The sequence below is a fragment of the Rhinoderma darwinii genome, chromosome 4, assembly GCF_050947455.1.
Source record: "Rhinoderma darwinii isolate aRhiDar2 chromosome 4, aRhiDar2.hap1, whole genome shotgun sequence".
Lineage (NCBI taxonomy): Eukaryota > Metazoa > Chordata > Amphibia > Anura > Rhinodermatidae > Rhinoderma > Rhinoderma darwinii.
In genome coordinates, this window is record NC_134690.1 from 68,483,759 (window position 1) to 68,555,847 (window position 72,089).

Consider the following 72,089-nt stretch of genomic DNA (forward strand, 5'->3'; position numbering starts at 1 on the left):
CGAATAAAATAGCTTGGTCATTAAGGCCTAAAATGGGCTGGTCACTAAGGGGTTAAAATATCTGTAATACAGTATGTTCTGTATGTTATATTCTGGGAAAATGCAGCCTTGTCATATATCTTGCTCACTCTTGTGGAATTTGCAGCTCCCTCAATGGAATTGTTGGTCTAACACCTCACCAAGTAGTTACAGATCGCTCCTTAGGATAAGCCATCAATATTTCATTGTGGGGTTCCGACCCCCGGGACCCCTGACGCTCAGCATAGTGAAGGGTACATGACATTCCAATGAGCCCAGACTTTCCTTCATTGTTTTCACAGTCACTGTACCATACTTACGATTGTTTTTGCAGTTCAGTCCCATTCTTTTGTGCCTGTGTAAAGTAGATGGCAATATTTACATCCCGGAGAACTGCTTTGATTCAGGAGACCCTAACAGGATTTTTACAAATTGGTTTTCTAAACCAGACAATCCCTATAAGTTATTTTAATATTTTACAGTCCTTTCCACACCCCGCCGTACATTTACAGTGCTGGCCAGTGGTGCTTTAACCCCTTAAAGGGAATGTGTTGCCAGCAAAACATGTTTTTTTTTTTTTAATTAAACATTTAGTGTGTAGGTGATTAAACATTGTTCACATTTTTTTTATTTTTTTCACGAGTCAGGAAATATTATAAATTAGATTCTAATTTATAATATTTCCCATTGCTGGTCACTAGATGGAGCTATTCCCAAAATTGCAGCATTGCATGTGGTAAAGCAACCACATTGCTTTTTGCTGCAAAATTGGGAAAAAAGCACTCGCTCTAGTGAGCTCTCAGAATCCCCCCCTCCTTTATCCTGGCTAGTGCCGGGATAAATGAGGGGATTGAACGGTCTAACCTCCTACACTGTGTGTCACCATTTTTTGAGCTAACACACAGTGTAGTAGGTTTACATACAGTAGTAAACACACACAAACACGAACATACATAGAAATATCTTACCTGCTCCTGCCGCCGCGTCTCCCTCCGGCCCGTCCGCTCCGTCTGCTGCCGCTGGTCCAAGTGCACAAGTCCGGAAGCCGCGACCGGAAGTAGTAATCTTACTGCCCGGCCGCGAATTCCGGTCCACAGGAAAATGGCGCCGGACGGCGCGCATTTCAAATTGGACTGTGTGGGAGCATGCGCATGCGCAGTTCCCACACAGACGGCGTACACAGAAGTGGATGGGACGGGACCCGTTCGCAGTCCCTATGGGACTGTGGCTGCCGTATTCCATGTCTGTATGTGTCGTTAATCGACACATACAGAAATGGAAAAAAAAATGGCAGCCCCCATAGGGAAGAAAAAGTGTAAAAATAAGAAAAAGTAACACACAAACACACAAATTAATCCAAACGTCTTTAATAAAGCACTAACATCTTTAACATATTTAAAAAAAAATTGTGATGACACTGTTCCTTTAAGGACCTGGTCTATTTCGGCTTAGTTTTTTCCTCCTGGCCTTCCAAGTGTCATAACTTTTTTATTTTTATGTTGATATAGCCATATGAGGGCTTGTTTTTTTTAATTGTGTTTTTCAATTGCACAATTTTTGGTTGTATATATTATATTGCTTATCTTTTATTAATTTTTTTAGGGAAGGATTTTAAAAAAACAGCTATTTCAGCATTGTTTTACTCGTTTTGAATTTACTCTGTTTACTATAAGGTGTAAATAACATGTTAACTTTATTCTTTGGGTCAGTACAATTACGGAGATACCAAATATGTATAGTTGTTTTATATTTTACTACTTTTGCACAATTAAAACACATTTAAACAAAAATTATTTGTTTTTGCATTGCCGCTTTTCAAGAGCCGTAACTTTTTATTTTCTCAGTCAACGTCGCCATATAAGGACTTGTTTTTTGCGGGATGAGATGTAGTTATCATTGGTATCATTTTGGGGTACATAAAACATATGGATTAACTTATTGATTCAATTTTATTAAATTTTTTGTAGGGGGAAATGGAAAAAAAATAAAAATGTTCACCGTTGTTTTTGTACCGCGTTCACCCAGCAGTTTAATTAATTAGTTATCTTTTTTACTTCGGTCGTTATGATCGCGGTGATACCATATACGTGTGTGTTTTGTGTTTTTTTGCACTTCTAGTAAATAAAACCACTTTGTATAGAAAAAAGTGGTTTATTTAAATTTTTACTGTAATCTTGTTTTTTACTTTTAATAAACGTTATTTAACCATTCTCATTTTTTTTTTATTAGCCCCACTAGGGGACTTCACATGCGATCTTCTGATCGCTTATATAATGCTTTGGTATACTTAGTATACCAAAGCGTTATTGCTTGTCTGTGTAAAACTGACAGGCAATCTATTAGGCCATGCCTGAGAGCTTTTATTAGGCCGCCAATCGGTGACAGAGGGAGATCCCTCCCTCTGTCAAACAACTTAAATGTCGCGGTCGCTATTGACAACAGCATTTCAAGTGTGAAACGGTAAGGATTGGAGGTTTCTTCAATCCTAGCTATTGCAGCAGGAGCCTGGCTGTCAGTCACAGCCAGGCTCCTGCGGCCATGGTGCGGGCCCAGCTTCTGTGCCCGCATGATCTCCATCACGTACATGCAGGACGGAATGCGCTAATGGCTGCATTCTGTGCTTTGCATGTACGTGATTCTGTGCCAAAGGGTTAAACGATCGCAGGATCCAGCAGTTATTGATCACATTTATGTTCATGAGCTAAGATGTGATTAATAAAAGCTGGATCCTGTGTGTCGGAGACACACAGGCCCAGCATTCACCGAAGCTGTCAGTGCTGCTTAGCTGACGGATTCGGCTTTGACGGCAAGAGACAGCTTCTATGTATCCAGAGTACATAGAAACTGTATCTCAAAAAGTGAGACTTTTTTACTTTAATAAAAACTGATTCAAAACTGTCCAAAATTCAATATAACATGGATTTATAAAAACAATAAAAATAAACAAAATTGCCTTCAAAGGTGTAAATAGCTTTTAAGGCAAAAAACACACTGTCTCCTTAAAGGGTTAATATTTTTGAAGTTAATATTTAAATTGTTGTCTCTCTTCTCTTTTGTATTTTTTTTTTATTATTTAAGACACATTAGTTTTATTTTTTTCTTTGCTGTGCCTGCACTTACTGGTTTGGCAGGTTTACCAGGAAATGTTTTGAAATTCACATTGCTGTTAATGGTGATGGAAAACACATTACAGACGCTGTATAACGAAGGGAGGCTTAGGCCACCAGTGGGCTGAAAAAAATTAAAATGAACTATAAATAGTAATGCTGGTCACACACATAATAATCATATAATATTTTATTTTCAATATTTGCAACAAATTCTTTAGGGAATTTTAGAGTGACTGCCAAGTCTGTGGAACTGGGCATTATTTCTGCACATCCAAATCCATCCCCGGCAGGTATAAGAAAAACATTGCAGGGGACTGCGGTTCCTTTACTGACTCCCAACTTAAAGAGTATTTATTCTTCATAAAATTTTTGACATGTCTTAGTGACATGTCAGAAGTTTTGATCGGTGCGGGTCCCAGCATTGAGACCAGGGGAGCAGTGCCTAGGGCATTCAACAGGGGGGCTGCAGGATCGTTGATTTTGTTTTTAAATATTAAAAACTTAACTCGTGACCTGACCAGCCAGCAGTCAGGTCACTTACAGGGAGTTGGGGTGCGCTTCACCAGTGCTCCTTGGGCTGTAAGACATGCCCCTGTTAATGGATTGGCCAGAACTGCTGAGTGGGCGTGTCTTAGACTCAGTATAAGATGTGCTGTGGGAGAACGGATGGCAGAGCAGGACAGGACGGCACCACAGCAAGTCATGTAAGCACAGCTGAGTATTGTAATACATGACTGTAGTCAGAGCGGGCTGCAACTGTGTAATACAGCTATTGCCCGCTCCTCACAACAAGTGTGCGCACAGTCAGCATGGTGTGATGCTGCCGGCGCTGAACTAATGAGCACCGGCAATGAAGACAGAGAACATGGTGGGCGCACTGCAAAACACCCCCATGTTCTGTCTTCAGTGTCGGCGCCGCCGCTCATTAGTGCAGCGCCAGCCGCATTACATCATGCTGACACTTGTTGAGTGGGGCAATGGCTGTATTACACTGCCGCAGCCCCGCTGTAACGGCGGAGATCAGAGAAACCTCTCATCTCCGCCACTATTCTCCTGAATGATGAGATCAAAGAAAGTATGTTAAATTATAAAAAAAAAAAGTAAAAAAATACACACATTTTTTACAATAAAGCATAAAATAAAAGCCACAATAGATAAAAAAATATACACATTCGGTATAGTCGCGACCGTAATAACCTGCACAACAAATTTATAGCGTTATTTATAATGCGTACACAAGATGTTATGAATTTTATACCTACATGTGCCTTTAACTAATAGTAATTAACCCCATCATATATCTCACACATTAACCCAATGTTGTTCATTATGACTGTAAGAAACATGATGGGGTTAATTACTATTAGTGTGAGGCACATGGTGGTTCAAAATTAATCGCACCACGTGCCTCACATCAGAAAATGGAAGAACTGGAATGCATTTTGGTATCGAGAATCGCAATACTACACAAAGTATTGGTATCAAAGTCCAAATTCTGGTATCGGGACAACCCTAATGTAATGTACTGTCTTCAATTGTATCCGCGTCCTTAAGAAGTGGATACAATTGAAAGCGCAGGTGAAGCAAGGGAACAATTAGTTCCCTTCCTCATCTTTTGGCGCTTTCTTATGGCACAGGCAGTGCAATGATATCATCGCACCGCCTGCTGTCGTTCCGCTGGAGCAGGCCTGATCATAAAAGACCAGGCCTGCATCAACGGAAACTTTATTGCTGAGCCCCGCTGATGCTAGTAACTCCTAGTGCTGTCAGGGATCATTACCATGTATATTGTTTGAAAAATATTATCCTCACACATATGTATATACATTTCTGTTCTTTGTGTAATATACTGACATATATAACAAGTTCTTTGTTCATGTCGGACACACCTATGGAAGACACCGCCCCCTGGAATGCAAGAAGAGTCAGTCTGAGAAACTGGTGGGGGCGTGGGCACTCCCACATCTCTGGGGAGGAGTCATGTGTCTCTTTCTGTGTTTCTTTGTTCTGATTAAAAAGTTTTTTTTCAGTCTTCCTCCTGACAGAGAGGGAAGCTGTACCAAACATCTGTGTAGTGTACTTCTCTCGAGGCATGCCTTCAGCTTTCAATTTACAGAGGTGGTTATTCGGTGTGAAATACGGACCTGACAGCGCTGGGACTCCTTTGTATCTGGAGTCCCCGCACTAGGTTTAGAGTGGCACACGCACCTAAGATACGCCAAAATTCTGGCACATCTTGGGTGTTCCTGCGAAACTTATAAGTCTAAGTAAACTAAGCAGGGACAACTCTAAGCTGTCATTGGTTAGTTTACATCACATGGTGGCCGGTTACCTAAGTTCATTGTCCTACTTTTAAAAGTAGGCCAATTAGCTGAGGTGCCTTGGAACCACATGATGTAAATTAACCAATGACAGCTTAGAGCTGTCCTTGCTTAGTTTACTGTCACAGACCCAGGAAGGCAAGTATGATAATGGTTTTGCTTTTATACTTGTTACTAATGTTTTTTTGTGTGTTTTTTTACAGGTTTGGTCGTTGGACTATGTCGGATTCAAGGACTACTTCGACGACGGTGTTTTCATTTTCAATAAATTGGTTAACGAGGGTAGTGTGGGGGGGTTTATTTCAATAAAATATTTTGTGTCTGTATTGTTTTTTTTACTTTATTACTACCGCCTTAGTAATGGTGGCTGTCTGATAGACAGAATCCATTACTAAGGCGAGGCTTATTGTTAGCCGGTGAAGAGACTAACACTAATCCACCATTATTACCCCGGTACCCACCGCCACCAGGGCTGCCGGGAAGAGCGAAGTACGATCCAGTACCCGATCATCTGAAGTAATGGTCGGGTACTGGGGCAGCTACAGGCTGGTATTATTAGGCTGGGAAATCCCAAAATCAATGGACCTTCCCACCCTAGTAATGCTAGACTGCTGCTGCTTTATTATATGTACCTGGTTATGAAAAATGAGGGGAACCCAACGTCGTGTTTTGTTTTTTTTTTAATAAAAATTAAAAAAACAACACTGGGTCCCCCCATTCTTCATAACCAGCTAGATATAATGAAGCAGCTGCAGCCTAGCATTACCAGCATTTCTTTTAGGGTATGTCCAAAGATTGCGTAAACACTGCGGATTTTCTGCAATAGACTTTATTGCGAAAAATCCGCAGCATAATACAGTAGCAGCAGAGTGGATGAGATTTAAACAAATATCATCCACACGCTGCATAAAAAAAAACCCCGAAAAAAACCTGTTTATAAATAGACCTGTGGTGCGTTTTTGTTAATCTGCAGCATGTCAATTTATGTTACGGGATTGCTGGTTTTCTGTTGCAGGTTTTCCCTATTGAATTCATTGCGGAGGTAAAACCCGCAACAATTAGCACATCTTGCAATTTTTGCGGTGGAAAAGCTGCGTTATCGGGGGCGTCAGCCCTAAAAGTCTCTAGGGCAGCACAAACTCCAAATACAGCCCTGACTGAGACCCTCATCAATCACTAAAATGTAGTGGCAGAAGCGCTCAGGTAAGTGCTGTGCCGCTATGTTTCTGATCGGCCCTGCTCTAAGCGCTGTACGAGCTCAATAGAAAGTGAGTCTGTACACTGCTCGTTCGGCTTTCCTGTAAATGGGCCGGACCGCTTAGGAGTGGCAATAGCTGACTGCAGGGGCAGGATTAGAGTGGGTTAAATCAGGCAAGCAGGCCACATGTGGGTGAAAGGGTTAATAATGAAAGGTGTGGTTAACGAGCGTTACAAAGGTTCACTCCCCCCACGGAGGTTCGGCATGGTGGCGATAAGTCGAAGAGTTTAGAAGTCACTTGTCACTCCAGCCGTCGGTTGGGCGGTTAAGGCCACTGATGTCTGGTTGAGGTTGATGATGTCTCAGCGGATGCACCCCTTTCCAGGGAACGCCACTAGGCCAGCAGCAGCCTTGGGGGGGCCAGTGAAAATACCAGGCACCTGCTGGCTCTTCAATGAGGGGCATTGAAGGTTCTATGGTCTCTGTTATTTCAAACATTAGTGTTCCACCTGTGGGGGCACACATGCAGCAGTTAAGTGCACTCATCACCAAAAGGACTACCCACGATGGAGCCTTGGCTAGAGTTGTATCCTACAATAGAGGATGCGGCTACATTCCGTTTTGGGTTTTCGTTTGGTTTCTTCATTCCCTTCACACTTAGTTGGTCCCCTGTTGTCTCTGGTAATCTCAAATCAGCTCGGGACAACTCCCAAGTGATGAGCGACAAGATTTGCAAAGAGGTTGGTTTCGGGCATATGGGGGTCCGTTCCGTCATCCCCGTTCTACAATCTCAGGGAATCCCCTTGGGGGCTGTGCCAAAAAAGTATTTAGAATAATCCATCGCTTGTATTTCCCTAAGGGTTGTTCAGTCAATCATGGGATTTCAAAGGAAGAAGGGTCGGATTCTTACGTATCCCTTGATAGGGCAGTTATGCTGGTCAGGGCCTGTGGCCCTGGGGCATTGTTAGCGAAGTCTGACATTGAATCGGCTTTCCGCTTACTGCTGCTCCACCCCGCTAATTTCCACTTAATGGTGTGTATGGTCGATGACTCCTACTATTATGATATGTGTCTGCCAATGGGCTGCTCTATATTGTGTCATTTCTTTGAACTATTAAGCTCCTCTTTGGTGTGGGTGGAGCGATATAAAACTGATTCATCGGCAGTATTACATTATTTGGACGATTTTTTGTTCGCGGGCCCAGCTGACAGCCCCCATTGCGTTTTTTTGTTAAACACTTTTTGTTTTCTCATGCAACGGTTCGGGGTTTGTTTATCTAATGAAAAGACTGAGGGTCTGTCCACTTTGTTGTCCCTCTTGGACATTGAACTGGACACGGTTCAAATGATCTTACGTTTGACCACTGAGAAACTGTCCAGGTTGGGTGAACTCATAGAAGGTTTTTGAGCGATGCGGAATGTTACCCTGCTTCAGATGCAATCTTTACTGGCGTTGCTGGTTTTTGATTGCCGGGTCATGTCCCTGTGTCCAGTTTTTTCCAGTCGATTTTCATTGGTCACTTGGGGGGTGAGATGCCCAGGGCACAGGATTCGGATAACGAATGTGTTATGCTTTGACCTCATAAGTGTGTTAGCAATTTTTGTCTAAATACAACAGATTTACGTGTCATCAAGAAGCCAAGGTTTCTAATGCAGACATTCACTTGTTCGTGGATGCGGCGGGGTCCGCGGGTTTCGGCTCTATCCTGGGTTGTCATAGGTGCGCACATCCTTGGCCCTTGGTATGGCAGGCTGGTGGGCTGTGCAAGAACCTCACGGTTATGTGCATCGTTTGTGCCAATCGGGGGAGTTGGCTGCGGTCACGCAGTGTCGTTTGTCTGGTGTAGCTTTCCATTCGCAATTGCAGGGTTGGAATGACGTTAGCAAATATTTCCTGATTAGGCAAGCTCTTAAGGGTTGGAAAAAAGAATATGTTCGATCGGACTGTATGAGGCCCACCTCTGTCCCCCTTATTGACAAGTTTGCTTGAAGGCTTGCTTTCCCTGTGTTCTTCTCGGTACGAAGTAGTATTGTTTGGGTTAGCGTTTTTTAGAGCAATGCGCATAGGAGAAGTAGTGTCTCCGGCGAAGTTCAGGCCGGGTGGTTTGGTTCAGTCAAGGGGATGTGATTTTGGGTTCGAGTTTTATCCGCTTACATATTTGCTGCTCTAAGACGGACCAGTTCGGGAAGGGGTCTTGGATTTTGTAGCAATTGGTGGTTAGTGGCCCTTGTCCGGTCAGTCTAGTTACTTCTTTTAATCAGTTTGTGCGAGTGGTTGCCAATTCCTGTTACACACTGATAGCTCCCCGCTTACTAGGTTCCAACTTGCTGCGATGCTGAAGAAAGGCCTGGAGATGGCAGGCGTGCCTCCAGATGATTATGCACATATGAGGTTTGAAGAAAAGATGAGGAGACGGCGCTCCTCCAAGCTCTTGTATCGTTCTGTGTGTAAGCCGGCTGCCACCCACTGCGATCCCTGGGAGGACGAATCCTCCTTGCGGTAATCAAGTTGGGAAGTATAGGAGGATTGAAGAAATGTATGCAGCTATTTACAGTATCGGTGCCAGGCAGTAGACCTGATGAATGGACCAGTACGGTCCAGAAACGTGTTGGCATTTGAATAAAGAAAAACCTTTTCAAGAAACCATCTCAGAGTATCATCCTTTGCTACGTACCTGGCGCCCATACCGTAAATAGCTGCATACATTTCTTCAATCCTCCTAGATTTATCTCCAGGTGATTATGGCACCCATTTATTTCGCATAGGCGCGGCCACGAAGGCGGCGAGCAGGGCTTTCTGAGGTGGAAGTTATGCATAATGGGCGTTGGCGTTCTCGATGTATGCGGGGTATGTTCGCCCTGAATTGTTATAATGTTACCTTTATCTTTCCTATTTTAGGTAAGTCTGCTGTGTGGATAGTTAGCCACTCGTACGTCTTTTGGGCTGGCCAACGAGCTGAATGTCGGCCCTGAGGACGAAGTTTGGGTTTCCAAGCAGCAGACGTGCACTGGAGGGGTGTGCATGCCCTACGCTGGTGTCAGATCCTTCCAGAAATTGTTTCACTTAGCAGGGATGTTCGAGTGCCGGTTGTATTGGTTTTGCATGTGGGGGAATTACGTGTTTTGTTTGAATGGCTCAATTATTGGCCCTAATGAAGACTGATGTTGTGAGATTGAGTGGTTTCTTTCCAGAAGTGGTAATTGTGTGGTCGGAAGTGGTTCGGAGGGTGATTTGGCAAGGGGACCATGGATGCGGTGGAAAGGGCCCGCCAAGTGGTGAACACGCGGATGGCGCATTTTTTACGTAATCGGGGTGGAGTGGTGATTCGTTGCCATAGGCAGTTGAATGGGGACAATAGCCGCCTGATGAGGCTGGATGGGGTTCATCTTAATGAAATTGGCCTTGATATTTTCCTATCTGGGTTACAGGATGGTATAGAACAGGCTTTGGTCTTGCTTCGTGGGGGTCGGAGACCAGTGTAGGGGTACATGCACTCCTTGCAGTGGCGGATTAAGTAGACCATGGGCCCTGGGCTGTTACCCAAACTTGGGCCCCCCTTCCTCACCGCCGCCCTGCCGCGCCGTAACTATTTTTAACACTACCTTTCTGGGCAAGCATTAACAGTGTTACGATTTCCCTTGTCACAGGGCTGTGTCCATACATACTGAGAGTATCACACTGTGCAGGGACACATCCTCCTGACAAGGGGAATTGTCTATCAGTCCTGGACTACAGAAAGACTTTTTGTGAAATACAAGGATTCCTATAATAAACATGTCAGGAGAGGTGACAGATTCTCTATAAATCTAGTGACTCACAGGTGACGACGTCTCAGATTCTAGTAGTTTTCTTCCTCTTTTCTTCTCCATCCGATCCAGCGCTCATGACGACTTCTCCCGGCCATGACTCATTTCTGCAGAATTTGCCACTCAGACGTCTCCTCACTTTTCCAACATTTCCACACCTATAAACGAAAATAAAGTTATTATGGTGCCACATACTGTGCCCCTAAATATAATAGCACTAAACACTGCGTGCCTGAATATAATACCACACACTGTAAAACGCCACATACACACACAGCCCCCTGTACATAGTGCCACACACAGCCCCCTGTACATAGTGCCACACACAGCCCCTGTAGATATTACACACCCCCATAGATATCGCCATACACAGCCCCCTCTATATATCACACATTCCCCCCGTAGAGAGCGTTACACACAGCCCCATATAGATAGTGCCATACAGCCCCCTGTAGAGAGCGCCACACAGCCCTCCCCCTCTTGTAAATAGCACCAAAAAGCCCCCCCCCTATAAAGAGCGCCACACACATACCACTGTGGATAGCACTACACAGCCCCCCCTTGTATATAGTGCTACACAGCGCTCCCCCTTGTATATAGTGCCACACAGCGCCCCCCCTTGTATATAGTGCCACACAGCACTCCCCTTGTATATAGTGGCACACAGCGCTCCCCCTTGTATATAGTGGCACACAGCGCTCCCCCTTGTATATAGTGCCTCACAGCGCTCCCCCTTGTATATAGTGCCACACAGCGCTCCCCCTTGTATATAGTGCCACAATGTTATGTACACATTTAAAAACTTTATATCATAATTTTATATATATATATATATATATATATATATATATATATATATATATATATATATATATATAGTATGTGTGTGATTGATTGATTTTATTAAAAAATATTTTTACTTTTTGAGATACAGCTGCTTTGTATCCTGTATCCGTCAGGTCAGCAGGACTGACAGGATCAGTGACACGCAGGATCCACCTCAAATCTATCACATCTAAGATTATAATTTAGCGCAGGGCCCGTGTCACTGATCCCGTCAGTCCTGCTGACCTGACGGATACAGGATACAAAGCAGCTGTATCTCAAAAAGTGAAAATATTTTTTAATAAAACGTAATTACAAAGTTGCACCAAACACACATTTTTATAAAAAATAAATTAAAACGACGTGATTTTTGCGACGTTTTTTCCGTAGACAATGCAGGTTTCGTTTTTTATCGTTTTTATACACACCTTTTTTGCTATTTTAGAATTTTTATTCATAAAGTTTGAAAATAATAGTAAAAAAAATAAGCTTTTTTACGTTTCAGCTATTTTTTTTGGTAATAACATAGTTTTACCCTAAAATAGACCTTTTATTTGTGATCGCCATTGTCTACCGTAAATTTTAATATATTACATGTCTATATTAGGGTAATTGGGTCAGCGCTAGCGTTACAACAATGATTGGCGGGGGGAATGTTTTTTTTGGGGGTGGGAATTTTATGTGTATTTATTATTTAATTTTTTTTTGCACTTTACTTTATTATTTTTTTATTACTGTGGTCTGATCCTCAAAGGTCAAAAAAGACCTTTGGGGAACTTTATATATACTTTTTCTTTCTTTTACACCATGTTTTTCCACTGTAACTGGAGCTGCACAGCAGCCCCAGTTACAGGGAAAATCAGCCCTCTCATAGTGACGATTGTCACTAATAGGGCTGTGCTGGGTCTAGTTAGACCCAGCAACAGTCTGCCACTAACGGCACCCGGCGATCATGTGACCAGTCACATGATCACCGGGAGGAATAGAGACAGCGCCGCTGCTGCTGTCTCTATTCCTATACACAGCGTTCATTGAACGCTGTGTAAGACATCGGAGAAGACAGAAGCAGAATAGCTGCTTCTGTCTTCTCCTCAGGGTCCCCGGCAGTCACTGACAGCCGGAGACCCGACATTCAGCTGCCCGATCGCGCGGGCAGCATGTTAAAACCCGAGCCGTAGAAAGTCTATGGCTCGGGTTTTAAGGACCCGTCCCTGACCGCTGGCCGTAAAAATACAGCCAGCGGTCGGGAACCAGTTGGGCAGGAGGATAAGCCTGTACTGACCTCAGCGCCGGTGACCGCCCGCCCGGCTCTTCTTGAAGCTTTGGAGTAACAGAACAGCCGTCCGTCGCTGTTCTGTTACTCAATGGCGGCGCCCGCACTTGTCAGGGAGGCGTGTCCTACCCCTGGATCCCGGCCAATTCTCTGCTCCTCCCCTCCTCATCTTCGGCTTGTAGCAGCGCTAGCGCGCTGAATAGGTTTGCAAAATGATGTGCGGTTCGGGCTGCCATGGGCCCCCTGGGAGCCTCGGGCCCCGGGCGGCCGCCCGAATCGCCCATATGATAATCCGCCACTGACTCCTTGTGGCGGTTCTTCATTGAAATTGTGGGTTATGGGCCAACGAGCGTCTCCCGCTGCTGAGAGAACGGTTTAAGCATTAGGACTCCGCTGGTAAGTTTTCATGTTTTACAGTAAAATGCAGAAAAAATCCACGGCACTCACCATTCAGTAGAATTTTCATTTAATGTTGCGGTAGGCAAACAAAGGCAGTATGGATGTGGGGCACAAGCCTACGGACATTTCGCGTTTGCGCACGCTTCAAGGCCTTGGTGTTATTGCAGCCCACGCCCCCTTATATACGTAGGAAAACTTTATGTTACATACAAAATAGTAAGAAATGCTAAAAACAAGGTAAGATTACCAAATATTGTCTGCATCAGTACAGGAAGGTAACAATGTGGTAAGAGCAGCAACATAATGGTGCATGGATACAAGTTATAAAACAGGTCTAGTGGTTACTCAGACTGCTGGGTCCTAGAGTCCTCCCTCTATCTCACATTGACTGAAAAGGAATGAATATGACTTGTTCATCCAACGCATGCTGATGACAAACAAAAATAATTTCATATCCAAAACTTTTCTCTGCTAAAGTTTGACAGGACATTTTGCTGCAGCCATATATAACCATTTTAAGGGCGGGTTCACACATAGCGGAATTTCACTTAAATTCCGCTGCGGACGCTCCGCAGCGTTAATCCGCAGCGGAGCCGTTTCTCCATTGACTTTCACTTTAATTTAGCAGTGTTCGTTTACACGATGCGTACAATTCCGCTGCGGAGCATAGGCTGCGGAGCGGAATTTGGTGTCCGCAGCATGCTCTGTCTGTTGCGGAGCAGTGGCGGACTGGTTGCGGACTCATGGCGGAATTTCTCCATTGACTTCAATGGAGAGTCAAAATTCCGCAATGAAGTCCGCAGATCTTATGTGTGCTGCGGAGCGTATTGTTTTTACTACCATGACATTTCTTCATTCTGGCTGGACCTATGTATTTCTAGGTCTACAGCCAGACTGAGGAAGTCAATGGGGCTCCCGTAATGACGGGAGCGTTGCTAGGAGACGTCTGTAAATAGTCACTGTCCAGGGTGCTGAAAGAGTTACGCGATCGGCAGTAACTGTTTCTGCACCCGGGACAGTGACTACCGATCTCAATATACATGTATCTGTAAAAAAAAATATAAGTTCATACTTACCGAGAACTCCCTGCGTCTGTCTACAGTCCGGCCTCCCAGGATGACGTTTCAGTGTAAGTGACGGCTGCAGCCAATCACAGGCCAAGCACAGGCTGCAGCGGTCACATGGACTGGAGCGTCATCCAGGGAGGTCGGGCCGGATGCCGAAAGAGGGACGCGTCACCAAGACAACGGGCGGTAAGTATGAAATTCTTTGACTTTCACTAGGGAAAGTGCTGTCCCTTCTCTCTATCCTGCACTGAATAGGGAGAAGAGAAGCACTTTTCCTGCAGTCCGCAGCGGCCAGTCCGCATCAATTTTCTGCACATTTTGTGCAGATCCGCTGCAGAATCTGCAACGCAGATTCTGTGCGGCATTGATGCGGACAGTTGCGGAGGAATTCCGCCATGTGTGGTCATGCCCTAAGTCAAGAAAGAACTCAAATCATTACGGTAATTTAGACCTAGAGGCAGGGCCGGATTATCATTGGTGCTCCTGGAGCACCTGCTCCAGGCCCCAGTCTCTGATTGGCTCAGGGGGCCCCCAGGCATATTTTGTATATTTTTGGATCTTTACTTCAAAACTGCTGCAAATTTAGCATGATTTGTGCATAACTGCAGTGTGTCTAAATGTCTCTACACATTTACAAAAAAACGCTGCGTTTTTGCCACGATTTTGCGTAAATTACATCAAAACAGCAACTAGGAGAGGAGTAGGACCTTTGGTGATATCATAGTCACATGACAAAGGTTTTAAACCACTGAGGAGGATAGTAAAGTGATAGAAGGTAGAGTGCAGATTAGGTGACCTCAGAAAGGGGAGGGTCTAACTCCTAATGCATCTCTATGCAGGTAGAAAAGAGACAAGGATGCTGTAGAGAGAGGTGGAAGGTAATGCCTGGTCTGAAAAGGAGATAGAGCAGTGTGTGAGGAGGGGGGTATATGGGGAGCAGTGTGTGAGGAGGGGGGTAAATGGGAAGCTCTGTGTGAGGATGGGGTATATGGGGAGCAGTGTGTGTGAGGAGGGGGGTACATGAGAGCAGTGTGTGTGAGGACGAGGGGGGTACATGGGAGCAGTGTGTGTGTGTGTGAGGAGGGGGGTACATGGGAGCAGTGTGTGTGTGTGTGTGTGTGAGGAGGGGGGTACATGAGAGCAGTGTGTGTGAGGAGGAGGGGGGTACATGGGAGCAGTGTGTGTGTGTGTGTGTGTGTGTGTGTGTGTGTGTGTGTGTGTGTGTGTATGAGGAGGGGGGTACATGGGAGCAGTGTGTGTGAGGAGGGGGGTACATGAGAGCAGTGTGTGTGTGTGTGTGAGGAGTGGGGTACATGGGAGCAGTGTGTGTGTGTGTGTGTGTGTGTGTGAGGAGGGGGGTACATGAGAGCAGTGTGTGTGAGGAGTGTGTGTGTGTGTGTGTGTGTGTGTGTGTGTGTGTGTGTGTGTGTGTGTGTGTGTGAGGAGGGGGGTACATGAGAGCATTGTGTGTGAGGAGGAGGGGGTACATGGGAGCAGTGTGTGTGTGTGTGTGTGTGTGTGTGTGTGTGTGTGTGTGTGTGTGTGTGTGTGTGTGTGTGTGTGTGTGTGTGTGTGTGTGTGTGTGTGTGTGTGTGTGTGAGGAGGGGGTACATGAGAGCAGTGTGTGTGAGGAAGAGGGGGGTACATGAGAGCAGTGTTTTTAATATGAAGTATACAGCACTTAGGCTGAGCAACAATACAAAAGTGCGGAATACAGAAGCTATCAGGGGGAGTCAGAGGTCCATCCGTCTATAAATGAGATTGTAATATATGAGGAAAATATTTATAGATTGAGGGGGCTGGAGGAGAAACGTTTACATATGTGGGTTTATGGGAAAACACTTCTCTCTCTGCATCTGTGGGTGGGTCACAGGTCAGTGGGGTGGAGTTGGGTGTATATTTATACTTAGTGCCAGTTCACAGAGAGGTTTTTTTATGCGTTTTTTGACACGGAAACCTTTGATTTATTTCAATGGGAGGCGAAGGCGTTTTTTTTCCCGCAAGTGGGAAAAAGAAGCGACATGCCCTTTCTTCAGGCGTTTACAACTCTAACCTCCCATTGACATCAATGGGAGGCAGAGAAAACTTATTTTGTGCCGTTTTTTTCACGCGGCGTTCAATTCCCGCGGGCGAAAAACGCGGCAAATGGCGTGCAGGCAGATCAAAATGTGCCTCAAAATTACAGACGGAATTTTGAGGCAGAAATTTCTGCCTGCAAAAAGGCCTTATATTTGTACGTTTTTTTAAAGCAATAATTTTAAAAATCCAGGTGCAGGACTATGACAGGAGATGCATTGCTGGCTGATGGGTCCTAAGAGAGAGAGTATAGTAACGTGTAGTCCAGTGCGTGTGAGTCCTTAGTGTATTTTATGTTCTGTTAGGAGCTCTGTATGGGGGTATTATTTACACATGGGGATATTATTTGGACTTTGTTTAGGGGTATTATTTGAGTACTGTAGGCATTAGTTCAGCATCACCTGCTTTTAGACAGTATTATATAGATGCTGTATTAGGGTATGTGCACACAGTAGCTGGCTTTTACGTCTGAAATGACAGACTGTTTTCAGGAGAAAACAGCTGCTTCGTTTCAGTCGTAATTGCTCCTCCTCGCATTTTGCGAGGCTTCTCTGACAGCGGTAAATTTTGAGCTGTGCTTCATTGAGTTCAATGAAGAACGGCTCAAATTACGTCTGAAAGAAGTGTCCTGACGCGTAAATGACAGGTCGTCTGCACAGTACGTCGGCAAACCCATTCAAATGAATGGGCAGATGTTTGCCGACGTATTGTAGCCCTATTTTCAGACGTAAAACGAGGCATAATACACCTCGTTTATGTCTGAAAATAGGTCGTGTGAACCCAGCCTTACACTATTTTTAGGCATTGTATAGATATTATTTGCACATTGAAAGTTATTCTTATGTTTGTTTTTATTATGTTGGGATTGTACGGGATTATTATTTCTATATAATATTGTAGTAAAAAGTGGAGCAAATTGAGTACATGAGGATGTATTCATTCATAATACTTTTGACAGCATTAGGCTCTGTTCACATGGACACCCCTACAGAAATCCGATGGAAACCAGTAAAGTCAACGGGTTCCGTCGGCCGCCGGTGGTGTCCATGATATTTAGTTGTGCGGCTTCTCTGATGGAGCAGAACAATGGAATCACCCGACACAGGTGTGAACCCAACCAGAGGTGTAACTATGCCCCTGCCTGGTAACAGAGATATTGTGCTGAGGGAAGATACAAGGTGCAGCAGGTAGGAGACAGGTACTTAATGGAGTTTTTATTGTGTAACATTCTGGTGTAAGATCGGAGATATGTGTTTTAAGCTGCAGTATATGTGGTCAACCATACGGCTTAAAATGTAAAGTAACGTTATTATTTTTGTCTGGAGTTGGTGAAGGTCCCCAAGTTAGTAGGGGGCCCCCATATAAATTAACTGCTCCATATCCAAGACACCCTTAATCTGGCCCTGCCTAGAGGACCAAGAGCCTCTTTTTGTATAATCAATTGAGCTTCTATCTGAAGCAACATATTGTGTTTATTTCCTCCATGGGATTTTGTTTGACACACCTTAAACCTACAAAGGACATAGCTGTAGGGTCACCATTAGGGGGGATTCACACGAGCGTGTATTCGGTCCGTGCGGGCCGCGTGGTTTTCACGCGCCACGCACAGACCAATACAAGTCTATGGGGCAGTACAGACAGTCCGTGCTTTTTGCGCAGCGTTTGTCAGCTGCGCAAAAAGCGTGACAGGTTCAATATCTCCGCGTTTTGCGCATCACGCACCCATTGAAGTCAATGGGTGCGTGAAAACCACGCAGGTCGCACGGAAGCACTTTCGTGCAAACCGACTGAAACAGCGCACCAGCTGTCAAAAGGATGAATGTAACCAGAAAAGCACCACGTGCTTTTCTGTTTCCAAACATCCAAATGGAGTTTCTTTGAGATGAGCGAACCCGGACAATCGAACCGAACTTCACCGGGTTCGGCCGGACTCGTTTTGGCCGAACCCGGCAAAAAAATTTCCGGTACGCGACGTTCGGAGATAGTCACTGTCTAGGGTGCTGAAAGAGTTAAACTGTTTCAGCACCATGGACAGTGACTACCGATCCCAATAAACGTGAACCTGTAAAAAAAAACGAAGTTCTGACTTACCGATAACTCCCGGCTTCTTCCTCCATGTCTGACCTCCCGGGATGACAATTCAGTCCAAGTGACAGCTCCAGACAATCACAGGCCAAGCACAGGCTGCAGCGGTCACATGGACTGCCGCGTCATCCAGGGAGGTGGGGCCCGATGTCAAGAGGGGCGCGTCACCAAGGACGCGTCACCAAGGACGCGTCACCAAGGCAACGGCCGGGAAGTTCTCGGTAAGTACGAACTTTTTCTTTTTTTTAAAGTTTGCTGTATATTGTGTTCGGCATTCACTGTCGAGGGTGCTGAAAGAGTTACTGCTGATCAGTTAGCTCTTTCAGCACCTTGGACAGTGACGGGCATCGACTAGCCTCATCTCTATGATGGCGGCTGCGCGAAAATCACGCAGCCGCGCATCATACACGGATAACACACGCAGCTGTCAAATGGTTTTTGCGCGCGCAAAACGCTGCGTTGTTTGCGCGCGCAAAAACGCAATGTCCGTCTGTATCTGCCCTTATGGTGATTAAGAATATGCTGGAGAACCTTCCCCCATGATAATAGATGCTCGCCAAATCTCTTGAAAATCAGGCGGATAGTCTTCCCAATATAAAAGAGACCACAGGGGCACATAACAATATACACCACAAATTTAGTTCTTCATGTGATGACACTATCAACAGACACGTTCAAGCCGTCCAATTTAAGGTACCTTGGCTGGACAAACTGACTACAGAACCTGCAATGTCTGCATCTACAGTATAATTCCCTCTCAAGATGATTCCACTAAGGCTATGTTCACACTGAGTTTTTTGACGCGCCAAAAAACTTGTCAAAAACAGGCCCAAAAATGCCTCCCGTTGACATGCCCTATCTTCGGGCGTTTCCGCCTCTGACCTCCCATTGACTTCAATGGGAGGCAGAGAAAGCGTATTTCGCTGCGTTTTATGCCCGCGGCTCTCAATGGCCGCGGGCGAAAAACGCAGCGAAAGTTGGCGTGCAGGGAGAGGAAAATCTGCCTCAAACTTCCAAACTGAATTTTGAGGCAGAAATTCCGCCTGCAAAAAAACTCTGTGTGAACATAGCCTAAGCCATGTCGTTTTGGGGGATGGTTAACAAAGCGTCTCTTCACCAAGATATCTCTAAGGGTATGTGCACACACACTAATTACGTCCGTAATTGACGGACGTATTTCGGCCGCAAGTCCCGGACCGAACACAGTGCAGGGAGCCGGGCTCCTAGCATCATACTTATGTACGATGCTAGGAGTCCCTGCCTCGCTGCAGGACCACTGTCACGTACTGAAAACATGATTACAGTACGGGACAGTTGTCCTGCAGCGAGGCAGAGACTCCTAGCATCGTACATAAGTAGATGCTAGGAGCCCGGCTCCCTGCACTGTGTTCGGTCCGGTACTTGCGGCCGAAATACGTCCGTCAATTACGGACGTAATTAGTGTGTGTGCACATACACTAAGGTTAGTGCTTCTTCGAAAAGAAACTATAGGTTGTCTAGCAGCTACCTCGGAGAGTAACGGATCCCTCTCAATCTTATACCAGTTCTTTCTGATCGCTGCATTTATCATATTTCCCATGGGGCCATGTCAGAATATTATTATTATTATTATTATTATTATTAATAATAATTATTATTATTATTCTTTTTTTTTGTAGTGCTCCAAGAGCCAAAGCAGTGCCGATCTTTTTCTCACTTTGAACATTTGCTCATTTTCATGTTTTACCACAACAATTTGAAGAAAAAATAAATTAATAAAAGCTGTGGTCGAACCCCGTCCACATAAAAGAAGATGATGTGTCGCGTGATTATTCATAATTAGGAAAAAGATTGGTGAGAAAGTGTTTGCTGCTCCTTGCAGTCGAGGGCAGCCAAGCAGAGCAGATCATAAACGAAGTGACACAGTGCTCTGTAAGCGCTTCTGCCACTTCATTTTAGCGATTGGTGGGGATCTCAGTGCTCGATCCTCAAAACCTCTGACTTGTCACTATGACATATCAAAAGTTTTAGAAAAGTATATAGGTACACTTTAAGAATAGAACAGGCAGAAGCTGGTGTGTCATCACCAGCTGAGCCGGCCTGTACCATTTACTTGCTGTCACCTGTAATTAGACATTAACACAGTGTAGGAAGCGTCTCTGTCTAAAAAGCCGCTACTGCAATCTTAGGCTATGTTCACACAGAGTTTTTTTGACGTGGAAACCGCGCCGCAAAACTCGGCAAAAACGGCCCGAAAATACCTCCCATTGATTTCAATGGGAGGCGGAGGCGTCTTTTTCCCGCGAGCGGTAAAACCGTCTCGGGGGAGAAAGAATGAACATGCCCTATCTTCGGGCGTTTATGCCTCTGACCTCCCATTGACATCAATAGGAGGCAGAGAAAGCGTATTTCGCAGTGTTTTATGCCCGCGGCGCTCAATGGCCATGGGTGAAAAACGCAGCAAAAATCGGCGTGCAGGGAGAGGAAAATCTGCCTCAAACTTCCAAGCGGAACTTTGAGGATATGTTCACACGGCTTATTTAAGGACGTAATTCGAGCGTTTTTGCCCCTAATTACGTCCGAAATAGCGGCTCAATAGCGTCGGCAAACATCTGCCCATTCATTAGAATGGGTCTTACGCAGTTAAAGAAGTGCCTGTCACTTCTTCAGACGTAAATGGAACCGTTTTCCATGGACTCCATGGAAAACCAGCTCCATTTAACGTCCGTAATCGACGCAGCAAAAAGCGCCTGCACATGCCATTACGGCTGAAATTACGGAGCTGTTTTCTCCTGAAAACAGCCCCGTAATTTCAGCCGTTACGGACGCTGCCGTGTGAACATACCCTGAGGCAGAATTTCCCCCTGCAAAAAACTCTGTGTGAACATAGCCTTATTGAGGAAAGTATGTCAGGCCTGAATATAGTTCATATCATATCCAAAGACATATCATGACAACCCTTGTCCATTCGCCGTTTTAGGACATATGAATGTCAAAGAGGGGCTCTATGAGTCAAAGTTGAAAGTTGCTGTCAAACAGCGACTTCCTTTGGCGGACTTTGCCCGTCCATCTATCACACGAACAGCCAATCATCTGAATGGGCGTCATGTAATATTATATTTTCCCTGCAGCGGCGACTGCAAAATCAGGTGACGGCAAAATATTATTACTTTTATTCAGTCAGTCATTCATGTCTGTGTTATATCGTCTTCTTGTTTAGATAGCATCACTGTTGTTTTCTTTATGATTGCCCCTATATTATTTTGGGAGGGTTATCCTAATAAAAAACAATACACATTATAAGCATTATACACAATAATGTCATCATGAAGTTATAGGTATGATACAATGCAGCTCGACTGGGAAAATCCAAATAGCCTTTCTGTAGGAGAGAATTGATCACAAGCCATAAGGGACTTTCCTGGATTAGCACATGGTTTATCTATGTATAAGGCAGGCAAAGAGATGTCACACATTAACCTCCAGCTACGCTGACAGCAATGATCCCAAGCGGGAGCCTGTGTTTGTCACTTGCCCTCACACTTCTCATACTTCAGGGTGTTTCGCCAGGTAAGAAAAGATTGACTCAGATATCTTATTCCTGTGCACATTTCATGCGTTTGTGGATGTACGCTACATGATAAAAGTCAGAAATTATTCTTATATTCACTTAGATCAGACGTAACAGTAGCAGCAAAGATTAGTTTGTCATGTTTGTCCACTGAGATATTTCAATAGGTTCACTTCAGTTTATGGAAAACCACAAAAAACACAAGATATCACAATAAATTGCGTCCAAGGACAAACTCAGCTCAGCTACAATGACAAATTCGGCTCTGTCTTCTCTGTATACATAGTGCATACATGGCATAATTTTCAGAGTAAAATGACAGAAATAGCTTACACTTGACCGTAATAATGTATAGCAGAGCTCAGTTTGTCAGAAGTAGAAGAGCAGAGTTTGTCATTGGACACAACTCATCCTGGTTTTGCACAAGACTGCTGCTAAAACTCCTATTCCCACTGCGTTTTTTTATGCTGATTTTAACGCAGAAACTGCATCGGAATCAGCACCAAATAATGCTCCAAATCTCCCTCCATTGGTTTTAAGAGAAAATTTATTTCTCTCGGACAGTTTTGTCCGATCGCGGAATAAAAACAAAAGCGTCATGCCATATAATGGAGCGTTTTTTTCTGAACCACCATTGTAATCAAAGTGAGGCTGAAAACAACTGCACTCTTTATTTGGAGCAGTTTTGACGTTGATTTTGCATTTGACAAATTTTAAAAAATGGCTAAAAAAACAATTAAAAAAAACTTCATAAGTGTGACCCGTTATTTTTTGTACACATGCCCAATACAGCGTATGTCCTATGAGGGTTTTGGAACTGTAAACATTTTGTATATTATGTATCTTAGAACTGTACACATTTTGTGTATTATGTGGGCATTTGCTCTCATTATTAACATATTTTTATTGTATTTCAGCATTTGGGATGTTTGACTGCTGTCGAAAACATACCACTAAAAAGTTTAAAGTTTCACAAGTGGGAATGTTCGAGAGCTACTATCACCAGGATTCTGCAGAGGTCTGTGACATTGACGCTATTGTGTAAGTTCCTTATAATGTTTTCGTTTTTTATTATGTGTAGTAGAAGTAGAAGTTACAGTGGAAGCAGTAGTGGTATTGGTGTTATTAGTGGTGGTAGCAGTAGTAGTAGTTGTGGTTTTGGTGTTATTGGTGGTGGTGGTGGTGGTGGTAGCAGTAGTAGTAGTGGTATTGGTGGTGGTGGTGGCAGTAGTATTAGTAGTGGTATTGGTATTATTGGTGGTGGTAGCAATTGTAGTAGTGGTGGAAGAAGTAATAGTAATATAACAGGAATTATATAGAAAGTAGTAGTGAATGTGAATGTAGAAGTACTGGTGGTAGTAGTAGTAGCAGAAGCAGCAGCAGTGGAAGTGGGACCAAACAGCAGAAAAAGTAGTGCAGTGATAGTAGAAGTAAGAATGATGGTAGTAGTCAGGGGCGTAACTAGGAATGACTGGGCCCCATAGCAAATGTTTGACTGGGCCCCCTCCTAAGTGCCACACGCAGCCCCCCTTATAGATAGTGCCCCTGTAGATACTGCCCCCTGTAGATTATGCCATACAGCCCCGGTGTAGACAGTGCTATACAGCCCACTGTAGACAGTGTCACACCCCACTTGTAGATAGCGCCCCCACCTTCCCCTGTAGATATCGCCATAAAGTCCCCTGTAGATAGCGCCATACAGCTCCCCCTGTAAATTGTGCTACACAGCCCCCGTCCCTTGTATATAGTGCCACACAGCCCCCCTGTAGATTGCGCCACAAACAGCCCCCTGTAGATAGCACCACACAGCCCCCCCCCTTGTAAATAGTGCCATACAGCCACCCTAGTAGATAGTGCCACACAGCCGCCTTGTATATAGTGCCACACAGCCCTCCCCTTGTATATAGTGCCACACAGGCCCTTGTATATAGTGCCACAAAGCCCCCTCCCTTGTAGATAGTGCCACACAGCCCCCTGTAGATAGAGCAAGACACAGAGACCTGTAGACTGGGCCACACACAGCCCCTTGTAGATAGTGCCACACACAGACCCCTGTAGATAGTGCCACACAGCCCCCTGTAGATAGCGCAAGATAAGAGACCTGTAGATTGGGCCACACACAGCCCCTTGTAGATAGTGCCACACACAGCCCCCTGTAGAAAGTGCCACACAGCCCCCTGTAGATAGCGCAAGATACAGAGACCTGTAGATTGGGCCACACACAGCTTCAAGGGAAAACAGCTCCGGATTTTCAACCGTTTTTTAAGCAACTCCCGTTTTTTGCAGCGTTTTTTACAGCCGTTTTTGGTGCTGTTTATCTATGGAGTCAATGAAAAACAGCTCCAAAAATGGCTCAGGAAGTGACATGCACTTCTTTTTCGCAGGCGTTTTTTAAGCGGCTGTTTTTCAAACGGCTACGTAAAAAAACGCCCCGTTGGAACAGAATGCCGTTTTTCCCATTGAAATCAATGGGCAGATGTTTGGAGGCGTTCTGCTTCCGATTTTTCTGCCCTTTTTCGGCCGTTGACGGCCCGAAAAACGGCCGAAAATAAGACATGTGAACTTACCCTTATTGTGTAAGTCCCAGTAATTTATGTATCAGTGTCCAATTTTATTCTATTAAGCTTGACAGTTATGTGTGAATGCTTTATACATAGTCCTAATAATTTACATCTAATTCATGTTTCTAGTAGTAAATTCCCTATACATGAGTAAGTTGCAGATAGAATTAAGCAGAACACCCATTATTTTATATGACAAGGAGCTAGGACTATTTACTAGCTGCAATATACTTCGCTTTGCCTTTAGAGTAGCCTTGGCGCATTTTGTGTAGACTATTCTGCATTTATAATAATATAAAAGAGGTTATCAATCTATAGTTGTCCTACCTTGATTGGTATTCTATAGCAGACTCAATAAGAACATTCAAAACAAAAATGCAAACAACAATTACTCAAAACCTTGTAACATTTGTTCGTTTTTGTCACTATAGTAACATTATGTGCGAGTACTGAGCCATAACACAAACAGAAATATGAAACATCAACGATTAATTTGTGAGTTTACAGAACTGCACCCATTTATATAGTACATAGTATCCATAATACACACATAGCTATACACACACACACACACACACATATTGTACATACGCATATACATACATGCATACACAGATATTAGTGCCCCATAGTAGCCACTGCTATCACGGTATTTCTGCATTTATTGATGAGCATCTAATGTTCCGGTACGTCTAATGTTCCGGTATTTTTTTTTTTTACAGTTTTACACTTAATACCAGACCTTGTGGTGAACCAAAAAGAATAAGCTTGTGTGCTGACCCAAATCAGAAGTGGGTTAAGAACATGATAACTGCTGTGTAAGTTGCTGGATAAAAAAAAACTGGATAGTTTCCATTTGATCCCAAACACATTACCTTATCCGCCCACATTTTTAGGACAACTTACCGATTTAGGGTCCTAGTGGTCAAGTGTAACCTAAGAAAAGTGTAAAAGTTTGGAGCTCTGCTTTAAAACTACCTTTATTTTGCAGCTATACAATCACTTTCATCATGAAAAACCACATTGAAAGACCACCATGACTGCCTATATCTGTAGCAGGGTCGGAAGGTCCAGGCTCTGACCCAATAATGGGCCCCACAAGTTTAAAAAAAGAAAGCCCCATTAGAGATGATGTTGGAGCCAATCACTTAACACTAGGGTCTGTTTCTTATAAGTTGATTCACAAATAATTCCTTACACCTTATTGACTGAGAAAAACAAAGTTTAGAATTTAATTAAGAGTGGGCATGCACATCTTCTGTATAGATGGAGGATGTGCCCTCAGAATGATTTTATCTGGTGGGTCCAAGAATCCCCAAACCAATACTGGCCCCCAGCATCAAGGGGTGGATAAATTCCCCTTCTTGGTAAAGGGGCAAAATTACATCATCCATACTTTTTCTTGTTACAAATGGGTACAAAGGTTAAGGTCCCTTTTTACTGGCAGAAGATTTCCTGTCCCGGTAACGATAATAGCATGTCGATCGGCGCTTGTATAGTACATTTAAATAAGGCAATCGTCATGAGTGTGAAGACGAACAATTGTTAATACGATTGTTGGTCCTCATACAGTTTGCATGTTGTCAGCAGCACATCCCTTGTTTACATCGGGAAATGTGCTGCTGACAAGCAATGAGAGTTTACTCGTTTGTTGGATGATTGCTGCCATGTTTACACGGGCCGATGATCGGGAACTTAAAGAGGACCTGTCACAAGGTCAAAAAAGTTGAAATGGTAATCTGACCTGAATAGCGCTGTCTCCCTCATTCCAGCTCAACTTTTCCTGGACCCCCAGTTTAAGCGATACGGCCCACTGTTGTGTTGGTTCGCTCTATGCTAATTCTCTGTAGTTAGCCACCAGTGCGTGAACTATGGAAAATTAACATTTAGGGAGCCAACAAAACAGTGGACCATATCTTTGGACCGGAGGGGTCCAGGGAAAAAATAAAAACAGTGCTCAGAGAAACTGTGCTATTCAGCTCAGATAAGCAGTTCAACTTATGACTTATGACCTAGTGACAGGTCCTCTTTAACAGTGAACAAACAAAAGAGTTTGGGAGATTAAAAAAAAATACTGAACTGGTGTCTGGTAAAGTCAATTTTTTTTTTTACATGAGAGCAATAGATTATAAAAGTCTATGCAGATTACCAGTCACATGCAAAGACACATAACCACATAAATTAGTCTTTAGAAATAATCCTAATACTAAAGTATTCTATTACTGAGATCTGAGAATAGAAAAGAGGTATGTTTTTTCTCCAGAAACAGCGCCACTCTTGTCCATGAGCTGTGTCTGGTATTGCAGCCAATATTCACTTGAATGCGGTTGAGCCATAATAACAGACATCCCATGAACAAGAGTTGTTTCTGGGGAAAAATCAGATCCCTTTTCTTTAATCTCATACAACCCATAGTGAAAATCCTTGTGTCATACATCGCCCCACTCAGGCCCTGCACTAGGAATAATACTGTGTATCAGCGTTCCTTTAGAGGCTGTGTACACCTTTAAAAACACACACACATATATATATATATATATATATATATATATATATATATATATATATAAAAAGGAAAAAGAAAAATAGAAGCAGCACCGTAATTTAAAGTATCGGGTGCACAAGTTCCTCTTCAGACACTCGACCAGTGTCCCAAATAGCCAGCAGCAATTCCAAAAGACAAGACAGCACTCCAAATTCAGTGATAAATAGGATCACTTTTAATCACCTCTTGCAAGAGGTGATTAAAAGTGATCCTATTTATCACTGAATTTGGAGTGCTGTCTTGTCTTTTGGAATTGTTGCTATATATATATATATATATATATATATATATAATGTATGTATATATGTATATATATATATATATACTGTATGTATATATATGTATGTATATGTATATATATGTATATATATATGTATGTATATATATATATATATGTATGTATATATATATATATATATATATATATATATATATACACGTGTGTGTGTGTGTATATATATATATATAATTTTTTTTATAAAGATGTAAGTCAGTCCCGCTTACCTGACAGATACAGTTTTCAGCGCTAGATACTGCTGCTCTGTATACAGAATGCAAAGATGCTGTATCTAAAAAAGTTAAAATATTGTTTTATAAAATTTAATTAGAAACTTGCACTAAACACACATTGTTTAAAAAAATAAAAAATAAGTTTTCGACGGTGTACATAGCCTTTGAAGGGGAATTACAAATTCTGTTTATGTCAATTGAGCCTTTTCTTCGTTTCTCATATTTATAGGAAAAAACAGACACAAAAGAGTAAGAAACACCAACATAAAAAACGTCAGAAGCTATGCAAACGTATGAAGAAAAACTAACACTGCTGGCCTGAAAGATACGGATCTACCACGGAATCTTCTTATAGGAGAGAAATCCATATTATATGCAATATATAAAATATAATATGTAAATATGTTATATTATTATATAAGGTATATAAGTTTGTTGACTAAGTATAAAAACGGCTCCTCAGTACAACAAACTGAACATGAACTGAATTTACTCTTTTAGTGCAAATAACGCCAATCTATTTTTTGTGCTTTTGCTGGAGGTGGATGGTATATACTGTATGCATATGGTGGGAGTTTGTTTATTACATAAGCAAATTAGGGCAATATTTCAAGGGCAATATAGACTAGGTCATCACATAGACTTATTAGTGGGTCGCCTAGTAACTTCACTTCATGCAAGTTGTTCACGCTTCCTCCTGGAATTTTTTTGGCGCCCGGCATAGACTCTTACATTGTTTGTCTTGCATATTGCACAGCGCTCTAAGTGTTTTCAAAGCAAGTTTATCTAGAAAAGACTTTATGTGTACTGAAGGATTCTGCACTGGTCTTGGCTGAAGAGCAGTGAATGACGTCACTATAAACGCAATGAGGTATTATATCAATGGAAATCCTTGTTAGTAAAGTGAATAATATATTTTTATGTGCTCCCATTAACAACCACTAAATGTAAAACTTCAAGCTGCCTGACATAGAGCACCTGTAAAAATATTCATAGATGAAAATATATAATATTAAGTCATGATGTTAATTTATGTCCATGGTGTCCTCACATGACACTGTTACACTGACGTTCTGCCGCACTCAGAAAAGTTAATCCTCCAGCAATCACAAAATTACTATTTATATCAGGGGAGGATAGGCCAACCTCAGCTGTAGCCTTACCTTTGTATAGTCCAATATAGTCCATAGGGACTTCCTCTATGGAACATTGTGTTTTACATCTTCTTTTATCAATATTCATGCAACAGAATGGGTTTAATTTTGAATTCCAATCTGATGGTTTTTGACATCATGGTAGAAGTTGATACCAAATAAAGTGCCAACCATACAGGGAAAAACTGACTGTAAAGTCGCCATATTTTGTTTCCTTTGAAACTGATCCCAGCGCTCTTTCCTCCCTTTGATTCATATTGCATCAGGGATTTATTTTAGCTTTTTTTAAGCTCTGAAGGTTATAATTTCCAATTGTATTCTTTTTCCAACTGCTGAAATGTTGTTTTAGTGATAAATAATGATATCATAAATGTATGGTCTGTAAAAGTTGTAAATTTGTTGAATAAATATTGTTCATATAAAGTATTGTTTTAACATGGGGTACATTGGCGCACAAGTGTCTTGGTTGTTATCGCTTTAAGATTCACAATAAGCTTAATGGTTACAACACTCAGGAAAGGCACATAATAGTGGTGGTTACAAACACATGAAGTTGCACAATATCTTTAACATTGTGAAGGTGAAGCTCTGTTGGATCTGGTCATTTCTAATAATGCAGATCTTGTTGGGAATGTCAATGTTCGTGAAAACCTCGGTAACAGTGATCACAATATAGTTACATTTTACCTATACTGTAAAAAACTAACGCAGGCTGGGAGGGCAAAAACATTTAATTTTAAGAAAGCCAATTTCCCCAGGATGAGGGCTGCAATTCAGGATATGGACTGGGAAGAACTAATGTCAAATAATGGAACAAATGATAAATGGGAGATTTTCAAATCTACTTTGAGTTATTATAGTGCAAAATTTATTCCTACAGGTAATAAGTATAAACGACTCAAATTAAACCCCACATGGCTTACACCTTCTGTGAAAGGGGCAATACATGACAAAAAAAGGGCATTTAAAAAATACAAATCTGAGGGTACAGCTGTAGCCTTTGTAAAATATAAAGAGCTTAATAAAATCTGTAAAAATGTAATAAAATTAGCAAAAATACAAAATGAAAGGCAGGTGGCCAAGGATAGTAAAACAAATCCTAAAAAATTCTTCAAGCATATAAATGCAAAAAAGCCAAGGTCTGAACATGTAGGACCCCTAGATAATGGTAATGGGGAGTTGATCACAGGGGATCAAGAGAAGGCAGAGTTACTAAATGGGTTCTTTAGCTCTGTATATACAACAGAAGAAAGAGCAGCTGATGTAGCCGGTGCCAGTGCTGTTAATATATCAGTTGATATACTGAATTGGATGAATGTAGATATGGTCCAAGCTAAATTAAATAAAATAAATGTGCACAAGGCTCCGGGACCAGATGGGTTACACCCTAGAATTCTTAAAGAGCTTAGTTCAGTTATTTCTGTCCCCCTTTTCATAATATTCAGAGAATCTCTAGTGACTGGTATAGTGCCAAGGGACTGGCGCAGGGCAAATGTGGTGCCTATTTTCAAAAAGGGCTCTAGGTCTTCCCCGGGTAATTATAGACCAGTAAGCTTAACATCCATCGTGGGGAAAATGTTTGAGGGGCTATTGAGGGACTATATACAGGATTATGTGACAATAAATAGCATTATAAGTGACAGCCAGCATGGTTTTACTAAGGACAGAAGTTGTCAAACTAACCTAATCTGTTTTTATGAAGAGGTAAGCAGAAGTCTAGACAGAGGGGCCGCTGTGGATTTAGTGTTTTTGGACTTTGCAAAGGCATTTGACACTGTCCCCCATAGACGCCTAATGGGTAAATTACGGACTATAGGTTTAGAAAATATAGTTTGTAATTGGATTGAGAATTGGCTCAAGGACCGTATCCAGAGAGTTGTGGTCAATGATTCCTTCTCTGAATGGTCACCGGTTATAAGTGGTGTACCCCAGGGTTCAGTGCTGGGAGCACTATTATTCAACTTATTTATTAATGATATAGAGGATGGGATTAATAGCACTATTTCTATTTTTGCAGATGACACCAAGCTATGTAATATAGTTCAGACTATGGAAGATGTTTGTGAATTGCAGGCAGATTTAAACAAACTAAGTGTTTGGGCGTCCACTTGGCAAATGAAGTTTAATGTAGATAAATGTAAAGTTATGCATCTGGGTACCAACAACCTGCATGCATCATATGTCCTAGGGGGAGCTACACTGGCGGATTCACTTGTTGAGAAGGATCTGGGTGTTCTTGTAAATCATAAACTCAATAACAGCATGCAGTGTCAATCAGCTGCTTCAAAGGCCAGCAAGATATTGTCGTGTATTAAAAGAGGCATGGACTCGCGGGACAGAGATGTAATATTGCCACTTTACAAAGCATTAGTGAGGCCCCATCTAGAATATGCAGTTCAGTTCTGGGCTCCAGTTCATAGAAAGGATGCCCTGGAGTTGGAAAAAATACAAAGAAGAGCAACGAAGCTAATAAGGGGCATGGAGAATTTAAGTTATGAGGAAAGATTGAAAGAATTAAACCTATTTAGCCTTGAAAAAAGACGACTAAGGGGGGACATGATTAACTTATATAAATATATTAATGGCACATACAAAAAATATGGTGATATCCTGTTCCTTGTAAAACCCCCTCAAAAAACAAGGGGGCACTCCCTCCGTCTGGAGAAAAAAAGGTTCAAGCTGCAGAGGCGACAAGGCTTCTTTACAGTAAGAACGGTGAATTTATGGAATAGCCTACCGCAGGAGCTGGTCACAGCAGGGACAGTAGATGGCTTTAAAAAAGGGTTAGATAATTTCCTAGAACAAAAAAATATTAGCTCCTATGTGTAGAAATTTTTCCTTCCCTTTTCCCTTCCCTTGGTTGAACTGGATGGACATGTGTCTTTTTTCAGCCATACTAACTATGTAACTATGTAACTATGTAATAATGAGTGACCCATTAGAATACTTCCTATCCAGGGCTTTGCTTGTCTCGCAGAGACCAGACCCAGATTATGTTACTTCACACAGCCTCATGCTTCTCCCATGGTTTTCTAGCCCATAGTCGGATGTCTGTCTCTCTTTCACCCTCTGCATCTAGGGGTATGTGGACCCACTAGGCCGCTCCGCCATAGCGGAGTGGCAGTTGACCAGACAACAGTCAATGAAAAGTCTAAGCACAGGTGTACCTGCATGAAAGTCTAGACAGACATGTGGTGTAGCAGATACCTTGGCACAGATAATTCGTGGTACCGCTGATGCTTGGCATGACCGCTAATTCTTGGCGTGGCACATGACACAGGAAGTTGCAGATGATACAGGACGTGGCAGATGGCACAGGACGTGGCAGAACTTCAACGCAACTCCAACACTAGACTTTAGCTCAGGAACAATCACAATTACTGGATAAAGGAAGCAGGATACGGGAACACTGGGAACAGGATACAACTAAGGGACAATTTGATTAACGAACATGGGAAGTCTACAACAATGCTCAGGCAAGGAGGAAGAGGGCATAGCCCTTTTTATATTACAAGGTGTGGGGAATTGGGTAGGGAATATATTACAGGTGCAGAGCGTGGGTTGAAGCCTCCGGAGAAGGAGGCGCCGGCAGGAGTACAATGCTCTGCGGTCGCGGCCGCCTGATGGTGAGAGAAGCCAGTGGTCCGCGACCGCAGCCGTTACAGTGAGCTATCCCTCCACTTTTAGACCTTATTATTTGGGGCTTTGTCATGCACTGTTCCTTTGTCTCAAAGATTTCAATTTCCAAGGGGGTTTGTCTCTAAGTCGCAGTGGCCTACATCTCAAGGGTTCAGTATCTTGTTGCTACTCGGGCCCCTCTATTACTGCTCCCTGGACTTACCCTGAGGTTAATTCTATTTAGGGGAACTGTCTCCTAACGTTTATATCCTAATCATGCCTTACAGGCATTTCTACCATATGACATCCAGACAAGGCCTCGGGTCTACTTTTAAGCACACAGTCTCTACAGGATCAAGGCGACTTTCTCTCTAGGGCACTGATTCTGAAGGGCTCCTACTACACCACCCCTATTACTGACTACTCCACTCAGTCCAGTCCTCAATGTAGCTGTAGCTTCTTCACTGGCCCACAAAGGTAGGACACAATACAGCATCCCCTGGGTTTGAGCACAGTACCGTTCAACCATCGGGCTGTTCCACAGTCACAGCAGTCTTCCCAGAGCTAACCACTCAGGCCAACGATACACTGCAGCCGTCAGTGGCGGCCTGTACGGTGCACCTACAAACCACTCTCATTCATGGCCTGTTATTATCAGACCCTTAGACCCTAAGGGTCAGTTCACACGGCGGATCTTGCTTGGCGGGTACCACTGCAAAATCCGCTGCAAAATGATTCCTCCTCCCATTCTCTTCAATGGTCTCTTGCTAGCTCACCGTCTACTCCGTGACACACACTTTTAAAAGCCACTAATTTAAAATGAACGCTGAATTAACACAACAGTGCCCTCAGTGTTGTCTTTTGGCTATAAAAATCGTTATTATTCATATTGTTCCTTCTGTAATTTTGTTTCTAATTATTGATAGACATACAGAAGGATATTTCATACATTAGTGTGAGAGAATCATTTAAACTCCAGTATTTCTGCAGGTGCAGGCATGCTCAGTACACATTCACCCTCCTGAGTAATATGATAGCTCGTGGAGAATGAGACAAAGTTCTAAAGATTACATTCTCCCTCCTAACTCTGTCCCACCCTATGCATTTCTATATTAAATAATATCATCAGGGGTCTATGTATATTGATATACTTTATTTGCCTTAGTCAATGTGCAACACACATGCACCAGCAATTGGTATCAGCCACACGTGAGCAGTGAGGACGCAAGGCTTTGATAGGCAAATCGTCTTCTCCTGTTCATGACGTAAGTACTCAGCCAGTTTATGCATTGCACATCATTATTACATGCACACTGTCCTTGGCTCCTACTGGAGCTATCGGGCCACCAGATGTCAAGTCATCCTGTGTGGATTTGCTTTTAGATTTCTGACTTGCAAATCTTGTTTATAGATGATGAAACCTTCTAAAATAATAAGGATATAGATGATGGATTAACACAAGCAATGTGGCATTATACCCATACCACCTTCTCAAACGTTTCAGGGTAGGCATTGAAGCAGCCTTTACCCCATACCGTGACCTCCCCATGTAAAGGGAAGTGTTTTTTATGTCAGATATTAGTTAGGTGTGTATCTCTGCCCTCTGGGGGAGGGGGGAGAAGACATTAGACACATCCAATGCATTCACACAAGCTGCCCTTCCCCCCCCTCACCAGGTGATGAGACATCCTGGGGGGGTGGAAGCCCATGCCCTCTCCCCCCCCCTTGCACGTGCATGAGCATGTGATGTCACACAGATGTGCAGGGGAGGGTTTAAAAGGACAAACGGTCCCACACTTCTGTCTCTTGTTTCCTGCTCCCCGGCTCCACCAACGGACTCCCCTTCCCTCCTGGTCTCCTCTTGCCTCATGGCTCTTGTTTGTTTCCTGCCTCCCTCAAGACACACCAACTCACCAACTTGGACCACATGAACCGCTAAGTATCTTCTCCCCCTATACAAAGAGCTAATACCTACAGTTCCCTAAATAACCCTTTCTCCCCTGCTCCTCACCTGCACATTCCCATACCCTGTTAACCCTTGTAGCCCTGAGTTCCCTAAGTAACGCTTGCAGCCCTGAGTTCAGCCCTGAGTAACCCCTGCAGTAACCATTGCATTCCTGAGTAATCCCTGTAGTAACTTGCTGTCCCTGAGTTACCTGCATATCCCCTGGTATACAGCAACCCATTCCCCTTGTTAACTCTTTTTCCTCCTGGGTTCCTAAGTTAACCCTTGCTGTCCTTGCTACATGATTAACCCTTAGTGTACAGGTATAGTTATTGCTTTGTAGAGTGGGACAGAAACAGTGAGCATGTGTATTGTATTGTAATTGTATTCATATGTATGTTTAGGTAAGTGGGTGGTGGTATAACATAGGATTGTGATACCATGTTTATACTGTACTACATGTAGTGTGAGTATACTCAGTATATATTAACTTGTTATATGTATTGGGGTATACTGATACTATACTGTGATCAGTTACTGTGTTCTGTGTTTGGTGTATTTTATATGTAAGTGTGATTATTGTTAGTAATAAATATTACCCTTTATTTACTATACAATTGTATTTACTCATAAAGAATGGGTATTGCCACAGTAGAGTTGTTAACACAGATGTTAATAATAAAACTATGGGGAAATACATACAGATCTTTTAATGAAAACAGCAAGTTCTCATATACTGTATATGTATGTATTATTTTTTTATGTTTTCTTATTTACTTCTAAGTATCCTCCAATTTAACGACCAATTGTCTTTTTCTGACATTGGCACACTAAATCAATATTATTACCCCGCTGCCAGCCCCTTTGTGTAATCTCTGACATCTCTGTAATGTAATGCTATATAGTACCTTTTGTACTTTAGAAATTCTGAATTGCTTTAAAAGTTATTGTCCAAGATATTCAGAAAATTTGTGCAAATTATGATGAAATCCCCAATGGGCAATCTATTAATTATTTTTTAGGGAATGTTTGAGGTTATTTATAAATAAGAAGGAAATATGAATATTAAAAATAAATACATGCATACACATAAGAACTATGGGCACTGTGGTGTTAATTGACTATTCATTTTAAATTATTGGCTAATAAAAGTTATATTTAAAATATATATATTCTCTTTTGTTTCACAGTAAATTTTCTAACGTAGGCTGAAGTGCGTCCATGAGCCATCATAAAGTCGTGGTTAATACATGACAAGTGGCCGTGTAGGTGTGACTGATAAAAAAGCAATGACAGAACATTCCTTCAATATCTGCCTGTCCCACTTTACTACTTCCTCAAGTACAAACAACCCAAGGGAAAGTACCTGGATGATGTAAAACCTAAAACATGAATACAAAATACAATGTTCTGCAAGACAAGCAGTTACTAATGGTGTCTCTAGAAGGCTGCGTTCAAATGACCTATTTTCAGGCTTAAACGAGGCGTATTATGTCTTGATTTACGCCTGAATATACGGCTCCAATACGTCGGCAAACATCTGCCCATTCATTTGAATGGGTTTGCCGACGTACTGTGCCGACGACCTGTAATTTACGCGTCGTCGTTTGACAGCTATCAAACGACGACGCGTAAAATGACTGCCTCGTCAAAGAAGTGCAGGACACTTCTTTGGACGTAATTTGAGCCGTTTTTCATTGAATTCAATGAGGAACAGCTCTAAATTACAGCCGTCAATGACACCTCGCAAAATGCGAGGACGAGCAATTACGTCTGAAATGACGGAGCTGTTTTCTCCTGAAAACAGCTCCGTCATTTCAGACGTAAATGCAGTTTACGTGTGCACATACCCGAAAAAGAGCTAAATCATGGGTAAATTATCTCAACCATTGAAAAAAAAGAAAGAAAAATGGAATACGATAGGGGTGAGGGGATGTCAGCGGGGCAACAGGATATCCAGTCGGTCTTGATGATGGGTCCTCTTCAAATCTTGTTTTGTGTTGTATTTTAGTTTTGTGAAACAGATGCCAGCCAACATACAAAACTGATTGGTATAAAGCTGTGTATTTATAGTGTAGTCTAGCATAAGGCCTGATTTACACGAGCGTGTGCGTTTAGCGCGCGTAAAACACGCAGCGTATTGCGCGCGTTGCCATTGCGTTTGGCATGCATATACGCAGCGTTGTTGTTAACGCGCACGCGACCTTAGTTTAAAACGTGCGTAAAAAACGCAGGGGTGGTTAATGCGAGGCCAGCCTACAAATAGGCCCGGCTGGCCCAACCCCTGCTTGCTGGGTGAACAGGTTGTGCGCCTTATTGCAGCCTCTGCAGAAACCCCAGTGTGTGTTTCAACAGTTGACACGTGTTTTGACTTGCAAGCCACAATTATGCCTTCTCAGTCGCTTGCACGTGTGCTGCTTGCGTGGATGATTTTGCGTCGTTTTGGCGAACGGCGACCCATGCTGCAGCACCAGACGCGTGGAAGAAGTCGCATTTGGGTTCATCCACTTGTGGCTCAACGGACCTCCAAAGGGCACTTTCATACTCTCTATGAGGACTTACATCGTCACCCCGAAAAATTGAGAGCGTTCTGCCGCATGTCTGTGTCCACATTTGATCTTCTGCTTGCGCAGATTCGCCCTGGAATCACCTACCAGAATACCAACATGAGACGCTGCATTTCCCCAGAGGAACGCCTGCTTGTGACCTTGAGGTATGTGTGCACTTGCAATTAGTTCTTCGAGGACGTTGTATGTTTTACAAGTCCGCCCTAACATGTGTTGTTTATTGTTTTGGTTTTCTCTTGCCTTTAGATTTCTGGCCACAGGCAATAGTTACCATTCGTTACATTTTGAATTTCTTTTGGGAGTGACCACCAATTCCTTCATTGTGACATCCACCTGTGTTGTGCTGTGGCAGAGCTTAAAGACCACGGTCATGCCTCAGCCCACGACAGAACAGTGGCTCCGAATTTCAGAGGGATTTCTTCGAGCAACTCAATTTCCTAATTGTATTGGTGCCCTAGACGGCAAGCACAGTCGTGTGAAGAAGCCCCCACGCAGTGGCTCGCGATACTATAACTACAAATAGTTTTTTTCTATAGTATTGTTGGCCTTGGCGGACACAAATTATTGTTTTACAATTGTTGACATAGGCTCGTATGGAAGCTCTGCAGATGCCCGCATATTCCGTTCATCAAGAATGTGTAAACGACTTTGGAATAATCAACTGGCGGTGCCGGAACCTTCCATCCTCCCTGGCTCCAGCGGCCCACCAATCCCATATGTCATTGTTGCGGATGAGGGGTTTGCCCTGACAAGGCAAGTAATGCGGCCTTTTGCAAGAAGGGGCTTGGATGAGCGTCGCCGCATGCTCAATCTCCGCCTATGCCCAGCTCGAAGATGTGTGGAATGTGCCTTTGGCATTATGTCGAACATTTGGCGGGTGTTTCTGTCTACAATGTAATTGTCCCCGCAGAATGTGACACTTGTCATACAAGCGTGTGTAGTTCTGCATAACTTCTGCCGCATTCATGATGCTACGTTTGATGCAGAATATATACTAACACATGCAGCCACCAGCGACACTGTCCCGGCTATTCCACTAGGGAGATCTCTCACATCCGGACTTCGAGTGCGGGAGAGTTTGGCGGCATATTTTGAGAGCCCATCAGGAGCCGCACCATGGGGGTTTGATGTCATTTAAAGGGTCGCATATTTTTTTGCTTTTTCTGTCCACAGGTCCCAAGTGGCCAGTGTTTGTTGTTTTAGGTTAGGGGCTTGTAGTGTTAGGGACTCGCAATACATGAGGACCCTTGACGTGGGTTGCAAGCTTACATCTGTTGGGGTTTGATCGTGCCATTTGCCATTCCTGAAACTGTTTGCATGAGAATGAATTATGGTAGACCAAATCTTAGGCTCCTTCAATCGCGACTGTCCTTTGTGTGGCTATTGTCACATGACAGCACGCCAACTTTCACATCTCTTACAAACAATGGCAAACCCCTAAAGATGAACTAATACCTCATTGAACGTGTGCAAGAATTTTGGGCCAAGCCCAGCAGTGTGTGAGTGTACAGTAAAATACATTTGCGGAAATCATTGTGTGGAGGGGTTTGAAAAAAAAAAAACACCACGCAATTGCAACTGTCAACACCCTCGTTTTACTGTTTAGAATGCACATCAAACAAGGGGTGCAAAAGAACACAACAAAAGAAAATAAACTACACACCAACATGGTGGAAAACGGATGTGGGCAGACTATAGAGCCCTTCACAAATGTGCGTTGCTCCGCTCAGCCCACGGGCACTTTTACAAGTGATGGTACTGGTGGCCCGGGGAGGAGTATGCGGGCATTTCAGCACCACTATGCTGGCCATGGAGCTGCTGAGGATGTTCCTCTCCAGCATAGTGGTGCTGATGATGGCCCTGGTAACTGGATGCAGGGAAAGGGGGAGCCATGGGTCGATAATAAGGGTGAGGCCGTGCGCTGGGGGTGGTATGGGGCTGGGAAATTGGAAGTGGTGGTAGCCATGACGAATCCGCGCCACTGCTCGATAGCTGTGAAGCAGTGGTGCGGATTGTGGGGGAGTGTGGTGCAATCTATTTGGGTAATGATGGCCGAGTGGAGGCGTGCCACCCTATCCTCAGGTACCCTCCGCAGCAGGGGAACAATTCCCCGGGAAAAGAAATCCTGCCCGTCCTCGTCGGCCGCTCAACGAAGGTAGTCCAGGACCCGAGAATCCACCTGGGCCCCGGCGGCTGGCTACTGACTGCGTCAGCGTCTTGGTGGTTGAAGCGGGGGGGGTTCTCTGGGGGAGAGAGTACGGCAGGGGCCGACTCTACTGGGGCCGGGTCCTGGGGTGTTGGCTCCGAGGTAAGGGGCACCAGTCGACTGCTGGGAGGTTGCGGCCCAGACTCTGGCAGGTCACTCTCCTCCTCTGTGTCGTTCAAATTGTCCGTGGTTCTGTAATTGAAAAACATAATGAGAAACCAATAGTGATCATTGCCCAAAAAAGCTGTATGGCAACCATGACATGTGCAAACAAACATTTTACGCATGCAATAGCACATTTACTTACGAACGCATCCTTGAGGAACATCAGGTTCTTCGTGTACATATAGGGCCGCTTTTGGGAAGCCCCATCCCCACTTCGGCCACTGTCGCCCATCTCACGGCTGAACTGGTCCCTGCAGGTCCGCCAGCGTGTTTTTATATCCAGGACTGTAGGATGAAGAACAAATACATGGTCACACATTGCGGTAACGCACAAAGAAATCGGCCCTAAAATACCTGAGGGGCCCTACACAGCAAATTACATGCTACACGGTGATACGGCAGCAACACAAAACGTAAGTTGGGCATTTAGCTAAAGACACAGACAGGGACACACTACTTCAGTAGGGGTGACATTGCATCGTTTATAAAGACATGTACTCACCCATCATAGTGCGGTTGCGGGTCCTGCTGCTCTCCCATTCCGAGCTAAACAGCGCCTGGGCTATATGCTCCCACGCGTCCTCCTTGGCCATGCGGTTGTGGTACGACTCCGCGCGGGTGTCCCATATTTCGCCCTTCTCCTGCACCAGGCTGATAAGCCTCTCCACATCCAGCCCACGCGGCATGCCTGCAGTTGTCTGGGTGGAGTTTTCAGTCTGGCCCACTCGCAGAGGAAACTCAAGCACTGGTTTGTGCTTGTTTGGACCAGCTTTATAAACTCTTCTTCATGGACATAACAAGTGATGCGTGAAAAACGCGCATCCAACGCAGGAGCTTCCGTGTGTCATGCGTGTTTTTCACGCACCCATTGACTTCAATGGGTGCGTGATGCGCGAAAAACGCACGAATATAGGACATGTCGTGAGTTTTACGCAACGCACTCTCGCTGCGCAAAATTCACGCACTGTCTGCACTGCCCCATAGACTAATATATGTGCGTACGACACGCGTGAAAAGCACACGCGGCGCACGCGCGTATATCACGCTCGTCTAAATGAGGCCTAAAGGTAAGGTCATATGGAGCGGCCCTGACCTGGCCAACAACCGAGCTGACACCATGATTGGCACGGCTGTCAAATAGCCTGCTAATGGCCGCACGTTATTGTCGGTAAAACGGCACTTTACCTGCAAAATCCTGTGACTATATATTAATACACTCTTTAGGGCCGCAGAATTTTGCAGGTAAATGGCCGTTTTACCCACAATAACGCGCGGTCATTAACAGGCTACTTGACAGTTGCGCCAAATATGTTGCCGGCACAGCTATTGGCTGCTCTGTTTGGACTTCCCATGTGGGTGCAGTCACAAACAACAGATTTTGTTGCAGAAATTTTATAGACTAAAAACCAGTTCCATTCATCTGAATGGAACGTGCAAAAAAAAAAAATCCATGAACCTGCTGCTTTAACAACAACATTCAGGTGAATGGAACTAATTTTCAGTCAAAGAAATTACTGCAACAAAATCTGCTGTGTGTGATTGCACCCTAAGGCTAAATGCACACGTTGCGTAATTTGATGTGGAAAATCTGCGTTAAAACCGCAGGTATGCGCACGTAATTCCGCAGCTAAAACCGCACCTAGCGGTGCGTCTTTTGATGCGTTTTTAGATGCGTTTTTTACATTTTGATGCGGAAATAGGTGTGGTTTTAGCTGCAGATTTCTGTAAAGCTAGTTAGATACAATTTGCAAGCGTAAACGCAGGATAAAGTGATTTTAAAGTATGCACCACAGGTCAATTTACGTGCAGAAAAAATCTGCACCGTGTAGATGAGATTTCTTGAAATCTCATTTACTTTGCTGGTACTGTATTAGGCTGGATTCACACGAGCGTGAGCGTTTTGCGCACGCAAAAAATGTGGCATTTTGCACGCGCAAAAGGCCCATAAAAGCTCCGTGTGTCAGCCCCATATGATGCGTGGCTGCGTGATTTTCGCGCAGCCGCCGTCATTATGACACTCTATTTTTATGTTTGTAAACAGAAAAGCACGTGGTGCTTTTCTGTTTTCATTCATAGTTTTGACTACTGTAGCGCGCATCACGCGCGGCACACGGAAGTGCGTCCGTGTTCCGTGCGCGGTTTTCACGCACCCATTGACTTCAATGGGTGCGTGATGCTCGAAAAACAGCCAAAGATAGGACATGTCGTGAGTTTTACGCAGCGGCCATACGCTGCATGAAAATCACTGACAGTCTGAACGGCCCCATTGACTAACATAGGTCCGTGCGACCACACGCTGCGTAAATACTAAATGGAAAAACCTCTCAGAAATTGACCTGCGGTGCAGAGTTTTATTTTGCAGCATGTCAATTTTATTTACGTAAACGCTGCTTATATGTTGCAGGATTTCCCCATTGATTTCAATAAGGATGTAAATCCCGCATCAAATAGCAGTCGTTTTATTGCGGCGGGTTCGCAGCAATCCCGCAGCAAAAAAACGCAACTCAGAAAACAAAAAATATATTAAACTTACCTAGGAGTCTGTGTTTCATCCTCCTAGGATGACGCTTCATCCCATGTGACTGTTGTTACAACCAATCACAGGCTGTAGCGGTGGTCATATAGATGAAACGTCATCCCAGGAGGCCGGCCGTCTAAGTGCTGCAGTTTTTCGCAGCGGAAATTTAGAGCAAAAAACTGCACCTCAGTTTAGTGCGCTATTTTGCCCGGAATTCCCTGTGGCGCACAGGGCGGATACGCTGCACGCTATTACGCATTGTATCTGCCCTGTGTGAACTCAGCCTAAGGGCTTGTCCACACGCTGCGGAATTTCCGCATTTTTTCTGGACGGAATTTCAGACGGAAGAAACACAGCAGAACAGTAGCAGCATAGTGGATGAGATTTAACAAATCTCATCCACATGCTGCGTTAAAAAAATTCTGAGTACAAATTGACCTGCGGTGCATATATATTTCAGACCGCAGCATGTCAATTCCTGCTGTGGAAAGTGGCCAGAATTGCTGCGTTTTTCAGAGATGTCACCATCTCCTAACATTGTGAAAAACGCAGCAAAATACGCACCATTTTCTGCCGTAAAAACAGCAGGAAATGGTGCGTTTTTTGCCACAGCGGAATATCTGCGTTTTTCAACGGAATTGCTGCAGAAATTTTCTGCAGCAATTCCGTTGTGTGTGGACAAGCCCTAATAGTGTCAGTTTTTAAGCCAATAAAATCATAATAAATTTATCTTTGTAGCCAATCAGAATGATCGCAGCAGCAGGAGACAAGTGTCAGATCTTGAAGGAGGCAGTGACCTGTCCACTGGTTGATTATATAAGAATAGGCACAGAAAGACGTATTATTTGAAGATGACAGATGGGTTGTATATCAACCCATAACAAAGGGTGACAGAGGCATCTGAAGGATTGTTTTCTCAACTAAAGATTACCATGGAAATGCAAGAATTGTAATTTTTTTTACTCTCTGCATATTGCAGCTAAAATTCTGCCAACTACTGGTAAGTAGCTGTTGCTGAGAAATCTATCCAGAGTACATTGAACCATGCAAAGGTAACTTGCGATACATTAAAGAAGGTGGCACACAATTTTTTTATATTTTCATACTGTTTCAAATGCGGTGCTTTAGTTATAAATATTGTCTACTATACTATTTTACTATCATATACATAAAAGGAGGTTTCTAGCACCATAAAAAAAAACCTCAACTGAGTTAAAAAAGTTGTGCTTATCTTTTAATTCCCCTGCGTCGACAGTTCCCTGATCACCTGCCGGCCTTTGTTGACACAGATATAGCGATGACGTCCTCATCTCCAAACGTGACCACAATAGCCAATCCCTGGCCACCTTGGTAAGGGAACCATCAGTGCGGGAGCAGCACGAGTGTCGAAAGGTAAGTACAAATTTGTGGGCCGCACTAATCCACTTATTCTAGCTCTATAACACTTTGTTAGAATACTATTGGATCACGGCCAAGATCCATGTAAAAACTATAATAATCTGGATGGTTGAATGAATGCTAATGGTAGACGGTTGTGTTTTTAAATCGTAAGTTATGTCCTATAGGGTCCATATATAATGTATTTGATGTCTGTATAATAACCCCTTGCTCTAAAAATGAGAAGCTGATACACTGGAATGGAATAAAGTGTGGTTTAAAGAGACTCTGTCACCACATTATAAGTGCCCTGTCTCCTACATAAGGAGATGGGCGCTGTAATGTAGGTGACAGTAATGCTTTTTATTTTAAAAAAACTATCTATTTTCACAACGTTAGGAGTGATTTTGGTTTATGCTAATGAGCTTTCTTAATGCCCAAGTGGGCGTATTTTTACTTTCGACCAAGTGGGCGTTGTACAGAGGAGTGTATGACGCTGACCAATCAGGGTCATGCACTCCTCTCCATTCATTTACACAGCAGAAACACGTTCTTACTAGAACATGATCTGCAGCCACATACACAGCGATTCTGCTTGATTAACGTTAATCAAGTGTCCTGATAATGAATACACATGACCATCCAGCCTGGACGTCATGTGTATTCATTATCAGGACACTTCTGAATTCTTCTGTGAGATTTCCAGCACGGGAAACGAAATCTCGCGAGATTACGGAGATAAACGAGATTTCGTTTCCCGTGCTGGAAATCTCACAGAAAAGATTCAGAAGTGTCCTGATAATGAATACACATGACGTCCAGGCTGGATGGTCATGTGTGTTCATTATCAGGACACTGGATTAACGTTAATCAAGCAGAATCGCTGTGTATGTGGCTGCAGATCATGTTCTAGTAAGAACGTGATTCTGCTGTGTAAATGAATGGAGAGGAGTGCATGATGCCGATTGGTCAGCGTCATGCACTCCCCTGTACAACGCCCACTTGGTCGAAAGTAAAAATACGCCCACTTGGGCATTAAGCAAATCATTAGCATAAACCAAAATCGCTCCTAACGTTGTGAAAATAGATCGTTTTTTTTAAATAAAAAGCATTACTGTCACCTACATTACAGCGCCCATCTCCTTACGTAGGAGACGGGACACTTATAATGTGGTGACAGAGCCTCTTTAAGTAAAATAAGCAAACATTTGTGTATAAACGTGTCACCTGAGATTTATCATTAATAGGGACAGGCATTGAGCTTGGAATATATACTTGTGATGTTAAAATTTACAGGGTTACCCGGTTTAAAGCATGAGATGCAGTAGAGCTGGGGTCCCATTTTCTCTGGAGCGCTGGCGTTGTCGCTCTCCTGTGATGACCGCTGATCATGGGAGCTCCCAGTTAGTCTTAAAGTGAATTTCCTTTATTTTACACTATGTTGTTTTAGGTCCAAAACTCTGTGCTTTCTAGTGGTCGCAACTTTATTTTTCTGATACAGAGGTCCAAATCTCCTATATATGCCTACAACCACCACTAGAGGGAGCTTACTGCATACTGTGTTATTAATGAGTTCAATGTATGAGACTGAGTTCACACGGGGCAGATAAGATGCGTAAAAGCACACAACGTATCCGTCCTGTGCGCCGCAGGGAGTGCCTGGCAAAAAAACGCACCAAACTGTGGTGCAGTTTTTCGCCTGGAATGTCCACTGCGTAAAACTGCAGCACTTAGCCGGCCTGCCTGTGATTGGCTGCAGCAGCGGTCACATGGGATGAAGCATCATCCCAGGAGGCCGACCCTCTGACGTCATCCAGGCTGACCTCTTGGGATGACGTTTCATCCAATGTGACCGCCACAACAGCCAGTGATTTGCTGCAGTGGTCACATGGGATGAAACGTCATCCCAGGGGTGACTCCTGGGTAAGTATAAAATTATAATTTTTTTCTGTGTTGCGTTTTTTGCGTCGGAATCGCTGCGAACCCGCCAAAAAATGCAACTTCTATTTGTTGGGGGAATTACCTCCCTATTGAATTCAGTGGGGAAAACAAATAGTTTACGCAAATACAAATGACATGCTGTGGAATTTTAATTCTGCACCACAGGTCAATTTCGGAGCTTTTTTTCCGCTCAGTATTTACACAGCGTGTGGCTAAGATTTGTTTTATCTCATCCACTTTGCTACTACTGTATTTGCTGCGGATTTTCTGCAACGAATTCCATTGCAGAAAATCTGCAGTATTTACTCAACGTGTGAACTGACCCTTGTAGTATGCAGTTAGCTCCCATACTCCCTCTAGTGGTGGCTGCAGGTCAGCCAGAGTGTCTGCAACCACTATATAAATATATTAAGAAATTCATCAGCACAGAATTTGAATCCTAAATGTCTAAAAGAACAAAATGTGGTTTAAAGATGGACATTCACTGTGAGACGAACTGCAAATTAAGACTTTTTTATATATATATATATATATATATATATATATATATATATATATATATATATATATACTGTATATACAGACATGTGCCACATTCACCCACAGGTTCCAACCAAGTAGTAGGCAGACAAATAATTGAGTGCTCTCATCCAGGGCATATCTTCAGGTTTGTGATGATGACTTTGCACAATAGGAAGTTCTGTGGTGTTTCGGGACAGTATGTAACTAAAAGCGGCTTTCCCCAAAGAATAAGAAAATCCCTTTTTTGAACTTTTTATGGATTTTACACTCAAGAATAATTTGTTTGTCAGATATTTTAACCATTTCTACGGTACAGGCCGGACCAGGCAGAAAGGCCATAGTGAGAGGCCACCATGACCAGGGGTGTAGGTAGGGAAAGAGTTAAGGAGACATTAGGTGGGGGTTAGGAGTTAGCTGGGGCAGTGGATTATAGGGCGAGGCTACAGGGAATATAAATGGGGGTTAGGGCAGAGGTCGCCATTACGGGAGCAGACAGCATTTGTACTTGTCACGCTGTCTGCTATTCTACTTACATGGAGGCCTTGCTTGTACAGCTCCATGCTGCGGTGGCTGAGCGGGGGATGGCGTGGCTGGCTGAAGGGCTGGGGCTGTCCGGCCCTCTAGCGTAGGATCCCGGCGTGGTGGAGCACGACGGGAGCGGTGAGCTGCCAGGGCCTTCTGCTCTGGCAGCATTAGGCAGCGGGTCCTCGCGGTCATCCGGGGCTCAGGCGGTGATGTTATCCCCGCTTCTGTGGACTCTCCTTGGTGTCCTCTGTCTCGAATGACCTGGACAAGGCATCGGCCCTCACATTCTTGTCGGCCGGGCGATAATGGAGCTTAAACTGGAACCTGGTAAAGAACAGCGACCACTTGCCCTGGCGAGGGTTCAGCCGTTGGGCCGGTTTGGAGATAGGTGAGATTCTTGTGGTCCGTAAAAATCAAGATGGGATGAGCTGCGCCCTCTAGTAGATGTCTCCACTCCTCCAGGGCCAATTTGATGGCCAGTAACTCTCGATCCCCAATCGAGTAGTTGCGTTCTGCGAAAGAGAAGAGCTTAGAGAAATATCCACATACCTTTGACTTGCCCTTGGAACCTCTCTGGAACAGGAGTGCACCAGCAACAACAGAGGAGGCGTCCACCTCCAACGAGAATAGTCTAGAAACATCTGGATGATGGAGGATAGAGGCTGACGTGAAGGCACTCTTCAGGCCATTTAATGCGGACTCTGCCTCAGGAATCCACACTTTGGCGTTCATGCCCTTCTTGGTGAGGTTAGAGATGGGAGATGTCAGTGAGGAGAAATTTGGAATGACCTGTCTGTAAAAATTGCCGAATCCCAGAAAGCGCTGTATGGCCCTCAAGGCCGTGGCCATTACAGGACAGACTTTACCTATTCAGGATCCATCTTGAGATCTTAATTCGAGACGATGTAGCCCAGGAATGGTAGAGCATCTTTCTCAAACATGCACTTCTCCAACTTGGCATACAGACGATTCTCCCTTAACTGCAGCAAAACTTGACGGACATGTCTCTGATGAGTCATAGGATCTGTAGAAAAAATCAAGATGTCATCAAGATAGACTACTACACAAACATAGAGAAGGTCACGGACGATGTCATTAACAAACTCCTGGAAGACCGCGGGAGCATTACACAGGCCGAAGGGCATTATTAGATATTCATAGTGTCCGTCACGGGTGTTAAATGCAGTCTTCCATTCGTAACCCCGGCAAATCCGGATTAGATTGTAAGCCCCACGCATGTCTAGTTTGGAAAAAATGTTGGCACCACGTATACGATCAAACAGTTCTGAGATCAGTGGCAACGGATACTTATTTTTCACCGTGATCTGGTTGAGACCAAGTAGTCAATACCAGGACGCAGGGAACCATCCTTTTTGACGAAGAAGAACCCGGCTCCTGCCGGGGAGGACGACTTCCGTATGAAGCCCCACTCCAAGTTCTCCTTAACATAGGCAGACATGGACAGAGTCTCTGGCAAGGAGAGAGGATATACCCTACCACGGGGAAGGGGTGCACCAGAAATCAGCTCGCTAGGACAGTCATACGCCTGGTGTGTGGGTAGCTTCTCCGCCTCCCTCTTGCTGAAGAAGTCAGAAAATGCAGCATAATGACCAGGCAATCCTGCCAATGAGCGAGGCAGAAGAGGCTGAGCCGAACGAATCTGTACCAGGCAACGGTTGTGACACTCGGGGTCCCACTGGAGAACTTCTCCAGAGTTCCAGTCCAGGACTGGGGCATGTAGTCGGAGCCAAGGCAGGCCCAGCAGCAAGGGGTTAACGGCCTTGGACAAGACAAAGAACAATAGAAGCTCGGAGTGGAGAGCACCCACTTGGAGCCTCGGCGGCTTGGTCACAGCTATAACTAGGTCTGGCAGAGGTAGTCCATTTACCAATGCAACCATCAATGGCCTCTCCAGAGGGGTAGTGGGTAATTGGAGAAGATCCACCAGGTCTTTACAAATGAAATTAGCAGCGGATCCAGAGTCCAGATACGCAGAGACCCGATGCGTTTTCTTGCCGGACACTATGGTCACGGGTATGGAAAATTTACACGGAAGTACTTCTTTACCCAAGGTTGTCTCTCCTAGCAACCATAGGCTGTGGGAGTTTTGGGGACACAGATGCACAAGATGGCCTCCGAGGCCGCAATATAGACAGAGTACCAAAGTGCGTCTGCGTTGTCTCTCCTGGTTAGATAGCTTAAACTGGTCCATCCCCACAGACTCCTTAGGAGGATCGACATCTGAGGACAGCAGGGGTTGCTGTAAAGTAGGGACTGGACTAGGAAGGCCTCCCTCCCGATGAGCTTCTTGGAGCCATTCTCGGATCCTTATATCAATCCGGGAGCCAGAAGGATGAGGTCATCCAGGGTAGACGGTAGATCTCGAGCGGCAAGCTCGTCCTTAATTTTAGGAGACAGTCCCTGCCAGAATGTAGCCACCAGGACCTCATTGTTCCACAACAGTTCTCCCGCCAGGGTTCGAAAGTGGATGACGTACTCGCCCACAGATGTGTCCCCTTGGCGTAGGTTCAGCAAGGAGGCTGCTACAGACGAGACTCGTCCAGGCTCCTCAAACACCGTGCGAAATGTCCGGAGGAAGCCCTGGAAGTCAAGGGTCTCTGGTCCTTGTCTCTCCCAGTGTAAAGGATCTGCCAGGCACAACTTCTGTGTATACGCCCATGGGTAATCAGTCTGCACCTGGTTCTATGTCTCTGAGACTGACTTCATCTTCCACCACTCAGGATGGCAGGCTTAGGAGTGGGAGAGCCTATCGCAGCCTGGCCAGACGGAGCTAGCTCCCGCCCTCTGTCTATTTATACCTGCCTTTCCTGTTCCTCCTTTGCTTGTGATTCTTCTCGTGTGGTTTCCTGGCCTTGCTGCAGCTCCTAGCTATTTGACCTTGCTTCATACTGACCCCGGCTTACTGACTACTCTCCTGCTCTGCGTTTGATACCTCGTACATTCCTGGTTTGACTCGGCTCGTTCACCTCTCTTGTTGCTCACGGTGTTGCCGTGGGCAACTGCCCCATTTCCCTTTGCTTGTGTCCCCTTGTCTGTTTGTCTGTCGTGCACCTACTGAGCGTAGGGACCATCGCCCAGTTGTACCCCGTCGCCTAGGGCGGGTCGTTGCAAGTAGGCAGGGACTGAGTGGTGGGTAGATTAGGGCTCACTGTCTGTTTCCCTACCCCCCTGCCATTACATAATCTCAAGCCCATATACCTAGGCTACCCTGGTCCCTCACCCTATTATGGACCCCCTTGAGACCCTGGCTCAGCAAATTCAGGGTCTCTCCCTACAGGTCCAGGCCCTGGCTCAGAGGGTCAACCAGCCTGACGCTGCCATGGTAGTACCCCTCACCTCTTGAACCCCACCTCAAGTTGCCTGACCGGTTCTCAGGGGACCGGAGGACTTTTCTCTCCTTTCGGGAGAGTTGTAAGCTCTACTTTCGCTTAAAGCCCCACTCCTCAGGTTCTGAGAGCCAGCGGGTGGGTATAATTATGTCCCGGCTCCAGGAAGGGCCCCAAGAATGGGCCTTCTCCCTGGCTACTGACGCCCCTGAACTTTCCTCCGTTGACCGTTTCTTTTCTGCTCTCGGACTCATTTATGACGAGACTGACAGGACTGCCTTTGCCGAGAGTCAGCTGGTGACCTTACGTCAGGGTAAGAGACCTGTGGAGGAGTATTGCTCTGACTTTAGGAAGTGGTGCGTAGCTTCTCGGTGGAATGACCCTGCCTTAAGGTGCCAGTTTAGGTTGGGTCTGTCGAACGCCCTGAAAGACCTGCTAGTTAGCTATCCCTGTTCTGACTCCTTCGACCAGGTTATGGCTTTAGCGGTACGACTTGACCGACGTCTCAGGGAACGACAACTTGAACGGTTTTGTGTTTTCCCCTCTGACTCCCCCATGATGCCTCCCGAGGTCCCGTTGCTTCGCTCTTCCACGGAAGACTCGGAGGTACCTATGCAACTCGGGGCCTCCGTGTCCCCCCGACAACGTAGAGAGTTCCGCAGGAAGAATGGTCTCTGCTTCTATTGTGGGGATGACAAACATCAAGTGAACACCTGTCCTACGCGTAAGAATAAGCAGCCGGAAAACTTCCGCGCCTAAGTGATCATCGGGGAGGTCACTTGGGCGCACAGGTATTTCCCGTAAATATGAAACGTAATAAAATCTTGCTTCCCTTTCAGGTCTCTTTTGGTGGTAGGTCTGCTACCGGCAGTGCCTTCGTGGATTCAGGGTCTTCTGCTAATATCATGTCTGTGGAATTTGCTATGTCTCTAGCTATGCCTTTGATTGATTTGCTTAAACCTGTCCCGGTAGTGGGTATCGACTCCACTCCTCTTGCTAATGGTTATTTTACTCAGCATACCCCTGTTTTTGAACTCCTTGTTGGCTCCATGCGTTTGGAGTAGTGCTCTGTACTGTTGATGCAGGGATTATCGTCCGATTTGGTTTTAGGCCTTCCCTGATTGCAGTTGCATAATCCCACGTTTGACTGGAATACTGGGGAGCTTACCAAATGGGGTAATGAATGCTTGATGTCATGTTTTTCTGTTAATTCTATTTCTCCCCCTGAGGAGGTGAACAGGCTACCTGAGTTTGTTCAGGACTTCGCCGATGTTTTCTCTAAGGAGGCCTCCGAAGTGTTACCTCCTCATAGAGAATACGAATGCGCTATCGATTTGGTACCAGGAGCTAAGCTCCCTATGGGTAGGATATTTAACCTTTCTTGTCCCGAACGTGAAGCCATGAGAGAGTATATCCAGGAATGCCTGGCCAAGGGTTACATTCGCCCCTCTACTTCTCCGGTAGGTGCTGGCTTCTTCTTCGTAGGGAAGAAGGATGGTGGTCTTAGGCCATGCATTGACTATCGTAACTTGAATAAGGTCACTGTAAGGAACCAGTATCCCCTTCCTTTGATTCCTGATCTCTTTAATCAAGTCCAGGGGTCCCAATGGTTCTCTAAGTTTGATCTACGGGGGGCGTATAACCTTATCCACATCAAAGAGGGGGATGAGTGGAAGACTGCGTTTAACACGCCCGAAGGTCATTTCGAATACCTCGTCATGCCCTTTGGGTTGTGTAATGCCCCCGCGGTCTTCCAGAATTTCATAAATGAGATTTTAAGGGATTACCTGGGGGTATTTCTTATAGTGTACCTTGATGACATACTCGTGTTTTCCAAGGACTTGTCCTCCCACATTGAGCATGTCAGGAAGGTGCTCCAGGTCCTTCGGGAAAACAAACTGTTTGCTAAGACCGAAATATGTGTGTTTGGGGTACAAGAGATACCATTTTTGGGTCAAATCCTCACTCCTCATGAATTCCGTATGGACCCCGCCAAGGTCCAGGCTGTGGCGGAATGGGTCCAACCTGCCTCCCTGAAGGCGTTACAGTGTTTCTTGGGGTTCGCTAATTATTACAGGAGATTTATTGCAAACTTCTCGGTCATCGCTAAGCCTCTTACGGACCTCACTCGCAAAGGTGCTGATCTCCTCCACTGGCCTCCTGAGGCTGTCCAGGCTTTTGAGGTCCTTAAGAAGTGCTTTATCTCGGCTCCGGTGCTGGTCCAGCCCAACCAAATGGAGCCATTTATCGTGGAGGTTGACGGGTCCGAGGTGGGAGTGGGGGCTGTCTTGTCCCAGGGTACCAGGTCCCTCACCCATCTCCGTCCCTGTGCCTACTTCTCCAGGAAGTTTTCGCCCACTGAGAGTAACTATGATATTGGCAACCGCGAACTCTTAGCCATTAAATTGGCATTTGAAGAGTGGCGCCACTTCCTGGAGGGGGCTAGGCACCAGGTAACGGTCCTTACTGACCACAAGTATCTGGTTTTCCTAGAATCTGCCCGGAGGCTAAACCTGAGACAAGCTCGATGGGCGCTATTTTTTACCAGATTCAACTTTTTGGTTACCTATAGGGCTGGGTCTAAAAATATTAAGGCCGATGCACTGTCGCGTAGCTTCATGGCCAGCCCTCCTTCGGAGGAAGATCCTGCTTGTATTTTGCCTCCTGGCATAGTCGTTTCTTCTATTGATTCTGATTTAGTCTCTGAAATTGCGGCTGATCAAGGTTCAGCTCCTGGGAACCTTCCTGAGAACAAGCTGTTTGTTCCTCTGCAACTCCGGCTCAGGGTACTTAGGGAAAATCATGACTCCGCACTATCTGGTCATCCAGGCAAACACCTCTTTGCCAGAAACTATTGGTGGCCTGGGTTGCCTAAAGACGTTAAGGCCTACGTCGCCGCTTGTGAGGTTTGTGCCAGGTCCAAGACTCCCAGGTCCCGACCAGCGGGCTTACTACGTTCTTTGCCCATTCCCCAGGGACCTTGGACCCATATCTCCATGGATTTTATCACCGATTTGCCTCCATCTCAAGGCAAGTCGGTGGTGTGGGTGGTAGTAGACCGCTTCAGTAAGATGTGCCACTTTGTGCCCCTCAAGAAACTACCCAATGCTAAGACGTTAGCTACCTTGTTTGTCAAACACATCCAGCGTCTCCATGGGGTCCCTGTCAATATTGTTTCGGACAGAGGGGTACAATTTGTTACGGAAGTACTTCTTTACCCAAGGTTGTCTCTCCTAGCAACCATAGGCTGTGGGAGTTTTGGGGACACAGATGCACAAGATGGCCTCCGAGGCCGCAATATAGACAGAGTACCAAAGTGCGTCTGCGTTGTCTCTCCTGGTTAGATAGCTTAAACTGGTCCATCCCCACAGACTCCTTAGGAGGATCGACATCTGAGGACAGCAGGGGTTGCTGTAAAGTAGGGACTGGACTAGGAAGGCCTCCCTCCCGATGAGCTTCTTGGAGCCATTCTCGGATCCTTATATCAATCCGGGAGCCAGAAGGATGAGGTCATCCAGGGTAGACGGTAGATCTCGAGCGGCAAGCTCGTCCTTAATTTTAGGAGACAGTCCCTGCCAGAATGTAGCCACCAGGACCTCATTGTTCCACAACAGTTCTCCCGCCAGGGTTCGAAAGTGGATGACGTACTCGCCCACAGATGTGTCCCCTTGGCGTAGGTTCAGCAAGGAGGCTGCTACAGACGAGACTCGTCCAGGCTCCTCAAACACCGTGCGAAATGTCCGGAGGAAGCCCTGGAAGTCAAGGGTCTCTGGTCCTTGTCTCTCCCAGTGTAAAGGATCTGCCAGGCACAACTTCTGTGTATACGCCCATGGGTAATCAGTCTGCACCTGGTTCTATGTCTCTGAGACTGACTTCATCTTCCACCACTCAGGATGGCAGGCTTAGGAGTGGGAGAGCCTATCGCAGCCTGGCCAGACGGAGCTAGCTCCCGCCCTCTGTCTATTTATACCTGCCTTTCCTGTTCCTCCTTTGCTTGTGATTCTTCTCGTGTGGTTTCCTGGCCTTGCTGCAGCTCCTAGCTATTTGACCTTGCTTCAAACTGACCCCGGCTTACTGACTACTCTCCTGCTCTGCGTTTGATACCTCGTACATTCCTGGTTTGACTCGGCTCGTTCACCTCTCTTGTTGCTCACGGTGTTGCCGTGGGCAACTGCCCCATTTCCCTTTGCTTGTGTCCCCTTGTCTGTTTGTCTGTCGTGCACCTACTGAGCGTAGGGACCATCGCCCAGTTGTACCCCGTCGCCTAGGGCGGGTCGTTGCAAGTAGGCAGGGACTGAGTGGTGGGTAGATTAGGGCTCACTGTCTGTTTCCCTACCCCCCTGCCATTACATAATCTCAAGCCCATATACCTAGGCTACCCTGGTCCCTCACCCTATTATGGACCCCCTTGAGACCCTGGCTCAGCAAATTCAGGGTCTCTCCCTACAGGTCCAGGCCCTGGCTCAGAGGGTCAACCAGCCTGACGCTGCCATGGTAGTACCCCTCACCTCTTGAACCCCACCTCAAGTTGCCTGACCGGTTCTCAGGGGACCGGAGGACTTTTCTCTCCTTTCGGGAGAGTTGTAAGCTCTACTTTCGCTTAAAGCCCCACTCCTCAGGTTCTGAGAGCCAGCGGGTGGGTATAATTATGTCCCGGCTCCAGGAAGGGCCCCAAGAATGGGCCTTCTCCCTGGCTACTGACGCCCCTGAACTTTCCTCCGTTGACCGTTTCTTTTCTGCTCTCGGACTCATTTATGACGAGACTGACAGGACTGCCTTTGCCGAGAGTCAGCTGGTGACCTTACGTCAGGGTAAGAGACCTGTGGAGGAGTATTGCTCTGACTTTAGGAAGTGGTGCGTAGCTTCTCGGTGGAATGACCCTGCCTTAAGGTGCCAGTTTAGGTTGGGTCTGTCGAACGCCCTGAAAGACCTGCTAGTTAGCTATCCCTGTTCTGACTCCTTCGACCAGGTTATGGCTTTAGCGGTACGACTTGACCGACGTCTCAGGGAACGACAACTTGAACGGTTTTGTGTTTTCCCCTCTGACTCCCCCATGATGCCTCCCGAGGTCCCGTTGCTTCGCTCTTCCACGGAAGACTCGGAGGTACCTATGCAACTCGGGGCCTCCGTGTCCCCCCGACAACGTAGAGAGTTCCGCAGGAAGAATGGTCTCTGCTTCTATTGTGGGGATGACAAACATCAAGTGAACACCTGTCCTACGCGTAAGAATAAGCAGCCGGAAAACTTCCGCGCCTAAGTGATCATCGGGGAGGTCACTTGGGCGCACAGGTATTTCCCGTAAATATGAAACGTAATAAAATCTTGCTTCCCTTTCAGGTCTCTTTTGGTGGTAGGTCTGCTACCGGCAGTGCCTTCGTGGATTCAGGGTCTTCTGCTAATATCATGTCTGTGGAATTTGCTATGTCTCTAGCTATGCCTTTGATTGATTTGCTTAAACCTGTCCCGGTAGTGGGTATCGACTCCACTCCTCTTGCTAATGGTTATTTTACTCAGCATACCCCTGTTTTTGAACTCCTTGTTGGCTCCATGCGTTTGGAGCAGTGCTCTGTACTGTTGATGCAGGGATTATCGTCCGATTTGGTTTTAGGCCTTCCCTGATTGCAGTTGCATAATCCCACGTTTGACTGGAATACTGGGGAGCTTACCAAATGGGGTAATGAATGCTTGATGTCATGTTTTTCTGTTAATTCTATTTCTCCCCCTGAGGAGGTGAACAGGCTACCTGAGTTTGTTCAGGACTTCGCCGATGTTTTCTCTAAGGAGGCCTCCGAAGTGTTACCTCCTCATAGAGAATACGAATGCGCTATCGATTTGGTACCAGGAGCTAAGCTCCCTATGGGTAGGATATTTAACCTTTCTTGTCCCGAACGTGAAGCCATGAGAGAGTATATCCAGGAATGCCTGGCCAAGGGTTACATTCGCCCCTCTACTTCTCCGGTAGGTGCTGGCTTCTTCTTCGTAGGGAAGAAGGATGGTGGTCTTAGGCCATGCATTGACTATCGTAACTTGAATAAGGTCACTGTAAGGAACCAGTATCCCCTTCCTTTGATTCCTGATCTCTTTAATCAAGTCCAGGGGTCCCAATGGTTCTCTAAGTTTGATCTACGGGGGGCGTATAACCTTATCCACATCAAAGAGGGGGATGAGTGGAAGACTGCGTTTAACACGCCCGAAGGTCATTTCGAATACCTCGTCATGCCCTTTGGGTTGTGTAATGCCCCCGCGGTCTTCCAGAATTTCATAAATGAGATTTTAAGGGATTACCTGGGGGTATTTCTTATAGTGTACCTTGATGACATACTCGTGTTTTCCAAGGACTTGTCCTCCCACATTGAGCATGTCAGGAAGGTGCTCCAGGTCCTTCGGGAAAACAAACTGTTTGCTAAGACCGAAATATGTGTGTTTGGGGTACAAGAGATACCATTTTTGGGTCAAATCCTCACTCCTCATGAATTCCGTATGGACCCCGCCAAGGTCCAGGCTGTGGCGGAATGGGTCCAACCTGCCTCCCTGAAGGCGTTACAGTGTTTCTTGGGGTTCGCTAATTATTACAGGAGATTTATTGCAAACTTCTCGGTCATCGCTAAGCCTCTTACGGACCTCACTCGCAAAGGTGCTGATCTCCTCCACTGGCCTCCTGAGGCTGTCCAGGCTTTTGAGGTCCTTAAGAAGTGCTTTATCTCGGCTCCGGTGCTGGTCCAGCCCAACCAAATGGAGCCATTTATCGTGGAGGTTGACGGGTCCGAGGTGGGAGTGGGGGCTGTCTTGTCCCAGGGTACCAGGTCCCTCACCCATCTCCGTCCCTGTGCCTACTTCTCCAGGAAGTTTTCGCCCACTGAGAGTAACTATGATATTGGCAACCGCGAACTCTTAGCCATTAAATTGGCATTTGAAGAGTGGCGCCACTTCCTGGAGGGGGCTAGGCACCAGGTAACGGTCCTTACTGACCACAAGAATCTGGTTTTCCTAGAATCTGCCCGGAGGCTAAACCTGAGACAAGCTCGATGGGCGCTATTTTTTACCAGATTCAACTTTTTGGTTACCTATAGGGCTGGGTCTAAAAATATTAAGGCCGATGCACTGTCGCGTAGCTTCATGGCCAGCCCTCCTTCGGAGGAAGATCCTGCTTGTATTTTGCCTCCTGGCATAGTCGTTTCTTCTATTGATTCTGATTTAGTCTCTGAAATTGCGGCTGATCAAGGTTCAGCTCCTGGGAACCTTCCTGAGAACAAGCTGTTTGTTCCTCTGCAACTCCGGCTCAGGGTACTTAGGGAAAATCATGACTCCGCACTATCTGGTCATCCAGGCAAACACCTCTTTGCCAGAAACTATTGGTGGCCTGGGTTGCCTAAAGACGTTAAGGCCTACGTCGCCGCTTGTGAGGTTTGTGCCAGGTCCAAGACTCCCAGGTCCCGACCAGCGGGCTTACTACGTTCTTTGCCCATTCCCCAGAGACCTTGGACCCATATCTCCATGGATTTTATCACCGATTTGCCTCCATCTCAAGGCAAGTCGGTGGTGTGGGTGGTAGTAGACCGCTTCAGTAAGATGTGCCACTTTGTGCCCCTCAAGAAACTACCCAATGCTAAGACGTTAGCTACCTTGTTTGTCAAACACATCCAGCGTCTCCATGGGGTCCCTGTCAATATTGTTTCGGACAGAGGGGTACAATTTGTTTCATTGTTTTGGAGGGCCTTCTGTAAAAAGTTGGAGATTGATCTGTCCTTCTCCTCTGCCTTCCATCCTGAAACTAATGGCCAAACTGAGAGGACTAATCAGTCTCTAGAACAATATTTAAGGTGTTTTATCTCTGACTGTCAATATGATTGGGTCTCATTCATTCCCCTCGCCGAATTTTCCCTTAATAACCGGGTCAGTAACTCGTCAGGGGTCTCCCCCTTTTTCTGTAATTTTGGGTTTAATCCACGGTTCTCCTCCGTTTCACCTGGTAGTTCCAACAATCCCGAGGTAGAGGTCGTTCATCAGGAACTGTGCACAGTCTGGGCCCAGGTTCAGAAGAACCTAGAGGCGTCCCAGAGTATACAAAAAACTCAGGCTGATAGAAGACGTTCTGCTAACCCCTTGTTTATGGTCGGGGATCTGGTGTGGTTATCGTCAAAGAACTTGCGCCATAAGGTCCCGTCCAAGAAGTTTGCTCCCCGGTTTATAGGGCCGTATAAGGTCATTGAAGTCCTCAATCCTGTCTCCTTCCGACTGGAGTTGCCCCCATCTTTTCGTATACACAACGTGTTTCATGCCTCCCTCCTTAAACGCTGCTCCCCGTCCTGGGCTCCCTCGAGGAAACCTCCTGTTCCCGTTCTCACCCCTGAGGGGGTGGAATTCGAGGTGGCCAAGATTGTGGACAGCAAGATGGTCCAAGGCTCCCTCCAGTACCTGGTCCATTGGAGATGACACGGGCCTGAGGAGAGGACTTGGGTACCCGCCCGGGATGTTCACGCTGGGGTATTGGTCAGGAAGTTCCACCTTTGTTTCCCCAATAAACCAGGTCCACTTAGAAAGGGTCCGGTGGCCCCTCATAAAAGGGGGGGTACTGTAAAGGATCTGCCAGGCACAACTTCTGTGTATACGCCCATGGGTAACCTTATCCACATCAAAGAGGGGGATGAGTGGAAGACTGCGTTTAACACGCCCGAAGGTCATTTCGAATACCTCGTCATGCCCTTTGGGTTGTGTAATGCCCCCGCGGTCTTCCAGAATTTCATAAATGAGATTTTAAGGGATTACCTGGGGGTATTTCTTATAGTGTACCTTGATGACATACTCGTGTTTTCCAAGGACTTGTCCTCCCACATTGAGCATGTCAGGAAGGTGCTCCAGGTCCTTCGGGAAAACAAACTGTTTGCTAAGACCGAAATATGTGTGTTTGGGGTACAAGAGATACCATTTTTGGGTCAAATCCTCACTCCTCATGAATTCCGTATGGACCCCGCCAAGGTCCAGGCTGTGGCGGAATGGGTCCAACCTGCCTCCCTGAAGGCGTTACAGTGTTTCTTGGGGTTCGCTAATTATTACAGGAGATTTATTGCAAACTTCTCGGTCATCGCTAAGCCTCTTACGGACCTCACTCGCAAAGGTGCTGATCTCCTCCACTGGCCTCCTGAGGCTGTCCAGGCTTTTGAGGTCCTTAAGAAGTGCTTTATCTCGGCTCCGGTGCTGGTCCAGCCCAACCAAATGGAGCCATTTATCGTGGAGGTTGACGGGTCCGAGGTGGGAGTGGGGGCTGTCTTGTCCCAGGGTACCAGGTCCCTCACCCATCTCCGTCCCTGTGCCTACTTCTCCAGGAAGTTTTCGCCCACTGAGAGTAACTATGATATTGGCAACCGCGAACTCTTAGCCATTAAATTGGCATTTGAAGAGTGGCGCCACTTCCTGGAGGGGGCTAGGCACCAGGTAACGGTCCTTACTGACCACAAGTATCTGGTTTTCCTAGAATCTGCCCGGAGGCTAAACCTGAGACAAGCTCGATGGGCGCTATTTTTTACCAGATTCAACTTTTTGGTTACCTATAGGGCTGGGTCTAAAAATATTAAGGCCGATGCACTGTCGCGTAGCTTCATGGCCAGCCCTCCTTCGGAGGAAGATCCTGCTTGTATTTTGCCTCCTGGCATAGTCGTTTCTTCTATTGATTCTGATTTAGTCTCTGAAATTGCGGCTGATCAAGGTTCAGCTCCTGGGAACCTTCCTGAGAACAAGCTGTTTGTTCCTCTGCAACTCCGGCTCAGGGTACTTAGGGAAAATCATGACTCCGCACTATCTGGTCATCCAGGCAAACACCTCTTTGCCAGAAACTATTGGTGGCCTGGGTTGCCTAAAGACGTTAAGGCCTACGTCGCCGCTTGTGAGGTTTGTGCCAGGTCCAAGACTCCCAGGTCCCGACCAGCGGGCTTACTACGTTCTTTGCCCATTCCCCAGGGACCTTGGACCCATATCTCCATGGATTTTATCACCGATTTGCCTCCATCTCAAGGCAAGTCGGTGGTGTGGGTGGTAGTAGACCGCTTCAGTAAGATGTGCCACTTTGTGCCCCTCAAGAAACTACCCAATGCTAAGACGTTAGCTACCTTGTTTGTCAAACACATCCAGCGTCTCCATGGGGTCCCTGTCAATATTGTTTCGGACAGAGGGGTACAATTTGTTACGGAAGTACTTCTTTACCCAAGGTTGTCTCTCCTAGCAACCATAGGCTGTGGGAGTTTTGGGGACACAGATGCACAAGATGGCCTCCGAGGCCGCAATATAGACAGAGTACCAAAGTGCGTCTGCGTTGTCTCTCCTGGTTAGATAGCTTAAACTGGTCCATCCCCACAGACTCCTTAGGAGGATCGACATCTGAGGACAGCAGGGGTTGCTGTAAAGTAGGGACTGGACTAGGAAGGCCTCCCTCCCGATGAGCTTCTTGGAGCCATTCTCGGATCCTTATATCAATCCGGGAGCCAGAAGGATGAGGTCATCCAGGGTAGACGGTAGATCTCGAGCGGCAAGCTCGTCCTTAATTTTAGGAGACAGTCCCTGCCAGAATGTAGCCACCAGGACCTCATTGTTCCACAACAGTTCTCCCGCCAGGGTTCGAAAGTGGATGACGTACTCGCCCACAGATGTGTCCCCTTGGCGTAGGTTCAGCAAGGAGGCTGCTACAGACGAGACTCGTCCAGGCTCCTCAAACACCGTGCGAAATGTCCGGAGGAAGCCCTGGAAGTCAAGGGTCTCTGGTCCTTGTCTCTCCCAGTGTAAAGGATCTGCCAGGCACAACTTCTGTGTATACGCCCATGGGTAATCAGTCTGCACCTGGTTCTATGTCTCTGAGACTGACTTCATCTTCCACCACTCAGGATGGCAGGCTTAGGAGTGGGAGAGCCTATCGCAGCCTGGCCAGACGGAGCTAGCTCCCGCCCTCTGTCTATTTATACCTGCCTTTCCTGTTCCTCCTTTGCTTGTGATTCTTCTCGTGTGGTTTCCTGGCCTTGCTGCAGCTCCTAGCTATTTGACCTTGCTTCAAACTGACCCCGGCTTACTGACTACTCTCCTGCTCTGCGTTTGATACCTCGTACATTCCTGGTTTGACTCGGCTCGTTCACCTCTCTTGTTGCTCACGGTGTTGCCGTGGGCAACTGCCCCATTTCCCTTTGCTTGTGTCCCCTTGTCTGTTTGTCTGTCGTGCACCTACTGAGCGTAGGGACCATCGCCCAGTTGTACCCCGTCGCCTAGGGCGGGTCGTTGCAAGTAGGCAGGGACTGAGTGGTGGGTAGATTAGGGCTCACTGTCTGTTTCCCTACCCCCCTGCCATTACATAATCTCAAGCCCATATACCTAGGCTACCCTGGTCCCTCACCCTATTATGGACCCCCTTGAGACCCTGGCTCAGCAAATTCAGGGTCTCTCCCTACAGGTCCAGGCCCTGGCTCAGAGGGTCAACCAGCCTGACGCTGCCATGGTAGTACCCCTCACCTCTTGAACCCCACCTCAAGTTGCCTGACCGGTTCTCAGGGGACCGGAGGACTTTTCTCTCCTTTCGGGAGAGTTGTAAGCTCTACTTTCGCTTAAAGCCCCACTCCTCAGGTTCTGAGAGCCAGCGGGTGGGTATAATTATGTCCCGGCTCCAGGAAGGGCCCCAAGAATGGGCCTTCTCCCTGGCTACTGACGCCCCTGAACTTTCCTCCGTTGACCGTTTCTTTTCTGCTCTCGGACTCATTTATGACGAGACTGACAGGACTGCCTTTGCCGAGAGTCAGCTGGTGACCTTACGTCAGGGTAAGAGACCTGTGGAGGAGTATTGCTCTGACTTTAGGAAGTGGTGCGTAGCTTCTCGGTGGAATGACCCTGCCTTAAGGTGCCAGTTTAGGTTGGGTCTGTCGAACGCCCTGAAAGACCTGCTAGTTAGCTATCCCTGTTCTGACTCCTTCGACCAGGTTATGGCTTTAGCGGTACGACTTGACCGACGTCTCAGGGAACGACAACTTGAACGGTTTTGTGTTTTCCCCTCTGACTCCCCCATGATGCCTCCCGAGGTCCCGTTGCTTCGCTCTTCCACGGAAGACTCGGAGGTACCTATGCAACTCGGGGCCTCCGTGTCCCCCCGACAACGTAGAGAGTTCCGCAGGAAGAATGGTCTCTGCTTCTATTGTGGGGATGACAAACATCAAGTGAACACCTGTCCTACGCGTAAGAATAAGCAGCCGGAAAACTTCCGCGCCTAAGTGATCATCGGGGAGGTCACTTGGGCGCACAGGTATTTCCCGTAAATATGAAACGTAATAAAATCTTGCTTCCCTTTCAGGTCTCTTTTGGTGGTAGGTCTGCTACCGGCAGTGCCTTCGTGGATTCAGGGTCTTCTGCTAATATCATGTCTGTGGAATTTGCTATGTCTCTAGCTATGCCTTTGATTGATTTGCTTAAACCTGTCCCGGTAGTGGGTATCGACTCCACTCCTCTTGCTAATGGTTATTTTACTCAGCATACCCCTGTTTTTGAACTCCTTGTTGGCTCCATGCGTTTGGAGCAGTGCTCTGTACTGTTGATGCAGGGATTATCGTCCGATTTGGTTTTAGGCCTTCCCTGATTGCAGTTGCATAATCCCACGTTTGACTGGAATACTGGGGAGCTTACCAAATGGGGTAATGAATGCTTGATGTCATGTTTTTCTGTTAATTCTATTTCTCCCCCTGAGGAGGTGAACAGGCTACCTGAGTTTGTTCAGGACTTCGCCGATGTTTTCTCTAAGGAGGCCTCCGAAGTGTTACCTCCTCATAGAGAATACGAATGCGCTATCGATTTGGTACCAGGAGCTAAGCTCCCTATGGGTAGGATATTTAACCTTTCTTGTCCCGAACGTGAAGCCATGAGAGAGTATATCCAGGAATGCCTGGCCAAGGGTTACATTCGCCCCTCTACTTCTCCGGTAGGTGCTGGCTTCTTCTTCGTAGGGAAGAAGGATGGTGGTCTTAGGCCATGCATTGACTATCGTAACTTGAATAAGGTCACTGTAAGGAACCAGTATCCCCTTCCTTTGATTCCTGATCTCTTTAATCAAGTCCAGGGGTCCCAATGGTTCTCTAAGTTTGATCTACGGGGGGCGTATAACCTTATCCACATCAAAGAGGGGGATGAGTGGAAGACTGCGTTTAACACGCCCGAAGGTCATTTCGAATACCTCGTCATGCCCTTTGGGTTGTGTAATGCCCCCGCGGTCTTCCAGAATTTCATAAATGAGATTTTAAGGGATTACCTGGGGGTATTTCTTATAGTGTACCTTGATGACATACTCGTGTTTTCCAAGGACTTGTCCTCCCACATTGAGCATGTCAGGAAGGTGCTCCAGGTCCTTCGGGAAAACAAACTGTTTGCTAAGACCGAAATATGTGTGTTTGGGGTACAAGAGATACCATTTTTGGGTCAAATCCTCACTCCTCATGAATTCCGTATGGACCCCGCCAAGGTCCAGGCTGTGGCGGAATGGGTCCAACCTGCCTCCCTGAAGGCGTTACAGTGTTTCTTGGGGTTCGCTAATTATTACAGGAGATTTATTGCAAACTTCTCGGTCATCGCTAAGCCTCTTACGGACCTCACTCGCAAAGGTGCTGATCTCCTCCACTGGCCTCCTGAGGCTGTCCAGGCTTTTGAGGTCCTTAAGAAGTGCTTTATCTCGGCTCCGGTGCTGGTCCAGCCCAACCAAATGGAGCCATTTATCGTGGAGGTTGACGGGTCCGAGGTGGGAGTGGGGGCTGTCTTGTCCCAGGGTACCAGGTCCCTCACCCATCTCCGTCCCTGTGCCTACTTCTCCAGGAAGTTTTCGCCCACTGAGAGTAACTATGATATTGGCAACCGCGAACTCTTAGCCATTAAATTGGCATTTGAAGAGTGGCGCCACTTCCTGGAGGGGGCTAGGCACCAGGTAACGGTCCTTACTGACCACAAGAATCTGGTTTTCCTAGAATCTGCCCGGAGGCTAAACCTGAGACAAGCTCGATGGGCGCTATTTTTTACCAGATTCAACTTTTTGGTTACCTATAGGGCTGGGTCTAAAAATATTAAGGCCGATGCACTGTCGCGTAGCTTCATGGCCAGCCCTCCTTCGGAGGAAGATCCTGCTTGTATTTTGCCTCCTGGCATAGTCGTTTCTTCTATTGATTCTGATTTAGTCTCTGAAATTGCGGCTGATCAAGGTTCAGCTCCTGGGAACCTTCCTGAGAACAAGCTGTTTGTTCCTCTGCAACTCCGGCTCAGGGTACTTAGGGAAAATCATGACTCCGCACTATCTGGTCATCCAGGCAAACACCTCTTTGCCAGAAACTATTGGTGGCCTGGGTTGCCTAAAGACGTTAAGGCCTACGTCGCCGCTTGTGAGGTTTGTGCCAGGTCCAAGACTCCCAGGTCCCGACCAGCGGGCTTACTACGTTCTTTGCCCATTCCCCAGAGACCTTGGACCCATATCTCCATGGATTTTATCACCGATTTGCCTCCATCTCAAGGCAAGTCGGTGGTGTGGGTGGTAGTAGACCGCTTCAGTAAGATGTGCCACTTTGTGCCCCTCAAGAAACTACCCAATGCTAAGACGTTAGCTACCTTGTTTGTCAAACACATCCAGCGTCTCCATGGGGTCCCTGTCAATATTGTTTCGGACAGAGGGGTACAATTTGTTTCATTGTTTTGGAGGGCCTTCTGTAAAAAGTTGGAGATTGATCTGTCCTTCTCCTCTGCCTTCCATCCTGAAACTAATGGCCAAACTGAGAGGACTAATCAGTCTCTAGAACAATATTTAAGGTGTTTTATCTCTGACTGTCAATATGATTGGGTCTCATTCATTCCCCTCGCCGAATTTTCCCTTAATAACCGGGTCAGTAACTCGTCAGGGGTCTCCCCCTTTTTCTGTAATTTTGGGTTTAATCCACGGTTCTCCTCCGTTTCACCTGGTAGTTCCAACAATCCCGAGGTAGAGGTCGTTCATCAGGAACTGTGCACAGTCTGGGCCCAGGTTCAGAAGAACCTAGAGGCGTCCCAGAGTATACAAAAAACTCAGGCTGATAGAAGACGTTCTGCTAACCCCTTGTTTATGGTCGGGGATCTGGTGTGGTTATCGTCAAAGAACTTGCGCCATAAGGTCCCGTCCAAGAAGTTTGCTCCCCGGTTTATAGGGCCGTATAAGGTCATTGAAGTCCTCAATCCTGTCTCCTTCCGACTGGAGTTGCCCCCATCTTTTCGTATACACAACGTGTTTCATGCCTCCCTCCTTAAACGCTGCTCCCCGTCCTGGGCTCCCTCGAGGAAACCTCCTGTTCCCGTTCTCACCCCTGAGGGGGTGGAATTCGAGGTGGCCAAGATTGTGGACAGCAAGATGGTCCAAGGCTCCCTCCAGTACCTGGTCCATTGGAGATGACACGGGCCTGAGGAGAGGACTTGGGTACCCGCCCGGGATGTTCACGCTGGGGTATTGGTCAGGAAGTTCCACCTTTGTTTCCCCAATAAACCAGGTCCACTTAGAAAGGGTCCGGTGGCCCCTCATAAAAGGGGGGGTACTGTAAAGGATCTGCCAGGCACAACTTCTGTGTATACGCCCATGGGTAATCAGTCTGCACCTGGTTCTATGTCTCTGAGACTGACTCCATCTTCCACCACTCAGGATGGCAGGCTTAGGAGTGGGAGAGCCTATCGCAGCCTTGCCAGACGGAGCTAGCTCCCGCCCTCTGTCTATTTATACCTGCCTTTCCTGTTCCTCCTTTGCTTGTGATTCTTCTCGTGTGGTTTCCTGGCCTTGCTGCAGCTCCTAGCTATTTGACCTTGCTTCATACTGACCCCGGCTTACTGACTACTCTCCTGCTCTGCGTTTGGTACCTCGTACATTCCTGGTTTGACTCGGCTCGTTCACCTCTCTTGTTGCTCACGGTGTTGCCGTGGGCAACTGCCCCATTTCCCTTTGCTTGTGTCCCCTTGTCTGTTTGTCTGTCGTGCACCTACTGAGCGTAGGGACCGTCGCCCAGTTGTACCCCGTCGCCTAGGGCGGGTCGTTGCAAGTAGGCAGGGACTGAGTGGTGGGTAGATTAGGGCTCACTGTCTGTTTCCCTACCCCCCTGCCATTACACCCAGATAGGATTCGCCCATTCAAGGGCCCTGCCAGTGAGGAGAGAGATGATGAAAGCGACCCTTGCGCCATCAGATGAAAATGCCCTTGCATACAGGGTGAAGTGGATCTGGCACTGGTTCAAATATCCATGACAGGTCCCTGCTTCTCCATCATAGCGGTCAGAAAGTGGCAAAGAAAATCGATGATCCACACTGCCAGGAGGTATAGTCTGAGGATCGACACTGCCAGGAGGTGTAGTAGGAGGAACGGCAGTTTGTACCTCCTGCCGACGTGCGAGAATGTTCAAGGCCTGGATGAGTTGGCCGGAGGTCCAGCATATCCGTCTGCATCTCCTGTGACGTCATCTTGGACTTGGATCGTGCAGTGGGGTGCATGGCCTGAGCGTACTGTCACGTTGGGTGCGTGGACCCAATGGGCCATACCGCCTTAACGGTATGGCAGCTGGCCAACAGGACGCAGGTCACAGTCTATAGTTCATATAGTGTAGCTGTAACAGCTCGGACAGTAGCAATGACTGACTCGGCTGGGACTTAGGCAGCAGGCAGATGTCAGGCGTGGTGTAGCAGGACAGGCGTGGAATATAGCACGACTACAGCTCAGCACGGAACTTGACCAGATAGCATGAGATACAGGTACAGGAACAGGGAACACTGGGAACTGGATAACACTAGGAGACCATTTGCATAGACAAACTTAGGGTACGACAACAACACTCAGGCATGGGAGGAAGGGGCTGGGCCCTTCTTATAGTCCAGGGTCCTGAGTAGGAGACTGGGGCCAGCGCTCGCAGACCCATGGCTGCGGCCGACAGGAGGTGAGTGAGCCTGACAGCCCGCGGCCATGGACATGACACTTCCCCACTGGTCATTCGGCTGTTGCGGCGATTGTTGTTGTGGTGTCTGTCCCTTAACGCATGTATAATTGCGGTACATGTGCCTGGTGTCCAGAACGACATAGCTCCAGAACGACATAGCAGATTCTCTTTCTCGATTGCAGTGGGCTCGGTTTCGCTTGTTGGCTACGGAGGGGACCGCCTTCCCCGAATGGCTTTGGGAGCTGGCTTGCAAGCCACGGGAGGATTGATTCGGTCCTCCCTGGCGCCTGGCACATGGTCGGCTTATGACACTGCGTGGAGGGATTGGGAGGTATGGCTGGCTGGTTTAGATGGGCTAAGGACGGATGACAATCGCGTGGTAGCATTGTTGAGGTTCCTGGATCAGGTTTCTGCAGCGGGCTGGTCCATATACAGGGTCAATCATTTTGTGGTAGCCCTGGCTTTTGGTTTTATACTCCGGGGTTGCAGGGATATTACAAAACATTTTCTAGTCAGCCAGGCCCTGAGGGGTTATACAAAAGGGAGTGTATTACCTGATAGTCGCTGCCCTGTATATTTTTCACTGTTGGAATAATTGTGTGAGGTGTTGGTGAGCGTTTGTTTTTCGGCATTTGAAGTGACTTTATACCAGTTTGCATTCTCGCAGTCGTTTTTTGGGGCCTTACGCGTAGGAGAACTAGCGGCGCCTTGCACTAAGAGGGCTGGAGGGTTGCGGATGGAGGATGTTTTGTTTTCAGACAAGAGTGTTGAATTCTGGATTATGCATTCCAAGACTGATCAGGGCGGGCGTGGAAAACGGGTTGTGCTGGGATTAGCAGCGGGGGCGCGGATGTGTCCGGTTGAATGTTTTGCGAGTTACAGGGATATCCGTCATGCTGCTAAGTGGCAGCTTTTGTGTCATGCAGATGGTTCCTTTTTGTCACATTATCAATTTACTTGGGTATTACGTAGATGTTTAGGGACCCTGGGGTTAGATGGGTCGTTATTTGCCCCGCATTCTGTTCGCATTGGGGCCGCAATGGAGGCGGTATCATGGGGGTTAGGGTCTGACGTGGTAAAACAGATTGGCCGATGGGACTCTTGTAGGTTTCAGTGTTATATGCGCCCTCCCCTTATTTTTCATCTCCTCCCCCCCTCTCTCTCACCCCACCCCCTCTCTCTCACCCCCCCCCCTCCTCCTCCCTCTCCCCATTGTGTTTTTTATTACCTTCTCTTTTTGTCACCATAGATCCCTCCTACCGGTTGGTGTGGATACTCGGGCATTCCTATGTGCACTGGGAGGCTGAGAGGGCCGATGTACATCCTGATGAATGACAGTTGGGGTTTAGGCGGGCGAGGTCTTGATTCGCTGGCTGGGCAGTAGAGGTATGGGCTGGAGCCGTGTTTTACCCGACGTCCATCTCTTCGCGCAGTTGGATAGAGCCCCAGATGTGCTGGTGTTGCACGTGGGGGGCAATGATCTGGGTCTTCGCCCCTTTAGGGAATTGATTAGGGACATTGAGTATGTTCTCCTTAGATTGTGGTCCAGTTTCCCTGGGGTGGTAGTCACGTGGTCGGAAATTGTCCCTCATAAGTTCTGGCAGCATGCTCGGTCGGTGGTGCGCCTTAATAAGGTGCGGGTAAAAGTTAATAGGGCAGTTTCCCGCTTCATGGTCAGGAATGGGGGCATCTTTGTTTGTCACTATGACTTTGAAGATGGCCAGGGAAATTTTTGGTTGGGTGACAGCGTCCACCATACTACGGTGGGAATTGGCCATTGGACTCTTCGAATTCAGGAAGGAATCGAACGTGCTCTGTTGCTGGGTGGGAGCTTGCATACTTAAATGTTGTCTAAGTATGTTCGTGTGGCGGATTGGTGGTCCTTGGAGTTGATGGTAAATTGGTGTGGGGGGGATTAATCAGGGGTATAGTGCCTCCCGAATTTACTATTAATTAGTGGTCTGGTCAATTTGGGCTCCTGCTGGGTGGTGTTCCGGGGAGTGGTTCACTCTAGGTCAGCCAACTGCAGGTATGACTGTGCCCCTGAGCCTGTGGGGAGACGGCTGGGAGTAAAATACTATGCAGATGGGCTGTTTCTGGTGACAGACCTTTGTAGCTCCAAGAACTCCCCTTCCATTATGGTTATTTTATGGTTATTTTATATGTAAAGTGTTTTTATTGTGTATGTTTGTTAATAAAATGGCTGCTGTGGCCAAAATTTATCCAACCCAAGGTGTCCATGTTTTTTGTGAGGAAGGGGTTGCATAGGAGGTATGGCCACTAGGGGGGTAGTTTTAATATTAACATCATCCTTTAATAGAATGTGCGTATTCTACAGTTCTGGGTCAAGTACAGGCCGGACCAGGCAGAAAGGCCATAGGGGGAGGCCACCATGACCAGGGGTGTGGAGGGGGAGTTAAGGAGACATTAGGGGGGGGTGGTTAGGAGTTAGCTGGGGTCGGAGGATTATAGGGCGAGGCTAGGGGGAATATAAGGGGGGGCTAGTGCAGAGGTCACAATTACGGGAGCAGATAGCATTTGTACTTGTCCCGCCCTCCCTCCCCCTTTTTCTTTTTCTTTATGTAGCTTGACGGTATGTTATTTCACTATGTTGCTTCTTGTTTTCTGCTTTTTTCACAGGGCTTGGAGATCGTGGGAAGCGGATGTTGCAGTGTCGCAGCAGTAGCTTGGCGGATTGGGGGTCCTTGGAGTTGGTGGTAAATTGGTGTAGGGGGGATTCATCAGGGGTATGTTCCCTCACAAATTTATTATTAATTAGTGGTCTGGTCAATTTGGGCTCCTGCTGTGTTGTGTCCTGGGGAGTGGTTGCACGCTAGGTCAGCCAACTGCAGGTATGACGGTGCCCTTGAGCCTGTGGGGAGACGGATGGGAGTAAAATACTATGCAGGTGGGCTGTTTTTGGTGACAGACTTTTGTAGCTCCAAGGACTCCCCTTCCATTATGGTTATTTTATGTGCAAAGTGTTTTTTATTGTGTATGTTTGTTAATAAAATGGCTGCTGTGGCCAAAATGTATCCAACCCAAGGTGTCCGTGTTTTTTGTGAGGATGGGGTTGGATAGGAGATATGGCCACTAGGAGGGTAGTTTTAATATTAACTCATCCTTTAATAGAATGAGCATACTCTACAGTCCCGGGTAATGTTTTTTATTCATTATTGTTTTTATTACATTAAGGGATTACTATTTTCAAACTTTATTTGCATGCTAATACATTACACTTTGTCTCTATGATACAGACTGCTGTTCGGGCAACATTTGTGTGCCTTAGCAGTAGGCTTACTAAACAGATAGCTCAGGGGTGTCCTTTCTAGGTCCACAGGACTGACTGTAGAGGGTTTTCCAGTCTCCGATCGCGTCACCGGGAAACCTGGTGATGCAATTGAAGAAGGGTTTCCCGTGTGATCATGCCACAATCACAGATCGGGGATTGAAGGTTCCTGGCTGTACTCAAGAGGCTTTTATGAGAAGAGAGGCTGTTAGTAACAGTTTGCTCTTAAAGAATGAGTGCTCATTGGTGTGCTTATCTACTGTTTTACAGCGGCGCCAAAAGATGTCGCTGTAGTCTTTGGACCTGCACTGCCCGCCATCAAAAGACAACGGACGGTCATTCAAGAGTTAAGTGCTGACACTCTAGTGTTGTTTAACAGAGATAGCTAGATAAATTTGCCAGCCATAACAAGGCCTTTTTAGGGTGCCCTCACAAACAGCCTTTTTTGGGACAATGCCACTCTTTTAGTTTCGTTTTTCCTGGCATTTTTTAAGAAGATTTTTTCAACAAAAAACGTAGTGGCCAGATTTTGCCTGGAAGTCAATAGGAAAATATGAAAGGAAATCTGTGACCAGGTTTAAACTTCCCTTTCTCAGGGCAGCATAAAGAAGTGCCAGAGACCCTGATTCCAAAGCTGTATTACTTATTTGTCAATGATCACTAGTTTTTAAAAATTAAATTTTTCTCATGTAGCCCGTATTCATAAGCTACAGCTGGCCCCGCCCACCCACTAGTGATTGGCAGCTTTCTCTCAATGCACAGTATGGGGAGAAAGCTGTCAATCAGCGGCCGGCAGGCGGGGCTAGCCCGAGTTCATGAAGCTCATGGACTGCATGGGAAAAATAGATTTCTAGAAAAACAACTGATCATTGACAAGTAGGTGACACACCGCTGGAATCAGCGTCTCTGGCACTACTTTATGCTGCACTCAAATAGGCCGAAAAACTCGCATTGCAAAACTGTGGCAATTCATGATATAACGTATGCAAATTTTACAATGTATTTTTCACAGCAATTAAGAAGCACATGAATACGCTACAAAACTGCAATAAAAAGGCGGTAAAAACACGATCAAAACGCCCTGTGAAATTCCACTCTAATATTATAGCATTCAAAATTCTGTGCTGATTAATTTCTTAATATATCTTTATATAAGTCGGAGCTCTTTTTTTTCAGAGCTCCAAATTCTCTGCTACCCTTCACACAGCCATAGAGTTACATAATAAAATTCTGGATCCCTTCAGCCACCACTAGGTGGAGCATTTTACTACATTCCGATTTATACACCTCTCATTGAACTCAATACTAGCTATGAATTAATGTAAGGATTTTCTACTAGTGGTGGCTACAAGTAGAAAGAAATGTATTGTATAACTAATGTCTGGCTGCTTCTCCTGATTTTGGGGGGGGGGGTTTCTAGGTAGTACGACATAAATAGTATAGTACATACCCAAGCATCAATGTTGGCTATCCATTGTGTATTTGTGTAAATACACATAGATAGATAGATAGATAGATAGATAGATAGATAGATAGATAGATAGATAGATAGATAGATAGATAGATAGATAGATAGATAGAGTTTTATATAACAGGGCCGGCCTTAGGCACAGGGCGCTGCACACTCCCAGCATGTAGGGGGCGCCATTGGGCTCCGCCTCTACTCTCTCCTCTGCTCTTAGTTACACACACGGAGTAAATAAGAGCCGAGGCGCAAGAGCAGAGGAGGAATCTCCGCCCACATCCCGTCCTGCAAGAAACCTGTGATCCTGTCAGCAAGGAGAGATGGTAATTGTCTATGTGTGTCTGTGTGTATATATGTGTGTGTATACAGTATATGTGTGTGTATACAGTATGTGTACATGTGTGTGTATACAGTATGTGTCTCTGTGTTTGAATGTGTATATGTTACAGTATGTGGTTGTGTATATATGTGTTTATGTCTCTTTGTAAGTAGAACAGTTAAAATGAAGATATCTGTGCTCCCCCTATATACCCTGCTGCCCCTATATATCCTGTTGCTTTTTATATACCCTGCTGCCCCTTATAAACCCTGCTGCCTCCTATATACCCTGCTGCCACTATATATCCTGCTTCCCCTATATACCCTGCTGCCCCTTATATACCCAGGTGTCCCTTATATACCCTGCTTCCCCTTATATACTCAGCTTCCCCTTATATATCCTGCTGCCTCTTATATACTCTGCTGCCCCTTATATACCCTGCTGCCCCTTATATACCCTGCTGCCCATTATATACCCTGCTGCCCCTTATATACTCTGCTGCTCTTAAGGGAAACACCACATTTTCATATATAGTAATCTATAAAACTTTAACCAATTCATGGCAATTAATTAATGGAAATAATATGTTTAAAGTGTATCTCCAGTTTGGAAGTGCACTGCATGATATACATACATCCATACATATATCTATACTCAGAGAGTTATCATTGTGTTATCAGTGATGTTACATAGGACTGCAGGTAACATCTACTACATTATCTGTTCTCAGAGAGTTATCACTGTGTTATCTGCGGAGTTACATAGGACTCCAGGTACCATCTACTATATTATTTGTACTCAGAGTTATCATTGTGTTATCTGGGGTGTTACATAGGACTGCAGGTAACATCAACT

The 72,089-nt window shown here is 45.9% G+C and overlaps 1 protein-coding gene and 1 long non-coding RNA gene across 2 annotated transcripts; both read left to right on the top strand.

Annotated features, from left to right (window-relative positions):
• The first annotated feature begins 14,744 nt into the window (after positions 1-14,744).
• LOC142760720 (uncharacterized) lies at positions 14,745-19,934 on the top strand. The gene is made up of 3 exons (XR_012883375.1): positions 14,745-14,896; positions 17,053-17,281; positions 19,838-19,934. It is a non-coding gene; the product is annotated as an uncharacterized LOC142760720 (long non-coding RNA).
• A 972-nt stretch (positions 19,935-20,906) lies between these two features.
• LOC142760719 (C-C motif chemokine 20-like) lies at positions 20,907-28,873 on the top strand. Its single transcript, XM_075863911.1, has 4 exons — positions 20,907-21,728; positions 22,647-22,770; positions 25,013-25,108; positions 27,575-28,873. Exons 1-4 carry the CDS (start codon positions 21,659-21,661, stop codon positions 27,651-27,653), a joined length of 369 nt encoding a protein of 122 aa, XP_075720026.1. The 5' UTR covers positions 20,907-21,658; the 3' UTR covers positions 27,654-28,873.
• The last annotated feature ends 43,216 nt before the right edge of the window (positions 28,874-72,089 follow it).

What these genes read in the sequence shown, in the direction of transcription:
- LOC142760719 (XM_075863911.1), top strand. Translation starts at nt 21,659, where the DNA reads ATGATCCCAAGCGGGAGCCTGTGTTTGTCACTTGCCCTCACACTTCTC. An exon ending in TGTGACATTGACGCTATTGT is followed by an intron (nt 22,771 to 25,012) that starts GTAAGTTCCTTA and finishes TTTTTTTTACAG; the next exon opens with TTTTACACTTAATACCAGAC. An exon ending in AAGAACATGATAACTGCTGT is followed by an intron (nt 25,109 to 27,574) that starts GTAAGTTGCTGG and finishes TCATATTTATAG; the next exon opens with GAAAAAACAGACACAAAAGA.